We start from the raw sequence: 72089 nt of genomic DNA, 5'->3' as shown, positions 1-72089 counted from the left end.
TTGTTCCAACTTCAACTTCACTTGCTCATGTAAAGACTTCATAAAACTAGCAAATTCTTCCCCTTCAATACTTCTCTTTTCTTCACCAACAACATCCCTTAAGATAGTCCTCTAGGTTGTATTCTAGTAATAATCTTAAAAGGTGTTTTCCCTATACTCCTATTCATAGAATTATTATATACAAACTCAGCTTATGCCAATACCATATCCCAATTACTCAACTTATCTCCAACTAAACATCTCAATGAATTACCCAAGCTTCTATCCACGACCTCTGTATTTCCATTAGTCTATGGATGGAATGGAGAACTAAACTTCAACTCAGTATCCATATTCTTCCACAAATTCTTCCAAAAGTAACCAAAAACTTACTGTATCTATCCGAAATAATACTTATTGGTAATCCATACAATCTAACTATCTCTTTGAAGAAAATATCAACAACATGCCCAACATCTAATGTCTTCTTACATGGTGTAAAATGTGCCATTTTAGAAAATCTATCCATAACAACAAATATAGAATCATACTCTCTTGTTGTCATAGGTAATCCAATAATAAAATCCATACTGATGTCACTCCAAGGTTTCTCAAGAACATAAATAGGTGTATACAATCCAATATTATGACTTACTCCTTTTGTAACTTGACAAAATCCACAACTCCTTACAAATTTTTGAACATCCTTATACATATGTGGCCAAAAATAGTTATCCTTAAGCAAACTCAATGTCTTATCAATGCCAAAATTTCTAGCCAGTCCACCACAATGCTTTTCTTTAATCAAATTAACTCTCATAGAAATTCTTGGTATACACAGCATAATTCCTTTGAAAAACATACCTTCTTGAATGAAAGACTCATCATACTTACTCAATTGACCTTATAAATTTGGTGCTCTACACTCTCTCCACACCTCATAAAAATTAGGGTCAGTTCCATACAACTCCATTGCATCAAAACCAAGAACTTCAACCTTCATCTCAATCAATAAAGAATGTATTCTATTCAATATATCAGTAACTCGATTAGTAACTCCACTTTTATGCTTGACCACAAATGTAAAATTCTCTAAGTACTCAATCCACTTCATGTGTCTCTAATTCAACTTATGTTGACTTCCCAAATACTATAAAGTTTTATGATCAGTATACAACACAAACTCCTTAGGAATCAAATAATGTCTCCACTTCTTCAAGGCTTGAACAATAGCATAAAACTCTTGATCATACACCTAATACTTCCTTTTAGCATCATTCAATTTCTCACTAAAGAAAGCAACAATTTTACCTTCTTTACTCAACACAATTCCTATTGCATTGTCACTTGCATCACATTCAATTTGAAACCCCTTATTGAAATTGGGCAAAGCCAATATAAGTAACTCAACAACCTTTTGTTTCAAAGTCTCAAAACTCTTATTAGCCCCATGTTTCCACTTAAAATCTTTTTTATCTCCTCTCATAATCTTAGTCATAGCATTACAAATATAACTGAAATTATTTATAAAATTTCTATAGAAACTCGCCAAACCATGAAATGGTCTTACCTCCCACACATTCTTAGCTATAGGTCATTCCAAAATTTCTTTAACCTTCTCAGGATACATTCTCAAACCATCGGCTGAAATCACAAATTCCAAATACACAATTTCCTCTTGCATAAAGGAACACTTTTTCAAATAAATCAGCAGCCTTTCCTCTTTTAATTTATGCAATACTTGTCTAACATGCTCAAGATGTTCTTCCTTAGTCTTACTAACTATCATAATATCATCCAAGTAAATGATCACAAACTTACCTAAGGATCTCTTGAGAACTGCATTCATCAACCTCATGAATGTACTAGGTGCATTTGTCAAACCAAACGGCATAACCAACCATTCATACAAACCATCTTTTGTCTTGAAAGCAATCTTTGATTCATCACCATCTCTTATTCTGATATGATGATAAGGACTCTTAAAATCAATCTTGGTAAAATACTTTACTCCACTCAAGCTATCCATTATGTCATCCATCCTCGGTATAGGAAACCTATATTTCACTGTGATCTTGTTAATAGCTCTGGAGTTAGTACACATTCTCCATTCTCCATTCTTTTTAGGTGTTAATATAGAAGGTATAACACACAGACTTAAACTTTCTCTAATCAAACCTTTCTACAAAATTTCTTGCACCTATCTATTTAGTTCTTCATTCTCTATAGGTGTTAATCTATATGGTGCTTGATTTGGCAAACTAGCTCCAAGAATCATATCCATACAATGACTTATAATTCTTACTAGCAGTAAACCATTAGGCACATCCTCTAAAACAATATCTTTGTACTCATTCAGTAAACTTTCAAATTCTCTTAGTAATTGACATCTACAATCTTATGTTACTCGATCTCTATCTATTGTTCAACTATTACTATACAATGTTACTTGGCCATTACTATCACAACAAGGTCCTCTTGGAATCATAGTGAAATAAACTTGGTTATTTTTTATTTCCTTCTCAAATTGTTTTCCACTAACCATGCAAAGTCTTATAGTAGTACAATTGATCTCATCAGGAGACTCAATCAAAGACATTAATGTATCCATAATTCCATTTGTCCAAATGGTATATTGATTCAATCTTCCATCATATACAACATGTATATCATATTGACAAGGTCTACCCAACATAATATGACAACAATCCATGCATAATATCACATAGGATGTTGTCAGAGTAATATCCAATCTTTAATTTCACAACACATTATTCACTTACCAATATCTTATGCTCATCCCTAATCCATGAAACATTATAGGGTTTAGGATGCTTCAGCCTCTGCAACTACAACTTTGTAACCAACTCCTTTGATGCCAAATTTGTTGAACTTCCACTGTCAATGATCACTTTGCAACATTTTCCATCTATCTTACATTTGGTCTTGAAAAGACTTCTCCTATGAATAGGTTCTTTATCCTCAATTTTCTCATTGCACAGAGTTCTTCCCACCATCAAATTTTCTCGAATCTTTTGATCACTTTGAGGATGAACAGATTTTCTTTGTATTACAACAATCCTGCCACCATTTTTATTTTCATCAAAGTATCTACATTTAAAGGATCTATGCCCTTCTTTGCCACATCTGAAATAATTGCCGAAAGCCTCCTCTAGAATAAGAATTACCTCTTCCTCAATAAGAACTAGTACCTCCTTAGTAAGAATTACCACCTTTCCATTTGATCTTGCCTTTATCATCACTTTTCCACTCAAATTTTCCCTTACCTTGCACAGAATTGTTAGATCTATCACTTTCTCAATAAGATCTACCTCTACCTCTCTGGAATCTACCACCTCTACCTCTTTATCTTTATTCATACATATTTGTCAAGATCTTCTCAACTTTCAAGGCATATTGATATGCTTCTTCCACACTTTACAATTTCACAAAACTTATCTCATCTTGAATTATAGATCTCAATCCATTTAGATACCTTAAAACTTTCTCAATGTCATCATCCACATGTCTAGATCTAATGTCCAAACTATAGAATTTCTCAGTATAATCTTTCATAGTCACATCCTTTTGTCTCAAATTTTGTATCTTTCTTAGCAAGCTAATTTGGTAATCAATAGGAAGGAACTTCTTCTTCACCTTGTTTACCATTTTCAGCCAGGTCCTTATCTTCTCCTTTCCTCTTCTCTATCTATCAATTTGTAAATGCTACCACCACAGTGAGGCATGACCTTTAAATCTATAATCAAGAGTGTCTTCAAATTCAAAGAACTTCTCCATATCAAAGATCCAATCCAACATAACATTGGTGTCCAATTTTCCATCATAATGAACAACTTCTACAATAGGCTTTGAATGTTCTCTAGACAACACTCTCAACAATCTTTCCTCATCCTGATCTTCCTCGGGTTTTGAATTAGGGTTTGGTGTCATTGCTTCATCATCACTCACATCATCAAGATGTGCTTCTCTTCTCTGGGCTATCTCCACAACATCTAATCTAGCTTTTTTTTGTCTCAACATGTTCATAATAGTAGTGTCATCATTTCCTCTACCTCAAATCATCTATACAAATAGGTTATTGCAAGATCGAACCCTCTACAAGTTATAAGTCAAATTTTTAGATCTACCACCCTACAACCAAATGCTTCATCATTTCTTCATCATCACTCACATCATCAAGATGTGCTTCTCTTCTCTGGGCTATCTCCATAGCATATAATCTAGCTTTTTTTTTGTCTCAACATGTTCATAATAGTAGTGTCAATTTTTGGTGTCATTGCTTCATCATCACTCACATCATCAAGATGTGCTTCTCTTCTCTGGGCTATCTCCACAGCATCTAATCTAGCTTTTTTTTGTCTCAACATGTTCATAATAGTAGTGTCATCATTTCCTCTACCTCAAATCATCTATATAAATAGGTTATTGCAAGATCGTAACCCTCTACAAGTTATAAGTCAAATTTTTAGATCTACCACCATACAACCAAATGCAACTTAGGGTTCTACATGATCCAATATATACAAGGAAGAACCTCAAGCTTTGATACCACCTAACATAAGGAGAGGTTCAAATAGCTAGGGCTAGAGGCACACCTAACTATCCAATCACCTTGTTGGGTAAACACAATGGAAGAAAACACACATAGAAAAAAACCAAGGAGAGAAGGAACAATAAACACTTCATCCAATTATCAACATACATGCCCAACTGTAAGGCCTTTTGGGTTATGGCCAAATACAAAATATAACTTCAAAATTCATAGTCCAACTAAACTTGCTCCTCCAGGAACATTTTCTTTGAACTCTCTAAGTCCCACCTAACCTAAACCTAAACACCCCTATTTATACTTGCCAAAATGGCCTATAGAAGATTATATATCATTACATAATAGAAAGGTTGACCTTAAAATGGCCTATACACATCCCAAGACAAGATCCTAACATTAAATTCATGATTCAAATAATTACATAAGTTGGTTCAAACTAAGAACCAATCACAAACAAACTTGATCAAAGAAGGAACCAAACATCACCAAATATCAAGTTTACTCGGCACATGAAGGAACACTCGGCCAACATTGGACAACTCAACCAACATTGGGTAGCTCAAACAATACTAAACAACTTGACAACAACTAAAACTTGACAGTAACCGACAGTCGATAGTAACTGGCAAAATGAACAAAATTTGCAAGATTACAAGGCAAACTAGGATGCTCCTGCATCAGTATGCCGAAAGGTCCTTCTAACAAAGGAATGATATCCTAATCTTCATTTTCCTCTAGCTTGGCATGAGGAGCATCTCAAATGTATCCTTCCTTGAGCTCTGTCCCAACAAACATCCAATCAAAATCAAAAGGTAAAAAATGTCTAAGCCACTCCCTATAGTAGACTTAGTCCATCCCCCAAGATTTGTAATATCTTCTATCTAGATAGATTGGTCTTGGGTTGAAGGGGGTGTTAGGGTTTGACTCCTTCTTTCCTCCTCCACTTCTTGAGATGCTTTGGTTCTCTTCTTCAAAGGAACATGTTCTTCTTCATCCTCTACCCCTCATGGTATGGTTTCGAGGATCAAGGAGACCACTACCTTTTTCTTCAATCTCTTCCTCTCTGATCCAACCTCTTATTTCTCTATTCTACTATTATTTGGGATAGAGGGCTTAGCCTAGACCTGGGGCTCTATGGGAGGTGCCTATTCTTCAGTCTCTTAGGCTTGTTTCTTCTTCTTACCTTCCCCTTTTCCTCTCTTTCAAAATATAGTATGTCCTTTGCATGTCCGTAGACTATCTCTGAGTGAACTGGGGACTTAATAAGGTAGGATGAGATAGTCACCTTCACTCCCTTCCCCATATCTGGCCTAGCTAGTGCCTATAGTGTGAGAACATTAGGAAGTGGGTCCAACAGGAATGACTTCCTTGTCCATTAGTTTTTAGGTCAATAACATGTTGGGACCAATGTATGATATCATCATTTTCTTCCTGGTTGACCGCACTATTGACCACTGACCTCTCATATCTCTTGTCCCTATTATAAATAGGATCAAGAACATCGGGGGTGTCCTTGTCCCATACCTTCAAGGGAATTTGTATGTCCAGTACCTTTTGTGCCAGAGCAAGCCCCATCCAAAAATAATCCTTTATTCTAACCTTATAATCATCGATGCAATTGAGCCAATGATCCTTTACTGTCAATTTAGGCACAAAATCCTTTCCTGCCATGTGTTGGAACATGTTGATGTTATCAAAATATGGCCTAGTGAGGGCGTAGTCCTCTAAAGGTTATTGGTCCCACTTGACCCCATATGTGCAAATGTCTTGATTTTGCTTTACTTTATACAAGTTGATGGTTACTGGCTAGACCCAAGTCCTTTTATGCTTCTTCCTAACTCGATCATAGGCTGAGTTCAACTACCTAATGATCTCCAAAAGAATGAGCATATTATAAATATAGTGTGGGAGCTTCTTGGGATGGAGGGAACCAACCATGAGGATATAGGTGAATGTCTTGAATTGGATAAAATAACCCCCCACTTGGGTTACTCAAGTTGTGGCCTCTATAGACAACCTCTTTGCATAGTCCCCCTCCACAAAATGAATCACCACGAAGATGAATGCATTCACAATGTGGTATTCGAGGCTTCTCTCTCGAAGGTCTTTCTTTAGCAGCTGTAGGTACACAATGTATGGCCATGCATTTGTGTCTTTAATGCTTCCCCTTTTGGTGAAACCTGAGTACTGGGGGCGGCCAACAAATATACTATGTAGGAGGGCATGTAAAATCTAGGGCCGATTTAAACTAATACCATCTAATTGTGTAGTGAGTTACTAATGATCGTTCCCCAGTCAATCATGTTGGCCCCAGTCCTGATCTTCTCAATGAAGTGTACCATCCATGTCTCTAGGTGTTTTTTCGTAGAGAGACCCATCACCTGGCTTAGAAGCACGATGCAGTATTTGATGTCAGATATCATGTATTCTCAGGTAAGGTCTACCTTTCTAGGTCTCTTGTTGTGGGGAGTCTGAGTAATCACGTTTGTATGATCTCCTCTGTATGGGCTCTATTTTCCTGGTACCATCCATCAACACTCTCAAATGAGATATTATAGAAGTAATCAAAAGGCAGTAGGTGAAAGACCTTCTTTATTGTTTTTTTTGTCCTGAGGTCTAGAACTAGCTCTCCTATGACACTCCTCACCAGTCTTTCATTGGGCACATAATATTGGGTGAGGGTCATGATTAGTTCTGATGATAATGTTGAAGTGGGGTGAAAGGCAAAACTGACCAATCCATTCCTGATCATTGTGATGACCATCTCTGATTGTTTGTGGGGCTTGTTACAGAGGACCAAGAATGAATTCCAATCAATATGATCCAATTAAGTACTGTGGATTTCTGAATGCCTATCAATAAAGTGGGCCTTCTTCAGGATGCCTTGAAATTTGAACACTACTAGTATCAGTGAGTCTTTAGATGGTGCAAATGATGAAGATGCTATGATTACCTACAAAAAAGTTAGAAGTTAGTATTGTCATGAGAGGAAGCAAGAAAAAAGACCAAAAGATAGAAAAAACTAACTAAAACAGAGCCTAGAATGCACAAAAGTGGGAGTTGCACACTTGCGCACCTTGCGGACCTATGCAAGGTGCACAAATGCATAGGGTTGGTTTTCTACACAAGTGCGCACCCACATAGGTTGCGGGAAAAGGGGTGCACAAATGTGGACTCTTTAGAGTTGTGCACATGTGCAGGTGCTCGTGGTGTGCAACTTTGCACCTTTTCTTGGAAGTCAGGCTATGAACACGTAGACATTGTGCACATGCACACCATGACAAGGTGCACAACTAGGCATACTGCATGCATTTTACCTTGTTAACTCAATACAAATTTTATTTATTAATTTTAATTATATAGTAAAACTCTTAATTATAATGTATAATCTTTTTATTAAAATAAATTTTAAAAATTAACATTAAAAAGTTATTTTATTTTAATTTTGTTGATTTAACTTTGAAATTTCATTTAGTAAGGTTCGTACTTCTTTCATATCTTTTATTACTATTTTGATTTGGCAGTTTTAATATTAATTTTTAACTAAAAATTTTAATACTAAAATAAATAATTTTTATATCATTATGTTATGCAAACAAATTGTATAAAATAAAATAGATAAATTAAGAAAACCATATTAGATTTATTTAGTCTAACATTTTCACTCATATTTAATTATTTAATTTATTATTAGATCTTATATTATTTTATCTCCATTATAATAATTTAACTTGGTGAACTTAATCCTATCCACTAGTAAAATTTAAAAAATTGAACATTAAAATCAATTATAAAATTTCTCAATATTGAAAGAAAAGACAATAAGTATGTAATTGAGTGATATAGTTTCTTTTGGTTTTTTTTAATTGGATGAAGATATAATAGATGAATATTAACAACATATGAAAAAAAACAAAAAAATGGCAAAATCAGTGAAAAGTAGAGACAAGCAGGAATAAATCACCAAGAGATCTTTCTATGCTGAAAAAACATGAAAATATGATGGGCAAACACCTACACCATACTTTAATAAAACTAAATATAGTCAAGCTAAGGCCCTCCCTCTCACCAATCAATTTGAAGTTTTAGACCTTGATACAAACACACTCATGGAACTGAAAAGCAAGAAGATTACACAAAATAATGATACCCTAGCCACAACACGAGAAACCCTAGAAAAAGATCCATTGGAATGATAAAAGAAGTTTTGAGCCAAAATAAAATATGTGAAATTAGAAAGGGATGACAAGGCTATACAAAAAAATCAAGCATTTCCCAAACGTATCCAAGAGGAAAACAAAAAACACAATTTCAATCAAATTACAACAAAACCAGATTATAATCAAGAAAAAGAGGATTGCATAAGAGTGACAAATAGAAGAGACCATAGAGGAAAAAATTGGATCATCCCCAAAAAATAGTCTATCCCCCATCTTGCACAAATCTCAGAGGTTAACCAAATACTCCTAGGAGGAAAACCTACCAAAACCCTAGGGAAAAAGAAGATAAATCTCTAACCCTAGCACAAACAATCAAAAAACCAAAACCCCTAAACATAAATGCCCTAACTAATACACACATCTCTCCCCATAGAGTACCTTCTTTTCCTCCTTTCTCTAGATAGGTGATCTCCCGATCTATTTGAAATTAAATCAGGCCTTCAAACAACCAATCATAAAGTCCCTTGGCTTCCCCAAATTTGAATTAAAAGAAAAGGAATTGATTTTTGGTCTTTTTTTTGATGAATGAAGAATAGATGAGGAGTATAACCTAGCAAGGCTCACAAATTATCCAAATAGTTTCCTTATCGTCATCAATATTTACATTGAGGAACATTGGGAGGATTGTTAAGATCTAGTTTTATTTGCATCCTGAAATGGTCTCGAGTCAAAGAAAAACCTAAACTCTTGAGTATATGCTAACAAAAAACAATATTAAGGACCCATTTACACTAATGGAAAAAGAACATCAACCCACAATCATAAAGAAAAATGGCTCCATCTAGAGAAACTAGGGGAAAATAGAAAAGACTCAGATTTGCAAGTCAAGATGAGAGCAGTCATAAAAGATACCATAGCTAAATAGTTATTCGAGGAGCCTAAGGAAGAATATATTTTTTAGTCAAGTCAAGAAATAGGGCTAAACCCCTTCAATCAACAAAAAATGGGGTATAATCTAGAAAAGAATCACGATTATTCAGTGGCCTCTAAAGAGACTTTAAATCCTCCAACAAAGCAAGAGAATGAACATAAACCAATAAAAGAGATAGGAAATGTGGAAGAAAACAACCAAGAATTACCAAATAGGACAAACTAGAAAGAAGAAAGGGAAGTAGTCCTAATTATTGATGAGAAAAATCAAGAAGAAACATCAATATTAGACTTTAAATCAATAATTGACTCAGAGATAATGGGAAGGTCCACTCCACTAGCCATAATAGGGCAGTCAAAGCATATCACTATTAGAAAAAAGAAAAAAAAAAAAAGAAAAGAAAAACCAAAGAGAGTAAGAGGAAGTCACATAAATTCTAGCAAACCCCTCTAAATGGAAAGGATCCTTTTGAAAACACTGATATTAAACAAGAAGGAAGAACATAACATATATGGAAACATATCATGTTTGAAGTCGAAACATTCATGAAATAAATTTGGACACCAAGCTCAAAAGTACAAGGAGAAATGGGAAGTAGTCACAAATAAAAAATAGAAGGTAAGGAATTCTAGGAAGAATTTGAGGTGATAGATTTACTTAATCCAATACATCCCCTGATAGAGGGAAAAGAGGCAATGCGATCAAAAAAGGAACCTTGGAAAGATGGAAAGGAAGATATAAGAAACAAAATACAAGAGTTTAGTCAAGAGGAAGAAGAAATAGAAGAAGATTCAATCATAGACATGTCTCTGAGAGCCATGAAAAATATAGATAAAATAGGATTAGCAACCAATATAGAAGGCATAAAATCTCCAAGATATGGAAAAATAATAGGAAATCCCTTGTAGAATTAAGATCTGCTACAGGAAATGTGGGAAACCAAAAGAAGACACAAGCCATTCTTAAAGATGGGAAGGGGAAGAGCTTTCCCACATGGCAATGAAGATAGTAACATGGAATGTTAGGGGCTTGAATGCCCCTAACAAAAAGTGCTTGTTAAAGCACACTTTGACCTTATTTGAATATGATATGATATTAATACAAGAAACTAAATTAAACAAAGAAGAGGGAACCATATTAAACAAATAGCTAGGTTTTTGGAAAATTGATATGGTTGAATCTGAAGGGGCTTCAGGAGGCATCAATGTTATCTAGGACCTAAGGAAAACATATTACACTAGAATAACTACAAATAAGTACTGGATGGGGGGGTAGATAAAAAGCTTCAAAAGTGATATACAGTTCATCCTAATAAATGTATATGGAGCAATACCAACAATAGAGAAAATATTATTATGGAACGAAATCAATAATTTTATGAACAACTTCCAAACATAATTTTTTTGGATTGGAGGGGATTTTAATGTAATATTAGAACTAGAAGAAAAGAACAGAGGCACACAAATAATATCTCAAGTAATGATAGATTTAAGAGAATGGTTTAGGTGAGATAACCTAATCGACTTCCCTCCAACAAATGGTATCTATAAATGGTATAATAGAAGGAAGGAATTTTGCCAAATTGCAGAAATATTAGAAAGATTTATTTTCAAAGGACATTTGAGTACCTTTAATTACACATGTCAATCTACAGTATTATCGAATGCAAGATCAGATAACTTCCTAGTGAGTTTAGAAATTAGTAAACCATAAAAACCTTTGAGAAATCCTTTCAAATGTGAAAAAATGTGGTTCTTGAATGAACACTTCATGGAAAATATCAAATTTTGGTGGCAAGAATCTAAGTTTGAAGCATCCAAAATATTCTGCTTCATATCTAAACTTAAATTCCTAAAAGAAAGTATACTAAAATGGAACAAAAAAACATTCTAAAAATACCTTCAAAGGAAAAATAGAAATAGAAGAAGACATTAAAAAACTTAATGAAGAGGTAATAAAAAATGGAATGGATAACATCAAGTACCTTAAAGAGAAAGAACTACTTTCCAAACAAGAAACCAACTTAGCAAAAGAAGAAATTTATTGCAGATAAAAATCATGCAAAACATGGTTATCAAAAGGTGACAAAAACACAAAATTCTTCCACAACAACACTCTAAACAACATAAATATCAATAGGATTTCATAAATAAAAAAATAATGCATGAGAGATAGTAGAAAGTTCGTCACAAATTGCAGAAGTTTTTGTAAATTATTTTATAGATACACTAAACAACTTCTAAAAATCGAATCTAACAACCCAAAATTACATGCTAAGAACAATTCCAAAACTAATCTCAAGAAAGGACAAAAAATTTCTAAATAAAGCCTTCTCCTTAAAAGAAATCAGAGAGGCCTTATTCAATTTACACCTAGATAAATCCCTGAGATCAGATGGTTTTCAAGCCTTTTTTTTTCAAAAATGTTGGAATATATTAGGAGAAGACTTAACAAGAAAGCTATAGAGGCGACTAGGAATTCAACATCCCTCCTATCCAAAATTAACAATGCATTCATCTCCTTAATCCCTAAGAAAAAGAATCACAAAGATCCTAGACACTTTGGTCCTATAGCTTTGTGCAACACCATATATAAAATCCTCACAAAAGCACTAGCCAATAGAATTAGAACAATTCAACCCAAATTAATTTTAGAAGAACAAACATGCTTTGTCCCTAATGGATTAATACTTGATAGTATTATCACTATTCAAGAACTAATAGACTCTACCCAAGTTTAAAAAGAGGCACGCATGTTAATATAATTAGATATTTAAAAGGCCTATGACAAAGTCGATTAGAGATTCTTATGCAAATCTCTAGAAGCCTTCAATTTTTCACATCAATGGATAAACCTCATTTTTAAATTGTATTTCAACTCCTAAAATCTCTCTCCTAATTAACAACACTCCAAAAAAAATTTATAGCATATATAGAGGAATTAGGCAAGGAGTTTCAATTTCCCTCTTATTATTCATTATCATGGCAAAAGTGTTTGATCATGTAATTAAAAATGCCTAATTAGAATAAAAAATAAAAGGAGTAGTAGTAATAGAAGGGCTATTGAATATAACACACTAACAATTTGCAGACAACACTATCCTCCCAAGGGAAAGCTCGATGGAAAAAGAAAGCAACTATAAACAAATTAAAAAAAAATACTTGAAATATTTAGGACAAAAGGTTTTAATGCACAAAAATCATAAATTTCCTTGTTAAACACTAGCCCTGAAATGGAAAGAAACATTTGTCAACTAATGGGGTACAAGAAATGTGTCTTCCCATGTAAATACCTTGGGGTACACCTTGAAAAAGATGTGAGTAATAGAAAAACTTGGAACCCCATTTTAGAAAAAATAGGCAAAACATTTGAAAGTTGGAAAGGGAAATTGTTAACAAAAGTAGGATGAGTCACCAAGATAAAATCAATATTATTGGCCATTCCAACTATCAAATGTCCTTCCTACCCCTACCAAAATGGCTTAAGAACAAAATAGATGGTAAATTAAGGAATGAAGAAAAGAAACATAAGAGTTAATAAAATGGGAGAACATGTGTAAACCAAAGGAAATGGGCAATTTAGGAGTCAAAAACTTGAACTGGCAAAATGAAGTGTTATGAGCGAAACTAATATGGAGAATGTTGTATGAAAGAAATAGTAAATAGGCTCATATACTATATCATAAATATCTAGATAACTCATGTCCACTCTCTTTGTTTAGAACTAAAACCCTCCTAAAGGATCCAAAACATGGAACTTCATGATGCAAAGCAGACCCCTTATTTGCAATAATTTAACCTAGGACATAGAACAAGGCAGGGATGCTCTTTTTTGGGAAGACTCTTGGGATGACTTAGCATCCCCAAATAGTTTCAATCTTCCCCTCAATATAAAAAATACCCTAATTAACTTATAGGGGAAATATGTTGGAAATTACAAAATTAAAATTATTGAAAATCAAATTGAGAAATGGGAATGGAAATCAATTGAAACTTATCTCTCAAATCAAGAAAAAAATCTTTACCACCAATTCATTAAACAAAGGCAAGTAAATCACAAGGAGAGGCAGGACAATCTAATTTAGAGAGCCTCAAAAAATGAAAAATATAGTAGGAAAAAGGGATATGAAATGATCATTAATTATCAAAGATGGGAATAAATAGACATTCCATTGACCTTGTGTTGGGACCCTAGATGCCTGCCAAAAATTGGAACTTTTTTATGGGAAGCTCTTCAGAAGAGATTCTTACAACAGAAATATTCACCAAAATGGGATTTGAAGGCCCCTCAAGATGCCCTCTTTGTAAAGAAAATTTTAAAATAGTAGAATATTTATTATATCAATGTGATTTCACAAATCACCATTGGCAATGGTTATGTAACAAACTTAACTAGAAGACAACACTTCTAGAAAATCTTTGGGAACACCTGAGAAGCTAGCCGAACAATGAAAAATCAAAAAATCTATAATGACATCTGGAAAATATCCCCCTCAATCCTTTTATGAGAAATATGGAAGGAAAGAAATAGAAGAATATTCACAAATATAGAATTACCAATTTAGTCATTCTTAAATAAAGTAGAGGCCAACATAATCAAAGGTGTTAATAATAACCTCATAAATTCATTTAAAGAGAAAGGAACATTTTCAGATTGGGATGCAGAGATGTGGAAGAATTGGAGCAATGCCATCAATCCTCCATTGTTATACCCTACAACCAATAAACTGGCAAGAACAAATTGCAAATGGGAACCCCCACCACAAGGTTGGATGAAATTAAACTTTGATGGAGCCTCCCAAGGGAACCCTGACATCACATGAATTGGTTGCATTATAACCCTAGCTTCTAGCATCTAGTTAATCAAAAGAGCTAAATATATAGGAAGCTCTACAAATAACTTTGTAGAACTAGAAGCCATAATAGAAGGTCAGGTTGGGGATCAAGAAATTGATCCTGGAGGATATTCTCAATTCATTTTAAATGCTCTAAGGAAAAGAACAACTCCCAACTGGAAACTCAACTCAAGACTAGAAAATGCTTTGCCTCTAATCGACAAATTTAAAGAAATCAAAATTCAACACATTTTTCATGAAGGAAACAAAAAACTTGAACAGAGATCCCAAAAGCCTTCTATGAAATACCCAAATCCCTAGACAGTTAGAGCATATAAGATTGTAAATATATTCTATATAAATGAAATAAGTATGTTTATTGGTTAGAAATTTTTCCTATGGCAGTGTGATTGGGTAAAGATAGTTATTTTTGTATATATCAGAAATAATGATAGAGTAATTCTCATCAAATATGGATATTAATTTAGGTGTGAATGCTAAAAGTTGCTTGTTTAAATATAACCAAGGAAAACTCAAAAAAACTACAAACAATTAACACGCATTGGAAAGAAACATGAGGATTAAATTAAACCTAAGAATGAAACTTATTAAGTAATCCCTAACTCAAGAATACAGTAAGCCATTCTAGCTAAAAAAGCAAAGAAGTTCAGATCTTAATTTAAACAATTTTCTCTCCCTTCTATTAGCTTAATCTAAATAAACCCAAGCTTCTCTTTCACTTTTTGTGTAGTTAGTATATGTCCATCCATGATGTCCAATAGCATTTATTTTCCTTTATCTCAGATTTCTTCATTCAAGCATAAGCTCATCATCTCGTTTTTCCTCATATTTCTAGGGCTCATCTCTTCTGATCCGTCCTTCATCCGCCCCTCTCCAATTTTTGCCTTGCTCTATGGTTTTAGCTTCCCCTACCTTTTTTCGAGTAGGTTTGATTGAGTAAGATCGATCTCTTTGTGGTCTGGTTATCCTTTGTATTTTCTTTTCTTTTGTCCCCTATTGTCTAATTTGGTTAATTCAAGTGGAGAAAGTAAATAATTAGAAGCAATCCAAAATCAAACCCAAAAAGCTTAATTAGAAAGCCCTCTTAAAAAAAGATTTAATTAGAATATGACAAACCAAAATAATACAACATTAATTAAATAAAAATATATATAAAAATAAAAGTAAAAAACTATGGGAAACTCAAAATAAAACATAACGAGGATTCACAGAATAAGAATCTTACGTGCATACTAACAACTAATGATTTTAAGTAAGTTTTGAAGATTTATGTAGAAAAAAACAAATGTGAAGAATTCAAAATTTGAATGCGACATATCGAACTTTAATATTCAACATTTCAAAGACTTAAAAAAAGGCTCAATATAGAGAACTATTTCTAAGCCCAAATCAAAAAGTAGATGCAAAAAGATATAAAAAGGAAAAAGTACCTCAAATATATGAGACATTTGTTTATGAAAAATTTAAACATTAAAATGACTTGTAAAAAATGGGAGATCCTTCATTAGACTAGGAAAATTGGGGTATGCCCCTTTCAATCTACACACATTGTATAGGACCATGGTCCTGGGCAAGACTAGAGATTTTTTTTGTCTGTTCTTTCCTACTAGTGCTTGAATAGAGAAGTAGGTTTTATTTTATTTTGATAACTTAAATTGTGAAGTGATATATTGTTGAAAAGATAGAGAAATATATATAATTTATTTTAATAAATTAAAGTATTGAAATGATTGCTATTTATATAATTGATAAATTCTATATAGAATAGTATATTTGAAGTATTCAAATAGTTTTAGTGTACATAAAATTATTAATATTTATGTTGATGTGTATTTTGACATGATAATATTATGTAGAATGGATAGTTTCTATTTGAAAGATAATTCTTTTTAAAATTCATTATTAGTAAGATTTGATATATGTTAAGGGAATTTAGAGGTTTCAGATAATTATTACATTTAAAGAACTTTGTTTTATATAATTATGAATTAAATGTATTATTAATAAAATCTTAAGATATTCAAACAAATTTGGTATAATATTATTGATTTTTAATTTTTTTTTAATGGATGTGTATTTTGACATAATAAGTTGTAGAATAGACAATTTCTAGATTAAAAAAATTTACATCTATTAAGATTGTATTAAGATTAGTTATTAATAAGTTTTGATGTATGTAAAAATTTGGCATAGCTTTGATACCATGTAAGAATTTACTTTAGGGCAAAATTCATCCAAGACCAAGGAACTAAAGCACGAGCACAACAGTCGACCAAAAAGAGTATGATCAGAATGATGATATGATATTCATTCAATGTATGTAAGTACACTAGGAGTGCCTATATATAAAGACCTCTAGAATGCATAGGAATCAACAACACGATAAGTCATACAACCAGACACATGTCCACTAAGTGTGGGTTATCCTCCATTAGGCACATGAGTAAGTGCGACAATGAGAGGATAAGCCTACAAGGGTGTAGCATGCAAAACTATGTTGTAGACACCATGTGCTAAATTAGAAGTGAAAATAACTGTGTTGTCTACATGACAACTCAGTTAATTATGCAAACTCCAGTGTTGTAGACACCATGTGCTGAATTAGAGTTGCTTACTCTAGTGTTGTCAACATGACAACTCATAAGAGTATGCAAACTCCTAAGTGTCCCACCTAAGAAATAAAATAATGGATAATAATAAAATAATGCATTAACCTGAATAAACTTAAGTAAAGTGTAATAAGTAAATACTTATTTACACTAGTACCCCCCCCTTTAAGTGCAACTTAGGGGAATGCACCTAAGCTTACGAAAGCTAGTATGAAATGCATGACGGGTCCCAACTACTAGGCCATATTAGGTACCCATGTACATAATGAAATGCAATCTCTCATAAAGTGGAGAAAGAGGGAAAACCTCATGGGGAAAACCGTCTTCCAAAAAGAGAGATGAAAAGACAAGATGCATAGATGGATGGAGTAATCAAGACCCCCCCATTACAACATACATCAAGTATATACAATAGAGAAATATGAGAACACAATCCCAAAAGAGGAAAAGGTCCCCCCATGGGAGAAGAAGAAGAGAGACAAGGTAGTCCTCCCCCCCCACCCTAAAAAATAAATGAAGTGTGTCAATCAGTGATAGCTACTCCGATGTAGAAGCTAATCTAGGACTGCTGAATAATGTTCCTCCCTTTCAGAAGAAATAATATCATACGTACATATGAGATGCTTCTCCAGTGTGTAGAAAGAATCCCAAAGATCAATGATGCCTCTGAAACCTGCTCAATTGTCCCTGTCAAGGATGAATGTAGAACTTGTCCCAAAGAATCTACTATCTCCTCAACTAATAAAGAGACCTCCTGCAACTACTATACATAAAGATCCACAATCATATCAACCTGTGAAGATCGATCATGTAGAGAATGGACATGAGGGTCAAAGTGAGCCCTCGCAACAATTGAAGAAGGATCTTCTCCATCAAAGAGAAGATGTATATCATCAATCATGTCTTCCAAATCTGCTATGTATGACTCCCAAAAAAACTTGAAATATTTGCTATGTAGTCATCCACTGATGTTGAAGCTGGAAGACAAATTGTACCCTATTGTGGTGGACCTATCACTGTGGCAATGGATGAAGTATTCACCTCAAAAAAGAGAAGACGAATATCATCGATGATGTCTCCCACGTCTTCAATGTGAGACTCCATGAACATCTCTACTATGTCTAGAAGGAAGTCATCCCATGAAACTGAAGTAGGAAGACATGGAATTTCTTGCTGCACTAAATTAGAAGCATCTGTGGCTGAAATTGGCTCAGTAGAATTAATAGGAGTATCAGGAGGTGGGATCTCAATTGGAGTTGAAGGAACCATGACTGAAGCGATGAAAGATATAATGTCATTTGGAAAAGGAGGAATTGTAGGATCTCCATATTCTTTCCAAAGAGCCATCCACATATCATACGGGTGAATGAGCTTTTTAATGACATGCAAAGGATCATAACTCATATTCATTATAATAATATCCAAGAGTCTATTAACAAGTGGCTGTCTTTTAGTGTCAAAGATCAATTCATTGGAAAATAAATAAGGAAATACTTCCTTATGCTCACTTCTTAGATGATCAATGACTAAAGCACTTCATTTTTATAGTTCCTTTTTGTTAATGGGGGTCTAATCCCAAATTGACATGTGAAACAAAACTCCTCCATGAGATCAATAAATGTAAGCACGCCCCAAAATGCAAAAATATTCAATCAACCCCCCCTAATGTATGATTTGGCACTTAGTGCGATAGCCACATGCCAATTTAGGGTCTATTTCTGAAAGTAGTATTTCTGTCCACATAAACCTATAATCTGATTGCAGATCTGGCAAGTAAACAAAAAATTATGAACTTTAAAAAAAATAGAACCTGATTATGTGTCTAGATGAGCCCATACTAAGCATTTGAAGTGGTAAAAATTGGGATTTGCGAGTTGTAGAAAAAATTAGGAACATAGATCTCAAATCACCTGTACCAATGTGTAGATCACAAAATTCCATCTAAAAACAAAAAAAAATTGCTCGCAAAAATGAGTCCGTATGAGGGAGATATCGCTATTTGAAAATCATTGCTGTAATTATTTTTCTTGAATCACCACTGTCGCACCTCCAAAAAACAAATGGCTCTAGATTTGGCCTCAGATGTTCGATTTGGATGAAACAAAATCCGATCTTGAGGTTTTCGACCTTCTGAATGTGATGCAAATATCTGATTTGTACCAGCAAGCTTCAATCTTCACCTAAAAAAATCTCCCGCACTAGCTTGATGGCCAAGTTTTTTTCGAAAAATAATGTAGATCCAATTTTTTTTTGTAGAGATGTAGATAAAAATAAATGCAGATCTGAAAATTAAATGTACACATCTGAAATGATCATACCAATTTCACAAATTAGGCCTTTGGGTTGCCAATTTGCAAAAAAAATGTTGCCTCAATTTTGACTATGGTCCAACATAGGTGAATTTATAGTCAATTCACTGAATCAACGTTCCAGACACAATGGTGATGTTTGCTTTGGCTCTATACACTCCTAATGTCTACGGATTCTTCGGATTTAGATCGAGGTGCCAAAGCAAGAATGGTCTTGGACAACTATGTGAAGAGAATCTCCCCAAGCTCTGATACCATGTAAGAATTTGCCTTAGGGCAAAATTCACCCAAGACCAAGGAACTCAAGCACAAGCACAATAGTAGACCAAAAAGAGTATGATTAGAATGATGATATGATATTCATTCAATGTATGTAAGTACACTAGGAGTGCCTGTATATAAAGGCCTCTGGAATGCTTCTAGAATGCATGAGAATCAACAACATGATAAGTCATACAACTAAGCACATGTCCATCACATGTGGTTTATCCTCCATTAAGCACATAATTATGTGCGATGATGAGAGGATAAACTTACAATGGTGTAGCACACAAAATTATGTTGTAGGCACCATGTGCTAAATTAGGATTGCGAATGACTATGTTGTCTACTTGACAACTTAGTTAATTATGCAAACTCCAGTGTTGTAGACACCATGTGCTGAATTAGAGTTGCTTACTCCAGTTTTGTCAACATGACAACTCATAAGAGTACGCAACTCCTAAATGTCCCACCTAAGAAATAATAAAATAATGCATAATAATAAAATAATGCATTAACTTGAGTAAAATTAAGTAAAGTGTAATAAGTAAATACTTATTTACTACAACAATGTGTTTAGGTAATTAGTTATTTTCACTCAAATGGTTTTAAATTTTATAAGTGTATAATTAAATATATTATGGTTTATATTTTTTTCGATCAATATATTATGATTTATATTTAATGTACTATATTTGATAACTATTATTGATATAATGTGTAGTACTTTTAAGTTAAATTTGTTTACTTGTAATAAGTGTAGTATTCTTAATGTTTCTTCAAAAATACTTTAATAATTTCTTATCTTGAATGAAACAGAACTAAAATTATATTAAGCTCATAAAAGTTTTGAATCCTAATAAAATTATAAAATTATAGACATTAATTTTGATAAATCTTTTTTCTTCTTTTTTCTATAATTATTTTATATTAAAAAATACCTTTATTATTTTTTCTATTTAAAATGATAAATTAGACTAATCTTTTATTTTAAAAATTTCATCATTAGAATGATAGGAAAAATAAGGTAACTTGCTCATTTTAGAATTATTTACTAATTTTGAACCCAAAAAATTATTGTTCTAATATGTAATATTTCAATTGTTAAATTTGTTAAATTATAATTAGTATAATATTCCTCTTTTAAAAATAATCCTAATAAAAGAAAACAAAAATTATATTATAAATAAGTTTTAAACTACAAGGACAATTATTAGCCACTACATGACACATGTTAACGCTATGTTGTAACATTTCCCACTCTATGACATATAACATATATCAAAAGTAAAAGCCATTACTGAGTCCAAGATTGCCCATTTTGCTTGGTGCCTGATGTTTCAAAGTCTTCCCCTTGGGCCTCGACTCAAACATATTGGGGTTTCGTATACTCTGTGTCCATTTTGTGGGTAGCTAGAGTTTTTTTAACATATTTTTTGGTTCTGTAGACGTGCTCAAAACTATTGGCATTGGATTCATGATTTCTTTAAGCTATTTTGGCCAAAACCTTTTTCCTGACATATGGTTCTGTTGGGTGACTCCCTCAAGTTCCTAGGCAATTTACCCAGATTTGACATACCTTTAGGATGCAGATTGCTTACTTTGTGGAAAGATAGGAATGCGATTCTTTTCACTCACAGTTTTCTTGACATAAATGTTGCCATATACATTAAAGCATGCATTTGTAACAATGTACTGATGCAAATTCAAGTCCAAGCCAATAAGGTGGCTTTGGAGGTGGCCCACCTTCAAGAGCTACTCAATCAGTGGGGTTTTGCTCCCTGCATGGTTGCCAAAGTGCTTCCTGACGTTTCGACAAATCACACTCTGTCTAGGGAAGCTATTGCCGGGGGTGCAACTCATTTGCCCGTCGCTCTCACATGCTATGATTGTAGGCTTCCCATCATTGCTCTCCTAGTGGTGGCGATGGTGGTTGGCATTGTCGCTCGGCTTATCTGCCTCACCATGACTCAGGTTGGTCCTTGGGTCCGGTGGCTCCCCCTCCCAGTACTCGTGTGGTTTCTAGCAAATGGCCTTTTCGCCTGGAGTTGGCTATTTCACCTTGCGAGTTGATACAAAGGATGGTGACCAAGCCCCTACTGATGCTATTGATGGCTGGACTGTTCCCAGCCCGCCTGTCAATCCCAGGGATGACTGGGGTTTCCATGATCGCGATGAACCACCCCTTTAGCTAGCACTACTTTGGCTGAGGGGTTGTTTAATGTTTTTTTTTTAATGAATAGTTGTTGATTCTGACTTTGGTCGTGTGAACTCTCGCGGGGTGATCTTGTATCCCCTGACTCTTTTTTGTGAATTGTAACTACTATATTATTTATTAGTAAAAAAAATACTATTTATCAAAAAAAAAAAAAAAACTAAAAGCTACAATTTATCAAATCACATGTAATTTAATTTTGACTGGAACTCTGACGTTTGCACTCATCCTCCGTTGGCCTAAGAAGAACGTATTCGGTGAAGAGCCGAAGAGTGGAAAATTCCTTTCAATTTACTTAAACGGCATATTGCCTGCCTGTGGATAAATGTCTTCTTAGCTCAAGAGGAACAGCAATACATTCTCTTTTTGTTCTGGTTATTGGTTGTTAAAAGATTACACATAGTCGCAAAAATGTCTGAAGAAGTAGAGGAAGAAATGATGGCATTGGAGGCCATATTTTATGACAGCTTCTCCAAGATTGACGATCACCGATTCAGACTCAGAATTGATCCAGATCAGAATGATGCAGACGCACCCCCTCCGTTATTTGTGGAGATCGTATTACCGGATGGGTACCCTCAGGACATCCCTCAGTTTGACCTCAATAATCTCAACAACATCAAGTATTCTGAGCCTGCTAAGAAAGCGATCCTTGAAGGTCTACACGATCAGGTATCTTCCTTTCTGTTCGGTTCAGTTGTTTGTTTTCCCGTTTTCTATCGAGTTTTTCTTTCTGCTATTGGCTGTCTTGGTGTAGAATTTGTTTAATACCATTGTATCTGTTTTTTTATGTTCTCTTTTTAGCGTATCAATATAATTTCAAAGCTCTTTAATTGGTTGTTTTAGGTGTAGATTCTGCTTCAATTTTTATTTCTTCATCTTAGGGATATCCATAATATGTGTTGTTCCATTGCAAGCCATTGTTTTATATTTTAGGGATGCCCACTAATTGGGCAGTGCTACTGTTATTCAATAGCCGAAACATATGGCTTTCTAGAAATCATTTGAACTTGGGGCGGACATACATTATCGTGAATTTTGTTTCAATATAATCTTTTATGGGTTGACACCTAGAGATGCAAAAATTCGTACATAAATGAAAGCAAATACCATATGAGTTCTCTTTGATCTCAAATTCCAAAATATGTTATGCTAGGCATGTTGACAAGGCTTTTACTTATAAAATACCTCATAGCGATTATACAGAGAATTTCTCAAAAAAGTTTAACAGTTGAGTAGATTTGTAGTAACTAACTTTTTTGGGTGCCGCAACAGGGTTTTCTAATTTCTCACGGTACATTGGTAAAGGTTGATGGAGAGGGCTAGGGGAGAGGGCTAGGAGTATGTTGAGCGGTGCTGGACTTGAACAAAATCTTGGGTTGAAGTTGTAGCCATTGCATGGTATTTAAGTAACGGATCCCCTACTTTAGCACTTGTTGAGAAGACACCCATGGAGGTGCGGTCTGACAAGACGTCCTCACTGAGACATCTCAGAATTGTTGGTTGTGAGGCATATGCTCATTTGCCAAGTGAGAAAAGATTTGGAGAGCAAGACAGTTAAGTGTACCTTCATTGACTATGGTGTTGGTGTGAAAGGTTGCAAGCTTTGGGATCAGTTGTAGAGAAGGTGCTCTATAGTAAAGTGTAATATTTTGTGAGCTGAAACCTTGCACAACTTATTTGTAACTAGAGAAGGAAGTGAAATAGGAAAAGGAGGTAGATTAGATACCATCCACTCCAATAAGAAATGAACTACAGACTCCTATTGGACCTGATGATGAAGAGAGCTCAAGCAACTTTGAAAGTTTTGAAGAAGACCAAGAACCTCAACCTCAACCATTGATGAGGTCTACTCGTGAAAGACAATGACTTGATAGATATGGTTATTAACCTAAAAGGTTTAGATATTCGTTGTTTGATTCCAGCTGTATATTTGCATTGATTGTTAGCATAGTTGGAAAACTTGCCAAAGGCAAAAACTCACCAAGCCCCCCAAAAGTTTAATCAGGAAAAACTTGGCGATTTAAAAAAAAAAACTTGGGAAAACTCGGAAACTTAAAAAAACCGCTGAAATTTAATTAAAAATACATTTATTTTGCAAAATTTAATGAGAAGATGCATCTAATAAGTTAATTAAAGAGAATACAAAAGAAACAAGCAGAGTTTAGATATATATAAATGCATAGTGCGTGCAAAATTGCATTCTCATGCGGAATGCTCATGGTAGGAAGCAAAATAGTAAATAGTTTCAATCTGTCAAACTAGAAGTAAATACCAAAAGTCTAAATACGTCAATACAATCACATCTTCCTCTTTCTAGTTGCACTAGCAGGAAAGCGAGGGGGTCTAGTCCTCAAAGAAGTGCCCCGCATTGGGATAGGGCGTGAGCTGTGTGACTGTGAACTCTGTGGTTGTGCCTCTTCGCTCGACATCCCTACTAACTAGCTTGGCGTCTTGGAAGAGGATGCATCTCCTCAAATATGTGGCACTGGTAATGCCTCATCATTTGAGCCTGAATCATCATCATCCTCGTCTTCGTCCTCAATGTCATCCATAGTGAATTGAAAATCAGTTCTAGCATCCCCCTCCATGGCCTGCCTCTCCAAATCAGCGATCTCATCTGGTGTAAACAATGGACCTGGCTCTTGTGCTGTCCAATCAGAATAAGGATCTATCTCATCTAGATCAAGTGGACCAGGTAGTTCTGAACTTTGTGCCTTTTTTATGTGCAACTTAAGATTATAGTGCACATAAACAAGGTCATTAAGCCATTTTTGAGTCATTCTGTTTCTTTTCTTTGTGTGGATGTACTCAAATAAGCTCCAATTGCGCTCACAATGGGATGCGTTACAAGGTTGGGATAGGACTCTGAGAGCAAATTTTTTTAAATTGGGGGTATTGCCACCCCAACTTGCCCACCAAGAATTTGCAAAACAAAATATAAAAAGTTATAAAGCAATAAAAAAAGATAATTAGAAACACAACTTATCAATTAGCAAAAGTTTTAAAGTTTGACGCTTTACCTGGCGCTTGAGTAGATCTTGCTCTCTTTGCTAGCATAGAAGAGAACAAATGACCCCTCGATTCCACATACACTTGTTGTTTGGTCACAATAAGGTCTCTCTTTGCTTCATTGGATATCATTCTCTCAATGCATTTAGAGAGACCTTCCATGACCTCTCCATTAGGATCTGAGTAGGAATCATCAGCCCTAAAACAAATAGAAAATGATATCAAGTCTTACTACACAACCTTAAAAAGTAAAGTAAAATAAAGTCTTAGTAAAATACCAACTTCAAGGACAATCAGAGTACCTGAATTTGGGGTTGAGGAAGTAGCCTGCTGCATGAATGGGTTGGTGGAGCATATTATTCCACCTCCCATCAATTATTTCCCAAATGGGGTCAAATCTGAGACTATCCCCATGATAGTAACTTTTAACAGCCTCTTTGGCCCTATCCATGGCCTCATAAAGACCTCCCATTGGGGATTGCTGCCATCACATATGCCCAAGACTAGAACCAGGGGTAGAGACATCTACATCTGAAATTTCAAAAATACAAATTAGTTAATAACATAGTAAGTTATGAATTAATAATGAAACTTGAATAAACTAAAAATATAATATTTTGATTCTTGAAGTTACCTCCACAATCTCCTTAGCCTTTGCAAAAAAACTATCATCAAAGACTATCTGTGCCACAGCCTCTCCTTCAGGCTTCTTTGAGTAAGATGAAGCAACCCAATCAACACACACAAACATTTGTTTTAGAGCCAATATATGGTCAAGAATATTTTGCAATGTCAAGAAGACCGTTGCAAACCTTGTCATAGCAGGTCTCATCAAATCTTTACCTTTAGTGGCTTTTCTCATTAAACTGAGAACCCATGGGTGATAATAGATATATTTGGTGACTCGCCTAGCATCTTCCACAACTGGACTCACTCAATCAAGTTTTCCTATGTCCTCCAAAAGAAGGTCAAGGACATGTGTTGCACAAGGTGACCAAAAAAGTGTGGGATGCCTCTCTTGGAGGATTCTACCTAAAAGATTAGCAAAAAGTCAATAATTAGTTACAAACTTTCCATATTTAGTATTTACAAATTACATCAAATTTAAATTGAATAATACCATAGCATTACATTCATGATTCATATTGATTCGAACATAAAAAATTAAATTTACCTGCTGCCACATATGCTGCTGCATTATCTGTGATTATTTGCACCGCATTCTCTACTCCCACCTCCATGACAACATTCTCCAACATTAAAGCCAATGTGGCTGCATTTTTCATTTTGTTGGAGGCGTCAATAGATTTCCAAAACACCACATCATCTTTGCAAGCAACCAAGAAATTAATAATGGTTTTACTTCTTCCATCTGTCCACCCATTAGATAAAATGGTGTAGCCATACTTCTTCCACTCTTTCTTTTGGTCTTCTATCAATACTCTTGCCCTACCAACCGTATTGTCAAGCAACCTACAAAATTTAGGTGTAATAAAGTTTTAGTAAAAAATAGGAAATAAGTTATAACAATTAAGATTTAAAATATAACAATGAAGTAAAGTGAATCACAGTTATTTACAATTACTAAATAGTAAAATACTAACCTTTCAATCATATCCTTGCGATTAGGCGACTTGTACCCTTTGTGCGATATTGAAATTGCATTCACCATATTGACCCAATAGGGACTATCAGCCACATTCATTGAGATATTGTTGAAAAACCAAAAATCAGCTGCTACAGTATCAGTTTGCTCATGCATCTCCTTGAACCATGCAGTGCCCTCTAATGATGGTTGTGCTCCAGGTGTGTTCTCATGGGCACAACATAACTCCCTATCCTTGATGCGGATGGTGATGAAGAACTAGGACCTGTAGAAAAAGTGGAACTGGTAAAAGAGACATTTTGTTTGCGGATCTGTGGGCCACGAAGAGATCTTGGTATGTTCTCAAGTGCTTCTTCTTCTTGCATATCAAAAGGAGCTCCTTTAGATTCAGCTATGGCTGCCCTCATAGCTAATTTCACCCTCTCCCTATTCAATTTTTTCTCTTCAGCAGCTGCAAGTAGGGCATTGATGAATCCTTTTTCTTCTTCAGTTACCTTGAGACAAGGATTTGAATCATGTTTCTTTATGCCTGCAAGGTGATATTTGAGGCGGTTTATGCCTCTAGAAATAATTCTCTCACATGGAATGCATATTACCTTCCCAACATCATTTGGAGCTTCATAGGCATACCACCATGTTTTATCTTTTGCATTTTTAGGCCGAGTGCCTATATATCCAGATGGGCATGGTGTTTGTGGCCACTCTTCTTGCGGATTTGTCATTTTTTTAAATGCTTGACCACTGCCCTACACATAAATTTATAGAAAAATGAATAAACAAAGTTAAAACTTAGAAGCTAGGGTTTCAAATGATTCAAAGTTCAAACATAGAGTTAAACTTAAAATGATTTTAAATGATTTGAAATCATTTACAAACAACAACAAAAACAAAAGAACATTTGTTATAAAACTATAAAAAGTTTTCAAACTATGATAAAATGAACATACCTAAAAAGAAATTTGTCTTCTAAAACCGGTTAGAATCCTCTAAAATCCGCTCAAATCCACCTTGAATCACTTGCAATCAGCTAAGAATGCCTCCAAAACTTCTTCTCTCCACACCCCAAGGCTCTAGACAATGCAAATACAACAAACAATGAGCAAAAAAATCACTTTGTGCCCTTTTTAGCAGTCATGGTCCGCGGGCTAGGAAATTGCAATTTCTTAATTAAAACTCATCGAGTTTTAGTTGAGTAATCGGCGATTAATCTGCGAGTAAATGCCTCCTAGCTGAGTTTTTGATTTGGCGAGTTAAGTGGCCAAAAACTTGCCGAGCTGAAAAACTCGGCGAGTGTTTGAAACTCGCTGAGTACTCGGTGAGTTTTCCATCTATGATTGTTAGCACTGGTGAGCCTAGAACTGTTAGAGAGGCTATGGATATGAATGATTCAAAATCCTGGATGGAAGCCATTAATGAAGAGATGACAACATTGAAAAAGATTGCTACATGGGATTTGGTACCTTTGCTTGAACGATGAAAACCTATTGGATGTAAATGGGTATTCAAAAAGAAATTGGGTCCAAATGGCAGTGTTGAGAAGTATAAGACACGATTTGTCGCAAAGGGGTATTTGCAGGTGGAGGGAATTGTTTATAGTGAAATATTCTCTCCTGTGGCTAAACTAACATCTATTTGATTATTGTTATCACTTGAAATAATTTATGATTTTGAAGTTGAGCAAATGGATGCGAAGAGAACATTCCTTCATGGTAATTTGGAGTAGGAAATTTACATGTCACAATCAAAGCATTTCGTTGGGAAAGGTAAAGAAAACCTTGTTTGTAAGTTGAAGAGATTCCTGTATGGTTTGAAATAGTCTCCTACAATGTGTTATCGAAAGTTGGAGATCTATGCATTGTATTTGGGATTTCTGAGATCTAAATTTGAAGATTGTGTATATTATAATTCTGAAAATGGGCACATTCTTATCATAGTCCTATATGTGGATGATATGTTGTTTATTGGGAATGGTTAATGAATGATTTCAGATATGAAGTCTTAGTTAGCAACACAATTTGAAATGAAAGATCTAGGTGCAGCTAGATATATTCTTGAGATTAAGATCATTAGAGATAGAGCTAGCAGAAAGCTTTGGATGAGCTAGAGAGAGTATGTTAACTTTGTGGAGAGATTTAACATGGCAACTTTTAGACAATTAGTTGTTCCAATGTTACGGGGGATGAAGCATTCTAAGGAGGATTGTCCAAAATCTCCTACTGAGAAGGAGGATATGTCTCGAGTACCTTATGTAAGTGTTTTTGGCGACTTGATATATGTTATGATCTGTACAAGGCCAAATATTGCCCAAGTAGTGGGAGTCCTTTGTTGGTAAATGGATAATTTTGGAAGGGTGCATTAGGATGTAGTTAAGAGAGTGTTTAGTTATCTGAGGGGTACATCTGAGTTTTCCTTATGTTTTCTTGGTAATCCTACTGGATCTCGATATTCAGTTTGTATTCATAGATATGTGGATTTAGATTGGGCATATGACATTGGTAGAAGAAGATCTAGTAGTGGATATGTTTTCATGTTGTTTGGTGGTGCAATTAGTTGGATGAGTAAGTTACGGGCTGTAGCTGCTTTGTCCCCTACGGAAGCAGAGTATATGGCAGACTATTCATGGTTCTAAAGAGGCCATTTGGCTTAAGATATTGTGTTCTTATATTGATTATGATGCAGGGTAGATTACTATCTGTTGTGACAGACAAAGTGCTATATGTTTAGTGAAGAATGCTACTTTCCATGCTAGAACAAAGCATATTGATGTATAGTAAGTATCATTTTTTCGTGATATGGTGGAAATTGGAAAGGTGAAGTTGGAAAAAATTGGTACTTTGGAAAATGTTGCAGAGGCATTGACGAAGATATTGAGTGCTGAGAAGTTCAGATGGTGTGCCAGTTCTATGGGCCTTGGGTCCTTGAGCAAGTGACAAAGTTTCTTTACATGTCTTCGGCAATTGGGAGAGTGTTAGGATTGAGGTGTCTTAATCTTTGAGTCCAAACATGCTATTTTATTTATTTATTTCTGTTAACCCACTTCGGAAGTCCTAATGTTAAGGAGCTAGTGTCAGAAGTTGCTGTGTTGAATCTATGCAATGATTATGGAAGCTAGGAATTCAGTGGAAGAGTCATGGACAGTTAATGTCTGGCAATTTATATTTATGGTAGAGTTCACTATTGACAAGTGGTGTGAGGTAGGTGTTGCATATGGAATGGTGACCGTTGTGGTTGAGTTGTGCTTTGTTGCATTGGAAGTTTCCATGTGCAACATGTCATTGGTTTAGCATGTTGACACCATATACATCTTTGGTATTAGAGATGGTTTTGGAAATCATGGGCTCTTTCCTCTTGGGTTGAGTTCTATAAAAATGTAGCTACTTAGTGCATTTGATGATGTTAGGCTGGATATTTTCTAAGGAGCGTTTATGTGCCGGATATTCTCTAGAATTCTCTGCTGCTGTATTTACTCCTAATGAGCATTCGCTTAAGGCATTGTATTGTAACTGTTGTTGTTGCTGATAATGCAATTGAGTTTGGCTTTTGGCAGGTGGGTTTTTTCCTGAAAGGGGTTTCCCACACATATCTTGTGTTGTGATTTTATTTGTTTAAGTCTAATTTTGTATGTGTTTATCTAGCTTGCAATAGTTTAATGGTTGGTAAGAATTTTTTGCATCGAAGCGTTATTCCGCACTTGGCTTCCTTTTACGATTGATATTCAACAGAGGACAAGAAAGCTTTTTAAATAAAGATTACATGCAAAGTTTTAAAACAGATATGAAAAGCTGAAAATAAACATTTTAAATAAGAACTAACTACAAAAAGGAAATATCCTAACTGAATGACCATGATAGAAACATTACGCAATTATGTTACCAATAGAAGACATCAATTAAGAAAAGAAATAATCAAGCAATCAGACAAGATTGACACAACCTGGAATCTGACATAAGTGGATCAGCAGAAAAGCAAGAAGAATATCAATCAGGAGTAGAAAAACAAATTTTCAGCAGAGATATTGATCAGCAGCAGAAATATACAAAACCAGCTGCAATGGCCATAATTGATTAGAAGATCATACACAGATCCAGAACTAACATCGAGCAAGGGCAAGTATAGGGTGGTCCCAGAAAGGGACGTTAAAGATAATTAACATCATATCAAGCCATCACTGGAATCAGAATTGGATGTAAATCTGATTGGCAAAAATCAGGAGCAATGATTATTACATCTTTGCAGACCATATTTATAACTAGATACATATAGAATCGCAACAATATCGGGACTTATATATCGGGTTTCATTTCAGTAATTTAAAGTTTCATTCCAAGAATATTATATATTCGAGGATATAGAAGATATTGCTTTCAAATCTTCATTTGCATGCATCATTTGAAGCACTCTTGATATAGGATACCATCATCACATTTCTAAGGAGTAATTAATTATTTCATATTATCATCAAACCCTAAGAAATCATAAACTGGGACATTACATTTTCTCTGCCTTCTTATTATCAATACTTTTTCTATCAATCGCCAGGACCTTCTTATCACATAAAAAGATTGAACAAACTATTCTAAATATTGAAAAATTGGCCATTGTGGGAGGCGAGCACCCAATCTCTCAACTGATAGACAAATAAACATTTCCTTAATAACAGTTGTAATAGATAATCCAGTGGCTCAAATTCCAGAAAAGTGATCCTTAATTTTAATAGTCGTCGACCAGATGCTTATATACGTTAACTTCTTTCTGCCCATTGTAAAAGAAAATTCTGAAACTCCCACTTTAGAATTGGTTTCATTTGATCTCATTTTTTTTCTTTGTAACTGTTGATATATTATAGCTATGGTCAGATACAAGAATTCTTTGTCTTGAATTCACACAAGCAATTATCGAAACAATTCATATCAAATTAAGTATGCAGAAATCTGTACTTCCAGATTATATTTTCTCTTGATGATTGAGTAATGATAGCTTGAATAATACTGATTAGGAAATGATTGGATGCATTCTGTTAAGACATAATGGAATCGAGCAAGATGATCTATCTATGGCTATACTGATTGGCAATTCGTCTTGATCATGTTTTGGTTAACTAAATTGGTTTGTATTATGTTAACTATTGCTTATACCAATAGTCATGTCACGAGTGGATATGAGACATGTCCTCTCATGACATGACTATTGGGTTTGTGCCTTTTGGATCAATACTTATATCTGACCGATCAAAGCAAGAGAGGCATCAAAATCAATTAATGTCTTCCCTAGAGCAGATTTGGGAATTACCAGAAATAAATCTAGACCTGTAAATATTCAGTTTTGATAACATAGAAAATTGTATCACATTAACATGGTATCATAGCAGATTCGAACCTCTGGGAATCTGAGTGTTTTTGGATGAATTCCTATTGGAGAACGATCTAGAGATTACAAAATATTGGATCAGCTGAGTGCTTGCCTATTAAATTTGACTTGAAGTTCAGGAATTGATCTACATTGCCTTCACATCACATATCGTGCAAGGGAATTCATTATTGGATGAAAATTACGAAACATATTTCATAAAGCTTTGAACACCCTATCTTTCCACACGAAAACAATAAAAGTATGAGATATTGTATAGGCTCCCGGGGCAAAACAAGTATTGCCCTAATTTCTTGAACGGAAAGATCTCAAAGAACAACAGGAAATGCAAATGGTCAGTGTCGAGCCAGATTGCAGACTCTACATCGATTCCACATCATTTGTGTTGAATATGGAAGTAATGAAACAAGGTATGAGTGTGGATTGAGGATGTTGTTTAACAGGGTGTTGTGAGCTGATGTGGTGTGCCATAATTGCAGGATAAGGCATCATGGGTCAAACTCTATAGATGAGGCTCTGTTAAAGTCAAAGGTGAAATGTGGAAGTGTGGGTAACAAAAGTTCAATGCCAAACTCCTCTACCATTGTTAGCATCCACCTTTCCTCACATGAATGAGAAGTTTATAAGCAGGTTGCATCCTTGGAGTGCCACCTCTGCAAGTTGCGTTCATAATGGATTTGTTAAAACAGAGTTTGGGATGCCCATCGATACACAGACAAGCAGGAGTCTTATTCCACAAAATATTCCAAAGATTTGTCATGCCATGAAATTTAGATGCTGCTAACAAATGCAACTGACAAATTCTGCAGCTTCTTTTTCACCATATGCACTGCCTGTGGAACCAAAGTAAAGGCTCATTTGTCTGTGATGACAATGCAAAAATGAAAAGAAACTCAAAATGTAAAGAGTGAAATGTCCTTGAATGGCCCTTGAAACAGTAACAAAGAAGGCACACCAGTTACCAGCTGTGTGAGCCATTACCAGGGTTTAAACAATGTGGTGTGGTAAGATGGTTTCAAAATTTTAAAACAAGGAGATGCAATTGGCGTGTGCAATGCCAGAGCACCACAGGTCATGCCAACATTTTCCCTCTTGTAAGATGAGTTGATCTTGTGCACTAGGAGTCTAAAGAATAATAGCCAAAGGTATGTGAATGGGTCAATGCCTCTTAAATGAATTTGGGAAGAGTGGTGAAATAGTGCACTGATCAGGGAAATAAAGTATTGATTGATATTTCAGAAGTGACGTATGTATAGATTTGGCATGTTGAATCAGGAACATTTAATATTTATGACTCTTTTTGTTTAATGGCTATCTTAGACAGAGATGTTAAGGCAAATCTATAATTAAGGAGAAGAAAATATTGCAAAATTTTTTGGGAGATGTGTGAGTATTACTTCATTTAATATTTCAGTTTGGGAGAAGCATTTTCCAGCAGAGATTTCAAACAAGACATGTTACTATGAGAGTGTCATTCTGGAAAAACATTTTATGATACTATATCAGCTATACTGTGGACAAAGCATAAAGGATTACAAGGTTGGAATGAAGAATGGTTGTAATCAACAATCATTAGGAGATCCGACACAGCCAACAGTCTCACATATAGATGGTGATCGGATGGAGAAATATGAATATGCAACATTCATTAGGAGATTGTTTGTTATCCATTGCAAACTAAGTGATTTTAGCATCTGCCTTTAGAAGCAGAAGGCATCGTAAAATTGTATTATAATTTCTTGCAATCATCAGAATTCTCTAGTTGCCTCAAACCTATAATGGGAGTTATTGCATTATATCAGTCAAAGATATGTGTAACTATTGGTAGAATCACTTCTAGAGTATCCCGTGGAAATCATTATTGATGACTATTTCCTTTGGTGATCTATCATCTTTTGACATTGGTCATAGCCAAAGAATTTGAATACAATGAACAGTGGTCTGTGAACTGTTATCCCTTATTTGGACTACATCCATTCTCCCTTAGTACTGTTATGGACCATTTATTCAAATTCTTCCACTAAGGTTGTTTGATCATATATGTGAGGCTTCTATAATTATGAATTGAAGATTATACACACCTACAGAGAATAAGATATCAACATGGTACTTGACCAATATCTGGCATCTTTGTTCAACGTATTTGACGAGTTCAATCCGAAATACATATTTACCAGTACCATGCGGTGACAAGATAAGACATAATATTCTAGTTGTGGATGTTGTAATAAGCACATCTGCAGATTTGGAGAAGAGATAGTACACATGAATAGTTTGTCAGAAAGTGCCAAGAGAAAATGTGGATACATAAGTTTGACACGAATGAATCGTGGGGATAATTAGATTGCTTGCAGTGATAACCAGGGTCGTCAAGTTGATGGAAAATGTGGTGAAGGTGGTGAAGGATGGTAGTGATGATTATATAAGAACTATTACTGCTATTAACATAGTCGCAGAGATGAGTAAAAATTGATCTATTGCCTCTCATTGGACTTGACAGCGATTGAAAACTCTATAAAATGGAGCAAGTGGGAATTTTACATTGTGGGGGGAATAGTAAACCAATGTTTCATTCCCGTTGTTTGACAAATGCTTATATGGATGCATTTTTTATTTATTGCATATGGACCTTCATTGGAGCAACTTGTATAAAGGATGTTGATATGTAGATAATATTTATTTTTGAATATTACATTTATCTACTCATAGTCTCTCTCTTATTTATATTTCTATAAGTACTATAAAGAGCTATTTGCCTTGTTCTTTTCCTTTGTCTCTTGGGATGTTCTTGCAGGAAAAGAAGAATGGTGCATTAGTTGCTAACAAGGCATTGTGGAGGACTCAATCTTATGCTCATAGCGCCAAGGTGGTTTTGGATCTTGGATTTCTTAGTCATATGTTGATCATGCTAGATAATGTCTTCCTTAAAGAAAGACAACGCCTATGATTGGGGAGAGTATCCTTCTAAGATGAAGCATCTAGAGGATTTGTTTAAATTGACTATTAAGGATGCTTCATAGTCAATTTAACTGATCAAAGCAAGAGGCATCGATATGACCTCTCTAGTGACCAGGAAACTATAGCAATCAAGAAAGAGCAGATAGTAGATATACAATGCATGATTGTGACTCTCTTGGTGTTTTCTCTCAGAAATAGCAAGATAACAAAGTAAAGAACGAATGGCTAAAACATTTTTCGAAAAAGAGGAAAATAACATTTAAAAAAGAGGAAAATAGCATTTAGAGGGACTCTGACATTAAATTCGAAGCAACCTTGGACAAGGAGGTTAGGAGGTTGACGAATGTACTTGGAGCTTTAGAAGAAAGCCAAATTAGCATGAATGCCTGATGTAGCCAAATTTGGGGGATAAATCCACAATTTATTACATTCACTCGATAACTAAGGAATCAAATATATACATTGGTGTATGGGAAATTGTTTTGATGAATAGTGTTGTGATTATTAAACTAATAAATCATGTGCTTGATGATTAGTCCATTGGAACAAGATTATTTTCATGATTGGAGTATATGACCAACACATGCCTCTGTGATAGAGGGAGCAGCTTAAGGATCTACATCTGTTGACATCCAATGATATTTATTCAGTGGGAGTAGACCATGTTGAGATGGTTTCTCTAACTTTCAGTTGAGGTGCATTATTACCGAAGAACAGACGATTGACATTCTCGCCAAGCCTCATTCTAGAGAGAGGTTTTGTGTACTTTTGGGACAAGCTTGATACATTGGAGAATAAAGCATTAGCTGAAAAGGAACCTCAACATTAGTGATCTATTACTTATATCCTTGCATACTATTTCCTTTGAGAGAGAAGTTTGAGGTGAAAGCCATTGTTTTCACTATATGAATTGAGCCATAGTGGATCCATCCTTTGATATGGTTCATGGTGGATGTCATGTGTGTCACGCTATGACAACACCACGTGAGAGAATCCGCGGTGTCTCCGTGTAAAATCTTTTATTGTCATATGTGTGACTCAATGATTTTATGGCCCCCCTATGTACATTACTGGAAGGTGACAATATCTTTCTGATAATGTTGTATTCAACATTATAAGGTGACGACTTTACAATGTTCACTATAATAACGAATATCATGCTGACTTGATACTCATGGAAATGTCTTAATAGTTAATATCTCTTGGACTTATTAATAGATATCATACTGACTTGATATCAGTTGTGTATCAATATTTTCTTTATGAGATAATCATGGTGGATATTATGTCATGTAATATCCATGGACATGCCATGATATGTTATGGTAGACATCATGAGATGTGATGTCAGTGCACTTACCATAACCAGGATATAAGAATCTCATGTGACTTGATGTTCTCTATACTCCTTGATATCATGAGTTAGGTGATATCTAAATTGATTTATACTTAGTTATCTTCCCTTGCTAAGAGGGAGTGCTGATATATTATAGCTACAGTCAGATACAAGAATTCTTTGTCCTGAATTCACACAAGCAATTATCGAAATATTCATATCAAAATAAGTATGCAGAAATCTCTACTTCCAGATTATATTTTCTCTTGATGATTGAGTAATGATATCTTGCATGATATTGATCATAAAATGATCAGATGCATTCCGTTAAGACATAATAAAATAGAGCAAGATGATCTATTTATGTCTATACTGGTTGGCGATTTGTCTTGATCATGTTTTGGTTAACTAAATTGGTTTGTATTATGTTAACTATTGTTTATACCAATAGTCATGTCACGAGTGGACATGAGACATGTCTCTCTCATGACATGACTACTGGCTTTGTGCCTTTTGGATCAATACTTATATTTAACTGATCAAAGCAAGAGAGGCATCGAAATCATTAATGTCTTCTCTAGAGCAGATTGGGAATTACCAGAAATAAATCTAGACCTGTAAATATTCAGTTTTTGTTAACATAGAAAATTGTATCACATTAACAGTTACCCAACCCTAATTTTTACCTTGGTTGCAACTCTACACTGTTTAGCCAAATTAAATATAAACATCCTCCTTAGCTGTGAACCCATTGAAATCTGCCATAGCAAGTACATTACTCTCTTCAAAACTTATGTGCAAAACAGCCATGTTATATTAAATGAATGGTGAGATCAATTTACTGCAGTGAGCAAAATTATAGAACATATCATTTTTGTTACTGAAATAATGGACTAAGTGACCAGTGTACTGCTCAGATTCTCTGGGTCCAGGTGTGGTTTGTACCCAGTTTAGGATCTGGAAACAGTATGCTGTGAGTCCAGATAGGGTTCTACCTATGGAGTTTGCATCTGGCCCGAATGGACCTGGGCAAACCTGGAGAGAATTTCACCCTCAAATGTGCCATTCTGTTGAATTTGTCTATTTTTTTTTGTTTACTTTTGTTGACTTAACCTCTATGCAAAGCCATGCACAGTTTCATGATACATTGTTGAAGACACGGTCTAAATGCAAAGAGCTCATGATGCCTTCCACATTTTCTCGGATTTGCAACAAGTTCAGCTCTTCTTAGAAAAATAGTAAATGCTATTATAACCTATTTAGTAAGGACCTTACATATTTTTGTATATCAACTTCAGCTGTATAAACCACTAGATATTGAAGAAGAAATTGTTGGATAATCCCAAAATTCAATCTCATTTGTAGGATTGTATTCTTCTTGATGTACATACTGACATATTAGGGTCAACTCCTCTAAGTTAACTAAGGCTCATGGGCAATTGCCAAATCAGACTATGTTGTTCATCTGGTAAACCTTTTTAGACTCTGTACTCAACGGAACAATTCCTTTTAGGGCTTTGGGTTATTCTACACAAAACTCTCAAATTTCCTTAGAATTATTATCTTTTTCCACCAGGTTTACTTTCCAAGACTTTCACAGCTTACGTACATGAGTTTTGTTTCTTGATGTAATGCTTCCAAGTTCCTACTAAACATGTCCTCACAGTGTCTTTGCATTCACTGAGATATAAATATTTCAAAGTTTTGATTTGCCAGTAATTGGTTGATGACTGTTGGTCATGCTCCCGAATCATGACAGCTGCAGCCTCATTGCACGATATCATCAGTGATGTATGCAGGACCCTGTCTTAAGGAATCTGATTGATAAATAATTTTTTATAACGTTGCCTGTGCCAACTCTTAGTTCTTGTCAGGGCTCCAGTCAACCTATATCACACAGTTTTGTTCAACTTCTGGTGGTAATTCATTGTATTGGTGACCTGAATGTTAATGTGTCCTGTGTTATCCTCCAATCTAACACTCATCTCCTGCACTGTTAGATTGGAAGCCTCGCAATGTGGCTATTTAATATCACTACTTGATAATAATGGGTTCAGCTCAATTTGCCACCCAAGTTTGCTTGGCTACAAAATCTCCTTCCGGAGCCACTTTGGCAAGTGCCAACAGTTTATTCAACAGCTTCATGTGGTACTCTTTCATGGAATGCCTAGCAGGGGTGTAGCTCACATAGTTTATAAAAGATAAATGTTCAATCTTAATCAATGTACAGAATGAGGAGAAGAGAGACAGAGTTGAAGCTTGCAATGGGTTGGTGCCAAAGTGTGAAATGGGCCCATTGCCAAACTGTGAGGGAGACTCAATGCAAACTTCTCATAGTTCAGGGACTTGCCTAGACTTGCCAAGACTTGGTGAGTATCATGCTGGCTGACCTTGGGCGAGTCCCAGGGGTCCGAAATTGGACTCAACTTGCCAGAATTTGCGACTTGGCAAGTCCACACGGACCTGACATGTCCTGATGACAGGACTTGGTCGATGTCAAGTTTTTAAAATTGCAATAAAAAAACAAAAAACTGAAGTGTTATAAACTTATAAGTTTTTTTTTTTTCCTTCTATTTGGTCTTCTCAACCCTAAAAGTGAGCTCATTTCATTCTATTGGAAAAAAAGGAGAAGAGTGAGTTGTGAGGAAAAAGCAGAGTGCGTAAAAGGGCAACCAGTAGGGAGGAAGAGCAAAAAATCATCAACAAATCACATTGGGGCAGCTTCATACTTGCATTTGGTGCTCCAGAAGATTCATATCAACAATTGCAAAGAGGTTCCATCTCCTTTCAACTTTTTTGGGTTTTTCTTGTTTTTAATGCGTTTTCTAAACTAAAGCTTCATTGTTTATTTTTGAAAACATTTTAATTCTTTTCCTTTCAAATCCAAACTCCAAACAGCAAACCCCACATTTTTTTTATAAATTTATTAAAACAATCAGCAAAGAGTATATTCTTTTTCTTAAAAAGTTACAAAATCACAAATACAAACCCTGCATTTTTTTTTTTGTACAAACCCTACTTTTTTCTGCATTAATTTCCAACTTTATAAATGACAATGCACAGATGTTAATTTTTTTTGTGATATTGTCTTTTGCAGCAACCTTGAGGTTTTGAAAACCATATTTTTTCATAGTGCCTGCTCCTAGACCCAAGACTAAGCTAAGGCTAAGACAACCAAATAAGGTCAAAAGGATAAAGCTTGGCAACATAGCAAAGATTTCCGTGGTAGAACAAAAGAACAAGCTAAATGTAGATTTTGTAAAGAAAATTTTCATGGTGGCATGATTGGCATCAATAGATTGAAATACCATATTGCCAGAATACACAGTCATCATGCTGATCCTTGTTCAAAAGCATCTTCTAAGGCCGTTCAGGATTGCTACATGTAGTTATAAACTTTTGAAGCGCTAAAGGAAATGAAGAAGAGGCATCAAGAGAAGTTGGTGAGAACTGGATCTTGTTCAGCCGGAGGTTATGTTGGAGAGGCTTCTTCCATGCCTCCATACTGTCCTAGTGCTTTGGCTTGTGCTTGTGCTTCTACTAGTGGCACTATTAGCACTAGTCTTTGGGTTAAGGAATCTAGGACGGGTTCATATTTTGAGCCATGCACTACTCCTGTTTCACTACTCTTGCTTGAGAGTATAGTTTGGAACAAGGAGTCGCATGATGCTATTGAAAAAGCATTTGGCAAGTTTTGTTACTATTGCAACATTCAAGTTTTTGTAACTAGGTAATCCTTTTTTATTTGATTGTTTTAATTTTTAAATTTACAGTTTTTTATGTCTAATGAATTTTTATCAGTCATCTTATTTAGTCTATTTGTAACAGGTCTCCTTATTGGCGAGGCATGCTAGATATCATAACCATTTGTGGGGTAGGGTTCAAAGCCCCAAATGATACTAATTGACCCACTTTTATTAGAAACAATGGATAATGTAAAAGCTGAATTACAAGACCAACGTGTGTTTTCAGGCAAAAGGGTTGCACCATCTTGATTGATAGTTAGATTGATAGGAGGAATATAACACTCCTAATTTTTTTTTGTTTCTTGCAAAGGTGATTGATCATTCTACTTTCCTAAATGAGTTGAATAATTTCAATTTGATCTAGTAGTCAATATTTGTAATTTATGATTTATTGATTGATCATTGATTTTGCTTTATTTTCAAAGTTCCACCAAGTCCATTCATACTTTTGCAAATAGGAAAATGCCACATTCCTATGTGAGGCGATAGAGGAAGTTGTAGGCGAGGTGGGTGAACAAAACTTAGATCAATTGGCGACTGACAATGCAGCAACAATTTAATTGGTGACCGAGAATGCAACAAATTATGTTGCTGCATGTAAACTTTTGATAGATAGACACCAAGCATATTTTGATCTCTATGTGACACCCATTGCATTGACTTCATGTCGGAGGATATTGGCAAGCTTCCATGGATCAGGACATGCGTACATAAGGCCAATTTTTTTTGCAAATTTATGTACAATCACACATAGGTCCTTAGCGTAATGAGGCAATATATGGGGCAGAAGGAGTTGGCTCCTCACAAGATTTGCCACAATTTTCTTCACATTGAATTCCTTGCTTTGGTGAGAGGTAACTTTAGGGCACATGTTTGTTGATGAGGAGTGGACTACCTCATCTTATGCTACGACCACTAAAGGGATTAATGTGGTAGATTGTGTTTTTGATGAGCCTGGCTTTTGGGCCCTCTATGCAGAGATTGTGCTGGTAAATTTTTTATGAATTCTACGTTGTGTTTTACTTTTAACTTAGTTTTTTCTAGTGAAACACGGGGACTTGCACCCCCTCCCAAACCTTGAAGTACCCGTCCACGAGACATCCCCGCACCGGGTACTTGGAGTACCCGAGTACCCCAACCTCCACCATTCCACAACCACGCCGCCGCTAGGATGGGTACTTGAACTTCTATTTGAATTTTGATTTTTGAATGTTACTATTTGGTATGTACAATGGTACTATGTTGAATGTTCAAAGGTTCTAGTTTGTGTTGCAATTTTGCTATGTGGAAGTATTTTAATTTGGTATGTTATACAACAACATTTCATAACAAGCATTTCAAGTTCTATATGCATAGTATACAACACCCCTCCCTACCTCTTCATCCCTTGGACATCCCCCTGCTGTCCCAAAATTGAGGCCCATTGGCCCCCTATCCTGAAAACTTGTCCCCGTGTCCCACTATCCCAATGTACTCCATTGCTGGTGTTACACTAATTTTTTCTTCTATTTGCAATTTTTCTTATTTACATTCACTATTTATCACAATATTTGCAGTTAATTGAGCCCCTAGTAGTTCTTCTATGAGTTGTTGATGGGGAGAAGCCCGCGATGGACTACATGTATGGGGGCATAGATAGGGACAAGGAGGTCATTAGATCCATCTATGGAGGAGATGAGAGTAAGTATTGTCTCATTTGGGGAATGATTGATCGGAGATGACTTCTCTAGCTTCACAAGCGCATCCATGCAGTTGCTTATTAACTTAATCTAAGATTCCATTTCTGCCCTGATTTTAAGGTGGATGGAGTTTCTTAATGGGCTGTACTCAATTTTAGAGTGGATGGCTATTGGTGACCATGATATTGATGTCAACACTATCATCCACGAGATAGAGGCCTTTGATAATGCACAATGAAAGTTTTTCCCTTGTCAAATGTGCGAAATTGGTCTAACAGAATTGCGGCCAAGGAAAAAAAAAATTGAAGTGCATAATTTAATTTTATAACTTGAGGTCTTAAAGTTGGGAAAGGGACTGATCTTTTTTCTTTTTCTTAGCTTAGATAGATGGTGGCTATTGTTTTGTGCTAAAACACCAAACCTTCAGAGCATTGCCATTTGCATATTGAGCTAACCATGGAATGCATCAGGTTGTGAGCGCAATTGAATTATGTTTGAGCACATACAACTCAAGAGGCACAATAGACTATTTTTGAAGAGGTCGAATGATCTAGTATTTGTTCATTACAACGTTCGTCTTAGACAAAGATAGAATTTGGGTAGTGATAGCACCTGGATCAACCTAGAAGAGATTAATCTAGGATTTGAGATCACTAGGGCTACAAATCATGACTTTATTGACAAGGACATTGAGTGGATTGACAAGGCAGATAGAGAGACTGGGGCTGTGGCCATGGCAAAGGAGGATAGAGCGCGAGAAAATATGAACACAGCTAATGGTGAGTGTGGCACGTCACAGGCAGAGACTAGCTGCTGAGTCATCAAGGACCTACCTTAAATGCCTTTGTAGGAGGAATGCAAGATCTTCTGAGCCCTAGACTTGTTTTTGTTTTGATATATTTTTGGAACATTTGATATTATGGATTTCATAGTCCATGAGTTTTGTATGCATTTGACAATATTTATAATTTCATATATCTAAGTTTGCTATTTCCTTCAGCCACAGTTTGTGTTTATATTTATGTGATCAATGTATACTAGTTCTGAGCTGGATAACCTTTGCTGAGTCTGAGCCAAGGTCAAGTCCAACAACTATGATGCAAAGTGAAAATATTCCAAATTATTAATAACCATGCCCATATGCTTTGAATGATATACAGGTTGAAAGCAATTAAATTGACAACATGAAGGTTTATGCCAAGCATACCCAAGTCCTCCACCTGCTCTTAGCATTGCCTTGTGTGATGCCAACTTTCAGGCTATTTCAGCTGCTTGACATGTTTAATCATGCCTCAAATTGGCAAAGCTGTCCCATCAATCTTAGTTGTAAGCAATGCTGACTATCATAATTGAAAGTTCATCTAGTTAGGTCCTTTTGCTGATAGGTTGCTAAGTGCAGCTACTTGAACCAAATTTTAGAACTTTATTGAAATGTCATGATATGTGAGGGAGGAACCCTTGTGTAAGATATGTGTATCATCATGTAGTTGTGCAGGTAGAATCACTTTTGCAGAAAATAAATCAGTTGTGGAGGATTAATCATTTATACAGAAAAGATATTTGTTGTGGAGGGATACTCAGTCACTGAGAAATAAATTAGCCGTGGAGGAATGAATTAGTTACAAAGAAAGAGGTTAGTGATGGAGAATAAATCAATCATTTAGGATTGTTTTAACAATGGTCAATAGTATCCATTAGTTTATGCTGTGCTACTTGTCAATTATGAAGCCAGCATCTGAAAAATGCCAGTTACAATAAATTTACCCAAAAAATTGAGAAAGCACTTTCAAGTGAGTCATACTGAATGTTAAAATGCTTTATTTGGCTGGACATGTAGGGCCATTTAAGTTTCCTTCCAGCCAACTATGGCCAGGACTTATTCTAACCATTTTCTCTATTTGCAAAATTGGAAAATCAGGTTTGATTCATGAATGGTGGTAAACACTTATTGTGGCTGTAAGATGAGAAGCACCAGTTATCTTAAATATCACCATACACAAATCTCTGGCCAAGATGTGTGGCTGTGTATTTCAGTGGAATTCAAAATTAAGCCAGAGATGAAAGTTCCCTTTGTAGAAGAGGACTTTTGAGCCAATTGCTCTTCCTGATTTAGGTAAAAAAATAGCTGGCTCTTATTTTAATGGGGCTTATCCATTGTAAGAGTTCTAGCCAATGGCATTTGAAGGCTTCTTTGTTTTTAATAGCAATCTTCACACCAATCTTCACTTGAAGGTAGTGCGTGGAAAATGGAGAAGAAAAGATGGCTGCTGCAAACATTTGGTATCATTACAATTCTTTTATGAGGAGTCCAAGTAAGGAATCATTGGTAATGGTAGATGCATTGACTGTTTCAATTCAAGGTACCTAGTCCACATGACTTGTGCAGGGCCTTTTGAAGGAAGTTGTGAAATATACTGGCTGACAATGTAGTAACAACAAGAACTGTAAGGAGAGGCACCCTTCTAGTATGAAAAACTTGGATAGGTGAAAACCATTATTAAAGAAGTGAGAAACACTAACAAATGGGCATACAGCTGCTCTTGGGTGCTTCCCTTGATGAGAGTGTACACCAAAATAAAGGAGCAATGTTTGTGAGCACTAGGTGATTGGAGTAGTCTTTGTGATTGGAGTAGTCTTACTCAATGAAGGCTAAAGGGGGGAAAGGGTCTTAAAGATAATGTTTGATGTTGTGTTTTTCAAGAACACCAGTTAGATCATACATGTATCCAATTTGCTATTTAGGAACTTACAAAATAATCGACCCCATTACTTTGTAGGGTTGTAAAACTTATAAATTCTTTGTTCTTAGACTTGTCAGTCACTTTTTAGTTCAAATTTTTATTGATTTAATTTTAGAAGTCCAAACAATCTTGTTTCTCTTTCAAAAAATTTTGGCTATGGTTCTATGCTTGGTGGATGAAGAAAGAATTCAATGGGTTTTTGTATGATGTCTTGGACAAAAGCCAAGGGGGTTATCCATTGGGGAAATTTAAAAGAAAATATGTACTCATTTGACAAATAAATGATTGGAGGTGAAAGAAAAAGCTCCATCACAACATATATTTAACAATGAAATATTTTTCTTGAGTTCCAAGTTTTTCTTCTTCAACTTGTTGAAGGTTAACAAGTAGGTTATGGCTGCAGTCAACATGGTCTAGACTCTAGAGAGAATGATATTAGAGTATTTTTTCATTTATACTTATTAATTAAATCATATTGATTTAATTATATAAGTTTCTATTACTCTAGTTACTTAAGCTTCATTTAGGTGCATTATTAATTAATTATTAATTAATAATGTGCAACCTAGCTTTTTAGTTTAGGGTTTCTATCTCACCTTTATAAGGTTGAGCATTGTACTTTTTTCATTATCTCTTATGCATTTTTCATTTGAGAGCAACTTTTCTTCTATCTTCATTTTTTAGCAAAACCCTTGCCTCTTCTCGTCTTTTTCTTTTGTGACAGGTTTTTGCATGCAGGGATTCGAAGGCTTTGTGGATTTGATTGGCTTATTTGCTCAAATCCTACATGGTATCAGAGCCAGATCTGCTGTAGCTTGTTCATGTTTCAAGAAAAAGAGAGAATAAGGGTTTGGCGGATCAGATCTGGTGTTTTTTCGAGCTTTTTCTGAGAAAACAGGGGGGTCACTGATTTTCAGAGCAGTTTGAGGCCAAACAGACCTCACGGATGGATTCAGAAGGTGTCAAAACCTCCGTTTTGATATAAAATTTGTCCGATTTGGATAACTTTGATCTGGGAGGCAAATTTTTTTTGTTGAACAGGGCCGTACGGCCCCTGGCATGCGGATCGAGGCGGAAAAATAAAAAAATCGCAAAATTTTTTTTTCAGCGGCGTTTTAAATCCGCGGCGGTTTACTAACCGCAGCGGAACCGCTGGCGGTTATCGCCCAGCGGCCCGCAGCGGCACCAACTCAGCTCTGCCGGAGCGGCGCCTCCCGCCCTCCTCCGCCGCCAGTGGCTCCGCCGCCGCCTCCGCTCCGCCTCAACCAGCAAGGGTGGCGGATTTTTTTAAAAAAATATTTTTTTTAATTATTATTTTTTATTTAAAAAATAATTTTTTCATGCATTTTCAGAGGCCCTGGAGGTTTTTCTTCCGTAACTCGAGCATACGGACGTATTTTTTCAATCCGAAAAATGCGCCGGAAAGCTAGTTCCGAGACGGAGATGCTGGTACAGGTGTTTTTGGATTTTGATGCAATTTGGTTGCCTGTTTTGGCAGTCAAAGCCGGATGTTCTGTTTTGCACTCCGGGAGGCGTATCTTGAGCATCCGATCTCTGATTTTGGATTTCTTTATATCGCTGGAAAGCTCTTTCTGTGCTCTTTCCAGTGATGCTGGTTGTTGTTCCAGATTCTGCTCCAGGCACATCCTATTCAGTCTTTTGCATTTTAGCATTCTGGGGGATATCCTGTTTGTTTTAGGTCCGGAGATCGATTTTGTTGCTTCAGTTGCTTCGTTTTGGGCTCTACCTTCTGTTGTTTCAGCCTTATGTCTTTTCTGATCATTGTTGATATTCATTGTAAGCATTTTTATGCAACGCACTGAGATAAAGTGCCACTCTTGCGTTTTGGGATCCTTTTCATCATTGTGATTTGTTGTACTCGCACTATTTTATAAAGTGCCATGGGGGGGATAGTTGTTTGCCGCTTATAGGCCATCTTTCTCTTTTTTCTCATGCAGTGTCGATGACACGTGCCTTTATTGGTGTCTGTACCTCACTCTCGATGTGTCTGGTTCTTGTGTTGTAGGAGATTATTTGGCCCACCTTTTCAGCTGCCTGTCACCTCACCTGCCTTAAGGGGAGGTTATATTGTTGTTCTATGCTTTTTTGGTTGATGGTTCGTTGGTGTGAGCTATGTATTTAGTACCTGATCCTACATACTAGGCGATTGCAGTGGCTGGCTACCTATGCATTTTGGTGAGATGGATCATCTACCATATAGACACGCTCGGTTCGTGCCTTCTATTTCCATGGAGGTTCTACAGATCAGCATTTTGACAGAGTTTTGCGGTTCTTCATGCTTCAATGATTCTCTTCTGATCTCTTTGTTCCTTCTTCTGGAACATTCTTTGCTCTCTCTTTTTGGAGTAGGGTTTTTCCCATGTGGTTTTCTCTATTTCTCCTCTTTATAGAGATTTTGTTGTAATTGGGTACCTGATCAGGCCTTGTTGCCGGGACCTAATTCTACTTTCATAGCTGTGCTAGGTAAGCTTACTCCTTGCTTTCAGCTTAAGGGGGGGTATTAGAGTATTTTTTCATTTATACTTATTAATTAAATCATATTGATTTAATTATATAAGTTTCTATTACTCTAGTTACTTAAGCTTCATTTAGGTGCATTATTAATTAATTATTAATTAATAATGTGCAACCTAGCTTTTTAGTTTAGGGTTTCTATCTCACCTTTATAAGGTTGAGCATTGTACTTTTTTCATTATCTCTTATGCATTTTTCATTTGAGAGCAACTTTTCTTCTATCTTCATTTTTTAGCAAAACCCTTGCCTTTTCTCGTCTTTTTCTTCTGTGACAGGTTTTTGCATGCAGGGATTCGAAAGCTTTGTGGATTTGATTGGCTTATTTGCTCAAATCCTACAAATGACACTTGACAAAACTCTTTAAGGAACAATTCTTGATGACTTGTAGATTGACAAGTGTATGAGGAGAGTTCGTATTTCTTACCTTTGTGAAATCAAAGGAGAAGGACCCAATAACTAGGTAAAGATGTGAGGCCTTCAAAAGGTCAATTTTAGTCTTCTAGACAATAAACTTGTTTAATAAGTTAAATCTTGTTTACTTCCAAAGTTATTAATATAATAATTTTCTTTGTAGATTTTGTCAAGGGAAGATTAAAGTGCAAATTTAGCAAATCTTCAAAGCTAGCCATTCATATATTTTTTTCAAGCTTACGATGTTCATGTGTTTAACTATAAACACAATTGGGACATGTTTGAGGCCATTTGTACGAATGAATGTAACAGGTTAATCTCAAATCCAATCAAGGACCTCACTTTTATGTAAAAAATGTGAAGGCGAGGACAATCGTGATAGAATTGAATGACATTGATTTTATATAGATTGGATTGTCAAGGATATGGAACAATTGTCCACATGTCAAAAATGTGGAAGGGCAGGACACTAATGATGTAAAAGAAACACTCATCATGTAATAGAATTTAATGACATTGATCTTATATAGATTGGATTATCAAGGATACAGTGATCCTATTTACTGAGTCAGAGATCATTTATTTTGAGGGGAAAACAATAGAAGCACATGCAAAAGATAAAGCGGAAGCATCAGGAGGAATTGCATTGGATAATGATATTTTGAGGATGATATTATTTTTGAGAAGGGCTCTTCACCATCTTTCAAGCATGTAAAAGATGAGGAGCTTTAGTAGGAAAATTTGTAAATTATTTTTATGGATTTGTAATTTTCAATTTGATAGTCAATTGTTGTATCATATATGGCACCAATCTGTACATCACTCTCCATTTGGATCTAAAATCAATAAACTGATACCTATGAAGATATTCATCTGTTGTTATTTAAGATTAAAAAAAAAATGAGCATAGGCATGTTTTAATAATTTCTTAAGTTCCATGTGTTGTCTGGCGAAATGGATAGTTAGACAGTTACAGGTGCGGACACAGTTGTGTCATTTCATTGGCACCATTTTGGACGTTATAAATGTCGTGAACGCTTATGTATTTTGGGCGTCATTATCATTGTGTGAAACATCATTGTTGTGTACAGAAAGCATTTGATAAATGAATAGTATTTTGCATTGATTATATGTTTCTTTCCTGTTCACCTACGGGCTGAACATCTGGTGCCGTTGCTCAATTCAAATTTTTTGGCTGTTGAGTTTTTGCCTACTCAGCGAACTCCAAGTTCTAAAATTATGAGGTTATTGCTCTTGTTTGATATATTTATAGCACAGAATGAAGAAATCAATGGGAGGATGAAGAAGAGTGCTTTTGTGTACCTCAAAATTGAGGAAGAGTGGCTGGAAGGCAAGACCAATGGGAGAACCCTTTTAGTTAATAACTTAGTAGACACTAGCAGCAGTTTCATTGGGTGCATCACAGCGTTAAGGTCGTTGCTGGAATTGTGAAGTTGGATTGCTTATTTTACTTAAATCCTAAGGTAGATTTTAAGAAAATTTAGTTCTGTTTGGTATACTAGAGGATTGACATTACATTGGTGGAAAATGGTTAAGGGTGAAAAGGAGTTGGATTACAATGCTGGTGGTTGGGTAGGCATAACCACATGGGAAGGGCTTGTATTTGTCTTCACACCCAAGAATATTATTTCTTGGTCCCGCAGGTTGTTATGGTTTGAGGTTTGGGGCTGTAGTCTGCTTTTCTTTCAATGTGCTCCTATAAAGAGGGTCCTTATTCATGCTTCAGCAATATGATTCATTGCAGATGGAAAGTTGATCATCAAATTAATGTTTGTTGTTCGGCTCCTTTTCTGTCAGTGTAACTGTATCTTCATGGTCACTTTGTATATCCATAGGCTTGGATGCTTGGGTGATTTAGCTTCATATCACAAGAGGTAGCCATACATAACACTTTAGATGGGATTACGTCTTTGGGCCACTCTAGATGTTGACATTGTGGTTGTACCATGAAACTAGGCTGCTCCTTTAATATGTTAACATTTCTATTGAACAATTTTCTCCATTCAAATATTCCTTGGGGACGTCTACTCTATTTCAGTCTTCTAAGATGATTATCAATAGAGTCGACATACGGAATAATTTGTCACGGTATATTCTGATCTATTTGACTTGGTTTGTCTTGTCCAAGATCTACTGCAGACACGAGTCTCTTTAAATAATTCTCTTCTTGATCATCAATTTGATATTTCATTGAGATGGCTTTCTCTTTCAGGGCTCTATACAATTATACTGTAAGTTTATCATTTCTTGTACTTTGAGTTTAGTCACCTTACGTTAGCCAAATTCGTTTTACTCTATTTCTTGTTTTATTAATATATTGCACTTTCTTTTTGAGTCTCATTAACCTGTTTTGGTCATTGTGGACTTCAATGTAATTTCTCTTTTTCTTTCTAATTGAGATGATTTGTAATTTTGTAGTGCCTGTTTGCTCCATTGAATGAATTTATGTGCTGCATTTATTGCGCTCGTTGACATTTTCCTAAGGAATAATGATTCATGTCATAAGAAATTTAATCATCTGTTGTTTTCTCTTAGCATATTAGCTTGGATGGCAGTAAAAGAGCAATTTGATAGTTTGAGAAGAACAGTATGTTAAATTTAGAAAGGGAAATTTTCTGTTGCTTATCCAGTTGTTTGCTCTGGTGCATGATTTTTTTTTGTTTCATATCTAATTGTTTATTCTGATGCATTTGTCAAAGCTATAGTATTATTACATAATAGTTCTGGATATTCATTTTTTTGTTGTTGTTCCTTGCTCACAGGCATTGAGTCAAGCAGGAGAAAACATGTGTTACAACCTTGCTGAGTGGTTGAAGGATAAACTACCAGAGTTTTTTGCTTTGAAGCACATCATTGCAGTCATGGTGTGTTCATTTTTTATACACATATGGTGAAAATCTAAGTTAGAATTATTTGTCTTCATTTCATAAAATAAGTGAGTCATTGCAGCCTGTAAGTTAAGTTCAAGCGGAGGTGTTCTGATCGCTATGTCTCTCAGTTCAATTTTTAGTTACCCTCCTTGTTTCTGATTCTTGAACATAGCTTGTTTTGTTTATTACATCAACAGAACTACATTTTTGAAGTTCATTCCTTCAGATTTTGTTTGTGGTTTGGTCTCCAATGTTTTGTTCAATTTACTGTTATTGTCTATTGGTTTTCTCATTTTTACCCTGTAAAGTTTTTTCTCTGTCAAATAATATTGCCTGTCAATTTGCAGTTATGCTTTTCGCTGCTTGTGATTGGATTTCTCTTAGGCTCATTGAAATGTTTTATCTTTACAATCTTGTATTTACCTTGGATATTAGAAAATGTCTTTGCATAATGCAAGCCACCGAGGTGATGGTTTTCTTAGCAAGGGAAACTATTATGTACCATCCAGATAATAGTTTTTAAAGTACATTCTACACACAAGCTAGCCATAGCTCCTGTTTATATAGAATTTTTGGACAAGGCTTTATTCCACAGCCAGTTGCAATAGTCAATGAGAAATAACAAAACCTTTTGGATGATCATCCTCCTAGAGGGAATATACTTTATTGAAAGATGACATGGCACCTCTCAATATTTAGTGCTGGGAATCTCTCAGAAGATTGTTCAATTGGTAGTTTAATCACATTATACCATCATAACATATCTCATATAGGCTTCCTTTCTTGTCTGTCCATGATGGGTCAAGTTGTTTTCTTTACAGATTTTACCTTATGCTTCTTAAGTTTCCGATTTAATTGGTTTAAGAAATTTTTCTCTTTTCTCTCCTATGCATACTTTAATCTTCATGCTAGTGAAGCATGTTTATGTGTCCATTATATGCTTACAATCATTTGGATGAATGCAGGATCATGATAAGGACATGGATGCAGCAGATCAACTAAATGCCAAGAATTTAGCATCAATGAAAAAGGAAGCAAAAGAGAAATTGACAAAGTCTCAGAAAAGGCGATATTTTGATCGATATGGTGCTAATGAGAAACCACGAGGCTGGGACTGGGTTTCTATAATATCACATGTAATTAATTCTGCCTCATTTCTTCTGACAAGAACAGTAGAGTGCTGTTAACCAAAACAAAGGAGTACTGAAAAGCCTTGGTGTTTCTAAATAGGTGTTTCACAAGAAATATCATGCTCCAACAATATCTCAAGACGCAAAACATCTATAGATTTTAATTTTTTATATAATTAATTATGCGAGTTTGAAATGCATTTAAGTTTTGTGTGTCCCTTGAACCACCTATAGGCTAAGTTAACAGATGCTCTCCTGGAGCCTCCGGATGCAGATGCAGTGTGTTCTGGTGCCAATGCAGAGGTGGGTGCTCTCCGGGGCACACAGGAAGCACATTAGTGCCCTGCAGATGCTCTGTGGATGCATCCACAGGGTGCTGATGTGCTTCGTGTGGGCATTGCTTAGCATCTAGATGTATCCGGGACCGAGGATGCCAAAAGAGCACCCAAAACAGTTTTTGTTTTTTTTTTTTTCCATATTTCACTTAAAAAGTTTAAACATATCTTTACCTTTTACAAGCTGCCGCCTACTGACTTCAAAATACTCAGCTATATCTAGATGAATCATCCACCCTCCGATGATCAGGTGTTGCTGGAATCACATGGACTTTGAATCTGCCATAGAGAGTTCCATTTCTGGTGTATTAGTATGCATGCCCTGAACTGTAGATGAATGTCATTCACAGAACCCGAGATGACCCCCTTGCTAAACATTTTCAGCTATTTAGTTGCTGGATTTGATTCATCAGGGTTTGCAGAGGTATGGGTGGTGAGAATGCATTTTGAAAAGTTCCTTATCTAGGTTAGTTGGGTGTTGCATACTTAATCATCGATAGCAATTCAGATTTTTGCTGCCTGTGCCAGAATTTGAATCAAATTATTGGGGTTAAACTATCAGATCATGAGAATCAGGAATCGGCAGTCTTTTAAAGATGAATGAATTGCTTTTAGTTTCCGGAGCTTGGTCAGTCCTATATTTTTAGCAGTACTTGGGCATTTTATTCAGCAAATCCCTTGCATCATAAGCACCTTCTCTACTCTCTGTGATGAGGTCACGTGCTTGCTTCCACCACAAATGCCTATTATATTTGCTTCTAAAGACTAATACTTACCTATTCTTATTTAATGTCTTCTAATAAAGTTATTACTTATCTGCAGGTTTTCTTACCAAACAGCATTTCTATTATTCTGTGGATATTACATTCTAACATTTCTCTTTACAGACACAGCTAATGGGTTAAGTATTATGCACCCTGCTAGTTTTCCTTACATCTTTATTATTCTGTGGATGATTACTTTTTAGTGCAACTGAATCTAGTCAGCTAATATATTATCTAAGATACAATCTGTTATGCCTTATTAGTTTTCTGACTTAAAGACATTTTTCTGCTAAACGCTTGCTTTTGATGATAGAAGTTTGAGGGAGTGGGGAGTGTCAAAAAAAAATCTCTATTCAAGATGGTGATTTTTACTCCCATTAAATCTAGCCAACAATTATTCATTTGAATTTGAAAATTTTACTATCTTTGACATGTCTCATCATATAGCTTGCATTATATCAGATGTATTTCTTCTGCAATTATTCACCTTTTGTATCCATTCTTTTCCTTCTATTATTGAGTTTCTCAGTTGTAGTTTGGCAAGTAAACAGACATTATCATTTACTTATAGGAAAATTATTTTACTGTCAGTTATCGTTTGCCATGCAGTGTGTTTACTTGACCCAAATTTAATTTTGTATATTTCTTGCATTTCTTTGCACATACATATAAAACGAACCTAAATGCGTCCAATCCCCCGCTCCCCCAAAACAAATTTTTATGCATCTGTGCACCCGATTCTCGTATCTGCATCTGCATCCACACCTGGATCGGCAACTTAGCTTATAGGTATGAGTGCTTGCATGGGCTCGCACTGAGATAGCATGCTTAAGTACTTGGGCATTATGCTATTGGTCCGAGTATAGCAGTGCCATTCAAATTTGGGTATACTATGACTGTGTTATACATAAATGGAGTCCCTAGATTTTGTTAGTGTAGTTGAGAATATGGACATGGTCAATGTTCCTATGATGGAGTTTCCTGGTAACTATGGGAAGTTGTTGGTAAACGTCTATGGAAGGCTTGTAAATCCATGAAATCTTATCTTGATCTTTTCCACTAGAAAATTTAGTTGAACTAAAATGCCAACTGGAATACGACATGAATTTGACAATGACTTAAACTGTTAAACATCATTCATGCATTGCAATGTTTCACAAGGCATTCATCCATTCAATGCATTTGAGGTGCTAAATTATAACTGATATGGCCGAGAATAAAAATAAGCAACATGGAAATTGTAGGCTTACAACAAAAAATTCTTGGATGCAATGCTGCTTACCAAACAGTGCAAACTTATCAGCTAGATTCTGTATTCCCAAAGTTTTTAATATTTTTTATTTATTTTTAATAGCATTCAATGCTGTTTTTACAATAATTTGTGCATCGTTCTAAATCTATATATAAATTTAAGATAATTGTTCTGGAATCAAAATTGTGCTCTCCAAGTAAGTGAGTTTTAATTCTTCCATTTGTTGATCAAAGCTTCTTTTGGTTGTAACATGGTGAACCTTTCTTGTTTCATAGGAGTTCATAATTCACCAATAACTTCAGTTTATGGTACTTGTAACATCAGTATGGTGTACATAATGCTAATTATCATATATTTGGTTTGTGTCATGCAGTTGAGTCAGCGTGGACCATCTTCAGATTGAGACATGTAATAGTATATCGTCTTTGACATTGATAACCATCAACAGAAAGGTTAATATTTCTGGCCAGCTCGGTCAAGTCTTTAGTTGTCTCAACGTAGAGTGACTCATTTGATTCTTATGACAACATGAGATATTAGATGACTGGAAATTGAGAAAAGAGATGAAAATAATTGTATATTCGAGTATTGAGTCTCATTCTTTGTGCAGTGGTTTTAAATAGGACAAAGGTGAAGATAAGTTTGCCCTCAAGTATTTATCTTCATATTTTTTTTGAAGTGACTGCCTTTGGTGGTGTGTTTTTGTATCTTAGTCAAAACATTGTACTTATAAGAGCATGTTACAGCTTTTTAAATTTCATTCTGGGTCTCATTCAATATTCTAATTAACTCTTCAGGCAACTATTCCTCTCACACAACATTTGTAATGTCCTGACATGCAGAAAGCTTGACATTTAGGTGCTTGAACGGGCACAGAGAAGACTTTTTGAATTTTCCGTTTGGAAAAGTTTTAAATAGGATAAGACAATAACTGCAATGATAATCATTATTTATTTTTCCAGCACCCTGATTATCAATTTTGTCTGTTGTCCATAGAAAGCTCAGGCTGTGATAACTAATACAATATTGTCTAAAATCTGATTTGGGTTTTCATGTCTTCACATAATTTGTTTCATTTCATTGCAAAATAACAATATGCAAACATACAACTAAATATGCAAAGGAAACATTATAGATTTTCAAGGAAATAAGCAATTTCATTGACAAATCTATTGAAAATGATTTTGATATAAAACATGCATGGCTGTTATATCGAATATACTTTTGTTACAATGCTAAAAGGTACATAAACTTAGATGCAACAGACTCGCATGATTCCTCTCCAATATCATCAAAGCCCCTGTGAGATATGATCATTTGTAGCATAGGGGAGAAGATTGAATGGCATGCAAGAAGACTGACCAATGCAAAAGTGGAGCTGCTGCTGTAGAGGTGTGTGAATCCCAACATGAAGGGAAAGTCCATATCAACCAAACCCACAAATAATGGCTGCAATACGAGAAACACCCTCCTAGTGGTGTCATATAAAGTATGATAGCTATGGTCAGATACATGAATATGCTTATATATATATATATATATATATATTCATCATCCATAATCCAAGTGTATTGGCCAGTCTGTTTGTACAGATTATCTAGGAATATTTCATGTACTATCTTCATTGATTGCGGATGATTTTGAATCAGATTAAGTCTGATTAATATTTGTAACAAGCTAAGAATTGATAACAAAGTTCACTAATTCTAAAATACTTGTTTAAGGGTTGAGAGTGGACAGCTATATTTTTTTCCAAAGCAAAGCATAGTAACTTGTAATCATTTATTCCATTCTACATGAACATTAAAATTATTTGAGATCAAGCTAACAAAATTAATTTACTTCTTAAAAAGAACAGAAATAACATGAACTACTTTTAAGAGATGAAAGTACAACATTTCAAGTAATCTTTTAAATATAAACTTGCAGCGAAACTAAAATAGAATACTCACAAAATTTGGAAGAGGTTGAGGCTGATAAAGAGGGTCTTGCATGATCATGGTATCCAAAACCCTGGCTTGTGTTTTGACCTGGGGAAAAGGTATTATTGGGGTGTTTAACCACCCAACCATGGATCATATTCAATCCCCCTAGTCTACTTCGTAACTCGAAGTAGACCTGACCCTCCACAAGGGATGGTGGATGGTAAGGTCAAGTCTCCTGGGAATCTGGTGTAGAGCCACTTACAATATGATTGGTCACACCCTATAGCCTTATGCTACTTTGTTACGACACCTGTCATGAGTGTTGTTGGCAATTTGGCTAGAGTAGATGATATAAGGTTGTCATTTGTGGCAACAAATATTTAGGATTAAGTGAGCAAATCATGAAGATGAAGTTTTGATAGGACTTAGAAAATTGTGTAAGTATCACAGAGTTTCTCTATCAACACAAACACTATTTTGATTAGTGCAGTTCATAGAGGCACAATTGGCATGTTGCTTTTAGGTACAAGTACAATATGCCAAGATACCATAGGCATGTGCATGAGGTTGTACAGACATTACATACAATGCAGACAGAGTTATTGTAGTTTTTCCAATTGCAGTAATGGGCCGACAGAACAAGACAAAGAAAGGGAATCAAATATTTTATGTTAAGGAATTATTTTGATAAACAAAATAATTTCTTGACCAATTAGGGACGACATCGTAGATGTTAACCCAAGTTAGCAAGAGTTAATTTTGTATTTTGGCAAGCGTGTAAAGGTATGAAGACCAACAATGCAAGTTATTATGAAATAATCTGGTATAAAGGACAAAACTTGAGATGTGAAGTTTGGTGATGTTGATGACATTGAAATGTTATTGTTTGAGATACAAATTTTGATGTTAGATCAGAGTAGTACGAACATATGATTAGTTTTGGGAAGAGCAGCATAGGCAAATCAAATATTGAAGATATCAGCAACAATAAGAGGTTTTGTACTTATCTCTTGTATTGAAGAACATTATTGTATATTGCATGTTTGGGTAGTGGACTCATCTTGCATACTTTATGTAATTGTAATAGCAACTCCTAAGAGGATTGAGGCTTCTAACAAGGCCTAGTCCTTTAACAAGAATCGGTCCTCTAAAAAGGACCGAGACACTACAGATATGTAATAGACTCCTAACAAGGTCAATATCTTTCACTAGATAATTTTAATTAGTGGATCATCTTTTGGGTACCATCCCCATTGGGGTTTTCCCTTGGCCAGGGCTTCCCTAGTTAACAAAATATGGTGTTATGTGTTGCATTACTTTATAGTTGTGTTTACTGTTCAATTTAATTAGTTTACTTTCATATGCAAGTTATAAGATTGTTAATGATATCCATATTTGGGCAAAAGTTGGTGGAATATTGATTCACACCCCCCTCTTAGTATTTCCTTTTTCTAATAGGTGTATCTAGTGACTTCATATCGACTTCCATTAATCTTACCCTTGCAAAGGATTTTCTTTATTAATTTGGAGTCATCATCTCACCTTCCTACTTGACCCTAGGTTAAGGTAATCTTTCTTGAGATAGTCATATGAAGGGTTCCTAACATGACCTCATTGTATTCCAGTCCTTCAATAGAATTGGTTAGAACCAAGTTATGTTTTATGTAGTTAGATTGTCTCTGAGTCATGTTGCTCTATAATCTTTTGGATCTCAAACCAACATGAGAGACCTAGTTGTGGTTGAATTAGAACATGATTTTACGAAACTTATAGAAGGTACAAACGGAGGCTATTCCTATTTTTTGACTCTCCTAGTCTAGGAATGCCAACTCAACCTTGTAGAAGTTTCTAGTATTCATAATTCCACAAGTACAACTAGTTATAGGCCCTATTTCAAATGTTTGAGGTTAATAACTTATCCAATTAGTTATGATGAGGAGTATGAGGTTTTTTTAGTTGGAAAAGATTTCTCTACTCTTTTTAATTTAAATATTTGTCATTGCCCATACTAGAATTCTTCCCATCTTGGAGTTCTATTATTCTTCCTAAAATTTGTTTTAGTTTCTTTAATACTTGGCAGTCTAGAACCAATTCCTTTATTTTTATTTCAACTTGTGTTTGGACGACTATCAAGAAGTCGCTAAGTTAGTATAGTTTGATTTATCTCCTAGTTTATTGTTGCCACCCCTGAGATACTATTCTTCATCCACATACAAAATAAGGAGTCTATCATACTGTCTTGGGAGCTGTGTGAGGGAGATTGGATGTTTGAGTATTACTCTCTATGGGCCACCCTTAAACATAACACACTAAGGAGAAAATCAAGCTTGGAAAAAAAAGGGTCAACTTTGGCTATTTAACACTTTTTGTGTGTTGGAATGAAGTTAAGTGTGTGATGTTTAAGCTGTCCACTCTCTATGTGATCAACATACAAGAATTTCTTTTTCGCTTGCAAAGCTAGGAATAGACTATTCATTGCTAATTTGATGTATTCTACAGTAGTATGGAAGAGAAACATATTCTTTCAAACTACAGTCTTTTTTTTAAGAAAGAAAGAATATATTTATTTACAAAGAACATCAATAGCAAAGATAGAATTTGTTAAAGCTTTTTCTAGAAAGGCGAGTAGATTTATTTAGCAAGAACACTAATAGCAGAGACAAGATTTGATATTCTTATTCACAAAGATGGAAGAACTCATTTGCTAATCCAACTAGCAACAAGCTACATGATTGAAGTTTTAGTTGCCTGGTGTGGTGTGGTGTGTGGGTCTTCTCAATGAAAATAAAGTGTTGATTATTAACTTTCTTTTACCTAACAACATGCTTCATATGCGCCAACCTCTCCTTAATCTCTCCACGTTCAAATTTTAGGCATTCTTCTTAAATATTTTCTTCTTCTTGAGAGGTGACCCAAAGTTCGAATGAGGATTTGCAAAGATTATAAGCTAAGGAATTCAAAGAATGAAGTTGGTTCTATATTCATTTTCCGAAGGGAGGGGTTAAAAAATAATTCGAACAATCTTGAGAGTGAGGAAATTTTGAAGATTAATATAATTTTAGCCTTGGAAAGATGTAAAAGGACTTTATCGATAATGAGAGAGCTCTAGGTGATGATGAACATGTGGATTAAGAACCCAATAATGGTTGTGACATTAAAAAGTCTAATAAATAATTTTATGTAGAGCTAAATGTCTATAAAAGCATAGATAAGATAAGATAAATTTATTAATGTCCAATAGGAGACCAACGAGGGTCTAAGGGACTGGAAATAGTAAAAAAGACAAAAACCAGCAAGGGGAGCACCAAACGGTGTCTGCAAAAAAAACGTGAAAGCAAAACAACCAAAGAACCAAGAAAAGGAATAAGAACAACTAAGAACTCCTCATAGGCGAGAAGTAGTCCATAATGGAAAAGTGGGCAATAGAGCAATTAGATACTTTGGAAGGTCGCTACCGAGTGTGATCTCACAGATTTGGTGTGACCCAAGATAGTACAGGTAGACCACTTCAATTCTCGGGTAGGGACTATAGGACTGAAGAAAGAAGTGATGAGCTGTGTAGGGGTCGATGTTGAGCAAAGGTGGAGCTGTATAGTGTGCTCGCAAAGTTGCATGGTTTCTTGAAGGTAGAGTGCAAGACAGTGTTGGTCAATATATTTGAAGAATGAGGGAAGAGACCGATACTTTGAACAAACAATAGAATCTCCCTCGGATTTCATAGTAAATGGGACAATGAAAAATAAAGTGAGACTCAGTCTCAACCTCCCTAAGGTGACTAAGTCGACATATCTTATCCTCCCTACCAATCTGGTGATCAGTCTGAATACGTAGCCAGTGAGATCCCACTCTAAAAGATCCCAAGGAGATGTGAAGAGCTTGAGTCCAATGACAAGTGAGGTACCAGGGGTGTAGGATGATCCCTTCCTAGATATCAAGGAAGTGCTCAGAATAGAAGGCCATATGTGGGTGGAGCCTGTAGACACCTAAATCTGATTACATCACTTAAGTAATCCTATTTAGTCATCTCCTAAGGCATCATTAATTAAGTATTTAATATTTAATTAATCTATTGTCATCCCCTAGTTAATTAGTTAATTTAATTAACTATAGTCCAATTGATAAAATTAAAAGATCACCCAAAATCAATTTATCAATTAAATCCCTATTCTTCTATTAAATTGGATAAATCCTCAAATCTATTCAATTTAATTCTATATCCCCATTTTATTAAATAAATCATTTAATAAAATATCTAAAATCTTAAGAGCCTCCCTAAACCCTATCCTAACCCCTAATCCAACCCATTCACACATGCTAACCTCACTTAGCCACCTAACTAACCCATCCCATCAAATCTAAGCCACTTACCCCCTAATCCCCCTCTAATCCAAGCCTAATCCTCTTCTAATCATGTGCACAATCATAAACATGGGTTAAGACTTGCTAACCCAAGCCAAAGTCAACAATCTCATTCTCCCCACAACCATCTCTATTTATGACCCAACCATCCCCATTTATGGCTCAACCTCCCTCATTACTCCTTTGACCAACCCATATCCTACCCTCTCACACCCAATCACCCTATGACATGTGTCACCTCCTAATTGGCTTCAAACAAGCACAATCCATGTGCTCTCCTTTGAGTGCATCCTAGCCCTCCCTCACCATCTTGCCATCCTTGCATCTTGACCGTCCATCCCTCTACCCCTTGGCCTATAAATAGAAGCCTCTCCCTTCACAAACATCATCCACTTTTCAAGAAAACTTATAATGCTATTTTGAGAGCCTAAAAACTACCAAAATACCATCATAATGCTAAAACCCCACCATACCTTTATTGCTGAATCATTCATCCACACTCATATTTGATTATCACTCATCCACATGGAGCTTGAGCACATCGTGAGGATACATCCACTATCCATCAGGGACATAGCTTTGTCATCATGAGAAGCACTTGAGGAGTTTACCATCTTTGGTCTACTTTCCTCAATTTTGTCTTCTTTGGTCCTATCTGAAGTGTTTACTTGTTTTTAGTATTGTTAATGCTTTCATTTAATAGTTAGTATTCATATTACAACACTAAATTAGGTGATACAGAGCCCACCAGGGGGATCCCTCCAGGTTGTGATAACATACTATCTATAGATGTCATGTCTAACATGCTCATTCAGCTCTCGCTAAGGTGGAAGAAGATGGGCTAGAGCGTCCAAAGAAAACTAAAAAGGGGGAAGACAATCCAAAGTAATACCAATTGAACCCAAGAGGGCAGAGACCTAGGTGTACCAGCAATGAGACCTATGTCCAAAGTCCGAACCCGCAACCTCCATCAAGGAACAATAAGCCAAGTAGAAGAGTTCTATTAAATAGTAAGAGTTCTCTTTTCATGCAAAGTAAGACCATTAAAATATGTGACGCATGTACCGAAAGTTGTTAGCAAGATCATCCGCAACAACCTAGGAGTGCTTCTAGTGAGTTCATCCACCTCTGGGAAGCGCATCCCCGTTGGTGAGAAGCTCAAACTGGTAAATAGTCTGGCTGATATATAAATGAGGGGAAGGGTAAACCTTCTCACTCCATCTCTTCAGTTCGTGCGGCATGTTTTTGGGGGTAGCCTAAGGTGGGAAAAATTTTCCACAATTTCAGCATGTTCAGAATAGATCGTTAAGTGGATCATAGCTAGTAACAACCGTTGCGGAGACTCCACAAACCCATTTACAATCCTCTTAGTCTAAAGTATCTCGCTTTCTTTCATGGTATGTTATTCACAGTGCAAGGAAAACAACATCCCTCAAGATTACTCACCATCGTGCTCCCCTGGTAGAGGCATGAGGCCACTTGGATTTCATCTCCAAGGGTTGTTATTCCCGTAGAAGGGGAACTTCTATTTGTCATGCCTTGAAGGTTCTCTTATGTGTATCCTTTGTCGATTGAATCTTGTATCGACTCACCTCTTCGATTAGAGGGAAATATTGCACTAGAATCGGGAGACATCAAGCTGTGGGCCGTTGAATAACATATGACAATCAAATTCTAACTTGTAGGGATAAAGTGTGTGTTTGAATTGTCTTAAATTGTGCTCAAGACCTGTGAAAAACATTTGTTGAACATACACAATTCAGTGGTTACTATCAAAAAAATCCTTTTGTTAAAGAGATCAACTGTTTGTATTTCTCAAAGTTGCTTTGTCCTTTGAGAAATTGTTTGCTCATTTATCCCTGTATCAGAAGAAAGAAAGTTTCGCCTTTGTCATCTCAAAACAACGGTTGTTAGCAAGTCCATTCGCAACAACTGCTTGTGTCGCTGGTCCAATTTGTCCATTTGTCTCAAAATGATCGACTTATTCCCTCAAAAACACAAGAATCACTAAGCAGAACCTAAAGTTATAAATCCTTTGTTGGCCCAAAGTCTTGTTCTTTTTCAAAATACTTTTCCATTTACCCTATTTGACCAAAAATATCACAAATCTTATGTTTGAGATACCTCACCTTCAATATATAAGAAACGGTTGTTAGCAAGCCCACTCGCAACACCGTACTTTTAGTTTACCTTTTGCCTACATTTATTACCTAGAAAATACCCCACAAAAGTCTAGTTACCAACAAACCCCTTTTTTTTCTAAAAAGATCCAAAAGTTGCTCTTTTCAAAATACCTTTTTTGCTACCAATCTACTTGACTGAAAATGACACATTACTTTCCTTGACTAGAAGATAGTTAGCCAAATTAATCCTGAAAGAATCCAAAACTTGCTATTTCTTAATTGATTCATGTTCCAACCCAAGGTCTAAAAGGTATACTTAGCGTAGTCACTACCTCCAAAACCCCATAGTTGTGATCAAAATCCCTTGGAAATATCTCATGTCAGGCCAACCTAAGGCTAAGTTCAAAAAGGCTAAACTTCCACAAATATCAATTTACATGGAGATAGAAGTCGAACATCAAAAACATACCCCCAACCCAAGGATTGCCAAGCTAGACCAAATTAAGAAAGACAGAGCAGACATTGCATTACAAACCGAATGGGATTACAAGATTCAGAAACTCTCTCTCCGACGAGGTGTCAACCATAGCCTTATCAATAAATCTCGTGTTAACTACTTTGATTAGGTCCATCTTTTTTCACACACACTTATGCACTTGTCTCCTTGTAGGTTTAGTCTCTCTGTTAATTCTTCATCCCATTTAAACATTTGGTATAATCATCTCCTCCACCTTTTGTCATCAAACCTTAGGTTTTTAGAAATCCTCCAAATCAAGCATCACTAAACCCCAAAATCCTCCATTAGTTTCTCCACACTTAGAAACATTTTTCACATCACCTCATTAAGCTTTGTCTCCCTAAAGAAATATCCATCCATCTCACCATCATAGTTGTCCTTAAACTAAGCATTGTTTAGGATAAACTGTCGCTTGTGTCCCACATCACCTTAAGCAAAAGGTTGGGCTACACACTTGATCCCATTTGTCTTCCCAACGATCACAAGGCTACCTTAGGGTTTGATATTGCTACCACATAGTCAAGTTCACACTTAAGGGAAACACAATCTCCTCCACATAGCATCATATCATCTAGATTCCTAAAAGTATCATATACACTTAGCATCATCTCTCTTTGCATTTTCATCATTAGGAAAGTCATCCTTTCATGCCACCCACCACTCGTTTTGGTAGGAACACAAGGAAAAAGGACATGGATCCTAGTCATAGTAATAACACATCTCGAGCTCAACCATACCTTGTCGTTTCCATGATGGCACCAGATCCACCACCACAAATCCCCGAAGAGATAGGTTCCTCCATAGACATTGATGCTTTCATGAATCAACCTGGTCATGCCACCATTATTAATGCCATCATAGACCAAAAAAAGGAGACCATCATGGAAAATTTCTTAAGGGATAGTGTTGGTTCCTTTGAATTTGGGCATCCACCACCTATCAACATTTTAGATCCTACACACCCTCTGTTTGGGTGGCAACCACCAGTTGTAGAGTCATCTATCCTCACCGATCCTTTCTCTGGATATCAACCATGTCAGACAAAACTTGTAGACCCAAATATACCCTCACCCCAAGTGCCTGCTCCCATTCCACAAAACACCCATCCCATCCTCATTCAACCCTTAGTACATAGTACATCCCCACCAACCTCATGTGTATCATCTGCCTCTACTTCAACCACTCATTTCCCTACTCCACCAAATCCTCCGTTTAAATACATCAACACTACCTTTTCACTTCCACCTCATAGCACACCTAGTTTATTTACTACTCAAATGCCACCACTAGGGTCAAATACCTCATCTTCCATCCCACCCAACATCACTATCAACCCCTTTGTAGCTAGCCAAAGCTCTTCAGCCTCATTTCCTTTGGGACCTTGGAATGTTGCTATAACACAAGGACCTACCACTAGTCTTCCCCCTAGCACTGCAGCCATGTCCACCCCTTAGACACTTTCATCTACCACTTCACATTGTTATTCACTACCACCCCTTACCAACTATTTCTCCATGCCACCTTTGGGAAATAGCCAAACCACCCCGCCATTGCTATTCCTTATAATGAATACTCTACCGCAGATTAATTACCTTGCTCCTATTCATAATCAGTCCTACTCTCAAGCAGGGGTGCAACCCACATATATTGGACATGGTATGTATTCCCAAAGCATGGCACAGACATTACCCACCTTACCACCCTTTCAATTGCAGTCTTCACACTAGCAATATGCTCAAGCACCCACACAAAGGTATCTCATAGGGTAGCAACCTCATACTTATCTTCCCCACCAACAAACTTCTCAACAGATGCAACAGTATACCCAAAACACATTCCAACAACCCATAACATCCATCCCACCAGCTGTACAACCTATTTTTCCATAGACACCATTTGGCAACCAGGGTTTTCCATATCAATCGTCAGATCTTGGCATGTATCCTATGCTAGGGGCACTTGCTCCCCCACCTATAAACTCTGAATGGGAAGAGATGAAAAATGCTCTCAAAGCCCTTAAAGATGGGACAGACTCCAAAAATTTCAAGTTTGAGAATGACTACCCATACCTGTTTGACAAAATCATCATAATGACATCGTTTCCTAAACATTTTGAGATCCCCAAGTTTGACAAATTTAGGGGGAAAAGTGATCTAGTCACACATGTTAAGGAATTCTATATGCATTTTTAGGAGGTAGCCTATAATGACATGTTCCTCATGCGACTCTTTTCCAAAAGTTTAGGAGGTCCAGCCTTAGAATGGTTCTGTCGTATCCTTCAAGGCAATATTAAAACTTTTGCTGATCTTTCTGAAGTCTTTGTGGCTCAATACACCCATCTTGTTGAAACTAAATTATCTATCGTGGACCTAGTTCATACTAAGAAAAAAGGGGGAGAAAGCCTTGCAGAATACTTGCAATGTTGGAAAATACTCACAATCGGGATTTCTTGTACAATCCCTGAGCGTCATCTTGTCAAAATGTTCATAAACAATGCACACCCTAGTCTCGCCCATCATATGGTTATGAATTGTTTACAGACGTACAAAGACATTGAAGAAAAGGGGATGGGACTTGAACAAGGCCTCATTAAGGATGGTGTTATTAGACTTTACAAGGAAAACACCTAGGACCAAGGACCAAACAATGACAAAACCCGATACTGGAACAAAACCAAAAACATAGTGACAGATGGTGCCACCAACACCCGAAAAGTCCATATCGTTGGGGTAGCTACCAATGTTCCTGCCATGTTTTGTCAGCAACAACCCTATCAGTAGCAACCCCCTGTGTATCACCCGTCACCCATACAGAACAATCAACAAATACCTGCTCATCATAATCAAACCAATGCTATCACACTTTCGATAGGTACTAAACCCCATGTTCAAAGACAACCTCATGTATACACCCCATTGGGGGAACCTCTTGATGCAATCTTTGAAAAAATAGCTAAGGATAATATTATTTGACATCCACCAACACAACCCTTGGAACCAAACCGATCTAAGGCATCCTGGTATAAAGATAATGAGTTTTGAAAATTCCATTGTGTCAAAGGACATACCACCCTCAAATGCATGCAACTCAAGGACTATGTCCAAGATCTAATTGATCAGAAGGAAATCATAGTGGGGGCACAAAATTCACCTAATGCAGGATTAATGATGTATCAAAATGCTTTCCCTCCTCATAACACAAACCTAGGAAAAGCACCCACAAACCCACCTGTCAATATATCGAACAATACTCAAGGCAAACAAGGAGATAACTGAGACAAGTCTCAAAACTATACCTCAACATATTTAGACTATGGAAGCCTTATCAGTTGCATATCAAAAGTTGAGCCATCCATCAACGTCATTAACATTAAAGGCCTAGATACCTAACGTGCAGTTGCTACTCACTAGACTCGACTCAATATAACTGGCCCACCTATTTCTGCACCATCAAGACCACCTCCATCTAGAGCATCTCCATCAAAATCATCCTCATTAGGGCCACAATATAACATCTTGGAACACCTTGGAAACACATTGGCCCAGATCTCCATTCTGGATCTCTTACGAACAAGCCCACTTTATCAAGAGATCCTCAACAGTACTCTACACGAGTCACACGTCCCCTTCGACATAAATGCCACTGAGTTTCGCAACTTGGTCAGCCATCTTTCGGCCTCATGTGCCTTATCCTTCAAAACCATTGATATCCCAGTAGTTGAACCAAATCATATCCTTCCACTCCGCATAGCCATCATGGTTTTTGACTTTTCTATTAAAAGGGTCATGATAGATAATGGATCGGCTTTAAATCTATGTACTTTAAAGTTCATCAAATAGGCAAGATACATTGAGGCAAATATCATTAATGAAGTAATCACCATCAAGGCCTATGAAAATTTGGAGCACACCACTGAAGGAACCATCTTGCTCCCTATAAGAGTTGGCCCAACCACTCAAGAAACACTTTGCCATGTAGTTGATCTTAACCTTCCATACAACATCCTCCTCGGTCACCCATGGATTCATGCCATGAAGGCCGTTCCATCCACATATCATTAGTGTATCAAATTTTTGCATAATGGCACTGAGATAACCATCCATGCAGACCCTAAACCCTTTGCTTATTGCAATGCGGTTGAAGCTTCATACAACAATCATTGTCCTGGGATCGAAGTTGGCCACACCACGACCAGTTCCTCTGGCACCTACCATGATCCAGACACCATTTTAGCCTCCATCCTTCTACGGTTAAGATCAACTACCAAGGTTGTGGTGAGTATAGTCTTACAGATGCTTTTGCTATTGGCGCTCTACCACTTGATCCACATACTCAAGGAGGCTCGACACATCAACGGCCTATATCAGAAACCACCTCTCAAATCCAAAAAATGGGCCCTACCACATTTATTACAGAGGGTACTCTTGATGGAGAGGAGAATGCACCAGACATTAACACATGGCTATACAAATAGCTCCCTCCTAAAAGTGAAGCACTTCTTGATCACTTTAAACAGAAATATCCCTGGTCACATCACTTGGCCATAGAGTAATGGGATTATCAAGGAGGTGGTTTAGGCTGCCATGAATCAGGTATGAGATAGCCTATAGAAGCACACCAAGGGTAGAAAACCAAAGGCTTGGGCTATGGACTCCCCACAACTGGGGGCACTACAACTGAAGGCCACACCTTTACGAACATCCAAAACACTCTCGTTGAGGTTGAAGACATCCCTGAGGAAGTTGAAAAGAAAGATTACGATTATATTTTCCTTGACAAAATAATCCTTGGAGCCTCTGTGCTTTGCCAATTATCCTTGAATCTCATAGACCTCCCCCTCGCTCACCCCGAAGTCATAGATTGGGACCAACCAAGTTTCGTTCATGTTGACAAGTTCTCAACTGAGCACGGGCTCCTTAAATTCATGGGGGTAGAAATGCCACATAAACGATCGCCACCACCATCGGCATATTTCTACAAGCTGGATTTACAAGTTACTTTGGGGAGGAGGAAATCTCCAATCGCAAAATAGAAATAAAAAAAGAAACAAAAAAAGAAAAAAATCAAAGGAAAAATGTCCTTTGGTGAAAACTCCTCTGGAGCATCATTGGATAACTCAAAAAGTGAAATAAAAATAAAGGATGTATCTGATGGTGAAAACCTCTCTAAGGTGCCTGAAGATGGAGATTTCATCCTTCCCTCGCAAGAGCATAGGCATCCTATCTCTTCAATTTTGACAGAGGAAACTCGACCAGTAAATATTAGTTTGATAAAGATCCCACATATCACATACATCACAGCCTCTCTACCACCTGAACAAGTACATCTTCTTATTGAGGTTCTCCATGAAAATGTGGGCTGCTTTGCATGGTCATATCAGGACATGCCGGGGTTGGACCCCAAACTAGTTGTACACCATCTACCAGTAGATCCAGGGGCTATGCCTATTAAGCAGAAGCTTCATAAGATGCACCCCAAAGTTGCTTTATTGGTTAAAGAAGAGTTAGAAAAATTGTTGGAAGCCAAAATCATTCACCCAATAGATTATTTTGAATGGATTTCTAACATGGTACCTATTACCAAGCCTTCTGGTGATATCAGAATTTGCACTGATTTTAGGGATCTTAATAAAGCTTGTCCGAAGGATGAATTTCCATTACCAAATATCGACATGATTGTGGATCTCACCGCAGGTCATGAACTCTTGTCACTAATGGATGGTTTCTCTGGATATAATCAGATTCATCTAGCAGAGGAAGATCAACATAAGACAACATTTACTACACCTTGGGGCACATTCTGCTACAATATGATGCCATTTGGGCTAAAGAATACTGGGGCAACTTATCAATGCGCCATGATGGTCATCTTCCATGACCTAATCCATAAGATTCTTGAGGATTACATGGATGATATTTTAGTAAAGTCTCTCAATGCTCTTAATCACTTATTTCACCTCGAAGAAGTGTTTAATCAATTGGCAAAATATTGTCTTATGTTGAATCCAAAGAAATGTGTCTTAGGTGTCACTTCAGGCAAGCTTCTAGGCTTCATTCTGTCACAACGTGGTATTGAGATTGACCCTAAGAAGGTCAAAGCCATCATGGATATGGCTCCTCCTAAGACACTCAGGCGCCTTCATTCTTTGCAAGGAAAACTCCATTCAGTCTAGCAGTTCATTTCTCAACTTGCTGATAAGTGTCAACCTTTCACTCCCCTGCTTAAGAAAGATCAAAATTTCAAATGGGACTCAGCTTGCCAATGCAATTTTGAGCTTGTCAAGCAATACTTAGCACATCCACCTATTTTGGTTCCTCGAGTTGTAGGGTGCCCACTCATATTGTACATCATAGCTACTCCCATAGCATTAGGTGCTCTTCTAGCACAACTTGAAGATGCAGGAAAGGAACAAGCTATTTATTACATCAGCCGAACATTAGTGGGCTATGAGCTCAACTACACACCAATGGAGAGGGCATGCTTAGCAGTGGTGTTTTCCACCCAGAAGCTATGTCATTACATGTTGAGTCATACTATGCAATTGATATCCAAGATTGATCCATTGAAATATATGCTCTCTCATACAATACTCACTGGACGCATGGCAAAATGGGTTATGCTTCTCAGTGAGTTTGACATTCAATATGTTGAAAAAAAGGCCCTCAAAGGCTAGGCTATTGTAGATCACTTGCCTAATGCACCCTTAGTTTTAGATCACCCACTCATCATGGAATTTCCAAATGAATACCTCTGTTTGATTGAAGAACAATCACTTTGGAAGCTATATTTTGATGGCTCCTATACATCTCATGGCTCCAGTGTAGGCATACTCTTGGTTACACCTCAAGGTGATTATATTCCTAAATCTTTCAAGCTACAATTTCGATGTACCAATAACATTGTAGAGTATGAGGCCCTTGTTACGGGACTCAAAATTGCCATTGAATGGAATATCACAGAGCTTCAGGTTTATGGTGATTCTTAGCTTATCATCAAACAAGCATTGAATGAATATCAGACCAAGGATGACAAGCTACTACCTTACAAAGATCTGGTTGATCAATTAAAGGAGCATTTTACTCAGATCCAGTTCATACAGGTACCTAGACTCCAGAATAAAGCAGCTGACGCTATGGCTACTATTGGTTCTCTCTTGGAAATGCCGCGCGAACCTACACAATATGAATTCTTAGTTGAGCAGCTGCACGAACCCACATATGAGAATGATGAATCAACATGAGTATGCATCTTGGTTGGTCCTCAATCCCCGTGGTACCACAAAATTCACGCTTACCTACTAAATGGTATCATATCTCCTTACCTCACATGAACCCAATGCCAAAACCTTATTCATAGAGCTTCTTGTTACACTATCATCGCCCAAACCCTATATCATCATGGTTATCATGATACTCTCTCTCGATGTTTAGATCAAAATGAGGCTGCGATGGCTCTCAAAGAGGTACATGCTGGACTTTGTGGTGCTCACACGAGCGGGATGGTGCTAGCAAAGAAGATCCTTCGGGTTGGATACTATTGGCCTACTCTAGAACATGATGCATGTGAATTTGTGAAATGATGTTTACCTTGTCAACAACATGCTAATTTAATCTGGGCTCCATCACAGGTCTTGCAACCCATTGCACTACCATGGCCTTTTGCTTGCTGGGGGTTTGATCTCGTTGGTCTTATTGCACCACTTTCTTCAGAAGGGAACAAGTGGATAATCACCGCCAATGATTACATGAATAAGTGGGTCAAAGCAGATCCCCTTGTCACTACTACGAGAGTTCAAGTGTTCAATTTTATCCTATATCATATCATATGTCACTTTGGCATCCCAGCTACCATTTTCACTGACCATGGAGGTAATTTTGAAAACTTAAATATGGAAGAATTGTGCACTTCCCTTCATATCCATCACTGTTTTTCTAGCCCATACTTCCCACAAGGTAATGGTCAGGCAAAGGCAACTAATAAAACCCTACTCAGAATCTTCAAGAAAGTTTTCAATGACTCCGGCCGTGATCGACATTTGCAAATTAATCTTGCCCTATGAGCATATCACACTTCATTCTGCACAGCCACTGGCACAACTCCATACTCCTTGGTCTACGGTGCTAAAGAAGTCCTACCTATTGATGTTGAACTCCCATTGCTCCACATTTCTCTATGAGGAAAAATATCTGATGAAGAATATAGAGTGGCTCAACTTATTCAACTTGATCTACTTGATGAAAAAAGGCAATAGGCCTATGACCACCTCATGGTCTACCAGAATCACCTCAAGTGCAATTTTAGTAGGAAAGTCCATCCACACAGTTTTCAGGAAGGTGACATGGTCCTCAAAGAGAATATGAAGGTTCAAGCTAATAGAGAAAAGAAAGGCAAGTTCGAGTCCAGATGGCTTGGTTCTTATGTGGTCACAACATCTTTTGGCTCAGGAGCCTATCAACTATCTACCCTTGAAGGTGAAGTCCTGAATGATCCTACCAACATTATTCACCTCAAGAAATTCTATGTCTGAGGGAAAAATTTGCAAATAAAAAATAGGCAAAGAAAAATAAAGTGTCCAATAGTGAAAACTTGGCAATTCAAGCGCTTTGGATAGGTCCCTGGTGAAAACCTAGCAAATAGGCTCCATGTGTAATACAACCTTTCCATTATCTATCAATGACCTATGTATCCAGTATCACCCCTTTACATCTCATTGCCCATCTCTCCATTTTCCAAAATATTCCAAGAGTTCCCTCCTCACACTCCAACAACTCATGACACCAGCTTGGAAAACCTTCCTAGATCACATATTCTACCATGGTTAGTATATTTATTCCATCCTTGTACCTTATCACATGTATCATATTAGGTGTATTTTATCCTTAAAACCATGCCTTTATATCATATACTTATACCAAGCCACAATATTCTATGTACCACATCCTTGTCATGCAACCAATAATTCTATGTATCATACCCATGTAACAATAACCATATTGCATCAATGCTATTTCCTCGTCCTGAGCTTTTTCCTATCATATGTACATCCACTAATATATTCTATCCTACATTCCTGAGTCATCCACCCATTTCCTATTCATGCTTGTATATTTTTGAGCCTTACAACAAAATCCCGTATCACTATCTCACTCACATCCTAGTTCCAATTCAAAAATTGTCAAAAAATAAATAAATATAAAAAACATTCATAAATCATCCAAAAACAACAAAAAAAAAAGAAAAAAAAAGAAAAGAAAAGAAAAAAGAGAGAGGAAAGTTTCCTTCTCTCACAACCCTTTTACACACACCTTACTTTCCACAATAAAGACTTTGACATGAGACAAAAACCTTTCACAGACCCTACACAATGAGAAAGCAATAGACTTACAACCCTTTCACATATACCTCTCGAAGAGAATCTTTTGGAGTTGTAATCGTTTGCAAGGCCCATGCTAGTTGCCTCACACCACACAAGGAGAACCAACCCCATCACTCCTCTACCAACCATCGATACAT

General features: G+C 36.2%; 1 protein-coding gene across 3 annotated transcripts; it reads left to right on the top strand.

Annotated features, from left to right (window-relative positions):
* Window positions 1–22084: 22084 nt before the first annotated feature.
* On the top strand, window positions 22085–54711 carry LOC149580299 (uncharacterized). 3 transcript variants are annotated; one of them, XM_089790259.1, is made up of 5 exons: window positions 22085–22561; window positions 50064–50165; window positions 51137–51307; window positions 54026–54104; window positions 54495–54711. In XM_089790259.1, the coding sequence occupies exons 1-4, from the start codon at window positions 22301–22303 to the stop codon at window positions 54053–54055; spliced, it is 564 nt and encodes a 187-aa protein (XP_089646385.1). In that variant the 5' UTR covers window positions 22085–22300; the 3' UTR covers window positions 54056–54104; window positions 54495–54711. The 3 variants fall into 3 exon arrangements, with proteins under 3 accessions (XP_089646385.1, XP_089646382.1, XP_089646377.1); XM_089790256.1 differs by lacking the exon at window positions 54495–54711 and having other exon boundaries at window positions 54026–54412; XM_089790251.1 differs by lacking the exons at window positions 54026–54104; window positions 54495–54711 and adding an exon at window positions 52459–52548.
* The last annotated feature ends 17378 nt before the right edge of the window (window positions 54712–72089 follow it).

The sequence above is a fragment of the Cupressus sempervirens genome, chromosome 1 (genome assembly GCF_028749045.1).
Source record: "Cupressus sempervirens isolate cs-2001-9-10 chromosome 1, ASM2874904v1, whole genome shotgun sequence".
In the NCBI taxonomy this organism is placed as follows: Eukaryota; Viridiplantae; Streptophyta; class Pinopsida; order Cupressales; family Cupressaceae; genus Cupressus; species Cupressus sempervirens.
The sequence above is the reverse complement of the archived record's forward strand: the minus strand, read 5'-3'. Positions and strand labels throughout refer to the sequence as shown.

What these genes read in the sequence shown, in the direction of transcription:
- LOC149580299 (XM_089790251.1), top strand. Translation starts at nt 22,301, where the DNA reads ATGTCTGAAGAAGTAGAGGAAGAAATGATGGCATTGGAGGCCATATTT. An exon ending in TTGAAGGTCTACACGATCAG is followed by an intron (nt 22,562 to 50,063) that starts GTATCTTCCTTT and finishes CCTTGCTCACAG; the next exon opens with GCATTGAGTCAAGCAGGAGA. An exon ending in AGCACATCATTGCAGTCATG is followed by an intron (nt 50,166 to 51,136) that starts GTGTGTTCATTT and finishes GGATGAATGCAG; the next exon opens with GATCATGATAAGGACATGGA.